At 40.9% G+C, this 72089-nt stretch overlaps 4 protein-coding genes, 1 long non-coding RNA gene and 2 pseudogenes across 5 annotated transcripts; 3 read left to right on the forward strand and 4 right to left on the reverse strand.

Moving 5' to 3' along the window:
- Positions 1-6573: 6573 nt before the first annotated feature.
- On the reverse strand, positions 6574-8233 carry LOC137001492 (uncharacterized). Its single transcript, XM_067360439.1, has 2 exons — positions 7470-8233; positions 6574-7379 (listed from the first exon to the last, which is right to left on the reverse strand). The coding sequence occupies exons 1-2, from the start codon at positions 7640-7642 to the stop codon at positions 6920-6922; spliced, it is 633 nt and encodes a 210-aa protein (XP_067216540.1). The 5' UTR covers positions 7643-8233; the 3' UTR covers positions 6574-6919.
- A 4534-nt stretch (positions 8234-12767) lies between these two features.
- On the forward strand, positions 12768-16487 carry LOC137001672 (uncharacterized). The gene is made up of 4 exons (XM_067360777.1): positions 12768-13463; positions 13563-13837; positions 13919-14656; positions 14873-16487. Exons 1-4 carry the CDS (start codon positions 12768-12770, stop codon positions 16485-16487), a joined length of 3324 nt encoding a protein of 1107 aa, XP_067216878.1.
- Positions 16488-22426: 5939 nt separating this feature from the next.
- Positions 22427-23440, forward strand: LOC137001673 (uncharacterized). The gene has a single exon (XM_067360778.1). The coding sequence runs from the start codon at positions 22427-22429 to the stop codon at positions 23438-23440; it is 1014 nt and encodes a 337-aa protein (XP_067216879.1).
- Positions 23441-24148: 708 nt separating this feature from the next.
- Positions 24149-25880, reverse strand: LOC137001453 (uncharacterized). Its single transcript, XR_010891461.1, has 2 exons — positions 24599-25880; positions 24149-24527 (listed from the first exon to the last, which is right to left on the reverse strand). It is a non-coding gene; the product is annotated as an uncharacterized lncRNA (long non-coding RNA).
- A 3635-nt stretch (positions 25881-29515) lies between these two features.
- LOC105672782 (uncharacterized) lies at positions 29516-30515 on the forward strand (annotated as a pseudogene).
- Positions 30516-30666: 151 nt separating this feature from the next.
- LOC105672783 (uncharacterized) lies at positions 30667-35754 on the reverse strand. Its single transcript, XM_067360779.1, has 2 exons — positions 34628-35754; positions 30667-34096 (listed from the first exon to the last, which is right to left on the reverse strand). The coding sequence occupies exons 1-2, from the start codon at positions 35264-35266 to the stop codon at positions 33482-33484; spliced, it is 1254 nt and encodes a 417-aa protein (XP_067216880.1). The 5' UTR covers positions 35267-35754; the 3' UTR covers positions 30667-33481.
- Positions 35755-36018: 264 nt separating this feature from the next.
- Positions 36019-38722, reverse strand: LOC137001550 (uncharacterized; annotated as a pseudogene).
- Positions 38723-72089: the final 33367 nt, after the last annotated feature.

The following is a 72089-nucleotide window of genomic DNA, read 5'->3' on the forward strand; positions in this document are numbered from 1 at the left end:
TTATTTTAAAATGTATACTTGAAAAAAAATTAACTAATTGTAGATATGAATATAATTTTTAAATAAATAACTAGATAAAGATGCAAAAATAACTAAATACAATCTTATCGATGCTTATTGGTTAAAAAGCTGTAAGCGCAATAAGCGCAATAAATATAATCCTTTTTCGTAATATATATACATACAAGTTTTTCTGAAAGGTTTTTTTATTTAAACTTGGCGTCATTTTCTGAAACTTGGCGTCATTTTCTGATAATATCACCTCTTTTATAGGCAGAATATATAGCGAATTTTCATTTGGTATATACAACTTTTTTTAAAATATATACATACAAGTTTTTTTGAAAGGTTTTTTATTTAAACTTGGCGTCATTTTCTGATATCACCTCTTTTATAGGCAGAATATATAGCGAATTTTTATTTGGTATATACAACTTTTTTTTAAATATCTCTATTTACAAACCTCCTCGGTTCTATATTTCAATTCAGGAGTGGAATACCTTTCTTACTCAATTCTCGGAAGACACCTTATGTTTAGGCGATTTTAATGCTCGTCATACTTCATGGGGTAATGTTACCTCCTGTCAAACCGGTACAAATTTACTCGTTGCTCTTTCTGACTGCAACTTCAGTCTCCTGAACGACGGATCGACAAGGCATCAGCCCTTTTCGTGCAGTCGGTCTGCTGTTGATCTGTCCACTACAAATAGCGACCGTTTGTTGCGTTCACGCTGGGAAGTGATCGACGATTTTTGTGGTAGCAACCACTACCCGATTTCTATTTCCATTTTTAATATGCTCCTTCAAACTCTTCAATTTTTCAACAATACCAGACTGCATAGAAAGAGTACCGATTGGACCATGGTTAGAGATCTCTTAAAACAAAGCCTATCACTCCTTACTTTTACTCTAGAAAATCCAAATTTAGACACGCAATGCAAATATTCATCCTTCGCGGTAATTGAAGAATGTATTCTGACGGCAACACCTAAACTTAAACCTCGTTCTTCTCAATTGGATCTTTCCAAAAAAGCATTTGATGAAAAAGCCAAGTCTTGGTAGAACGATGAATGCGACAAGGCGTCTAGGCTACGTAAGGCCGCTTTTTCAAGATTTAAACACGCTCCAACTAGAGAAAATTATATTGAGGCTAAACATCTAGATGAACAAGCCAAAGCATTATTTAGGAAATCCAAAAGAGAGAAATTTTACGACTTTTGTTTTTCCTTAAATAAGTATTCCAATCTAAAATACTCGTAGTACGTAATCAAAGCCATGAATAATACACTTCATAGAGGCGAATCTTCCAATGCGTATAAACCAGCGGCTCTAGAATCCATTCGCAACCAGATTAACAGTTTGGCTCCTCCATGGTGCCAACCAAGACCTCCAGTTATTTTTTTGACCGGTAACTCTCACGAACTGGAGTTTTTCTTCACTCTAGAAGAACTTAATTTAGCCATTGATCAAGCTAAGCCGAAATCATGTCCAGGATTGGATGGCATAGATTACTTTACTTTTAAAGAATTTTCCCAGGAGCTTAGAGTCCTTCTTCTCTCTTTATTAAACGAGATCATTTTTTCTGGAGCCTTTCCAGAGTGGAAACGGTTTTCGGTGTTCTTCATACCAAAAAAAGACTCGGAAAAATTCAGACCAATATCCTTGGCACAATGCTCTCTCAAATTGGCGGAGAGGTTGATTAACAATCATTTGCACTGGTGGTTGGAAAAAAATAATACATTGCCCAACTCACAATTTGGTTTCAGACAAGGAAGGTCTTGTATGGATAATATAGCCATTCTTCACACTGATATCATTAATAACTGGATTAAGAAACAGGACACCTGTGCTGTTTTCTTGGACATCCAAAGCGCTTATGACGACGTGTTATGGGATATTTTAATAGCCAAATTGTGTACCTTAAAATTTCCTAGGACCTTTGTACAATTCGTTTTTAATCTAATCTCCCAAAGGTCTGTTAAGTTTAACTTTGGTGCTTTAGAAGAGATGAGATTGGTAGATAAGGGCCTACCGCAAGGTTGCGTTTTGAGCCCCTTGTTGTACAACATCTACATCATGGATCTGGAACCGCTAATCACTCAATACCCCCATGATATACGAATTATTCAGTTTGCGGACGATGTCTGCATCTACACATCTAACGGCCAAATAGCTAGAGCCATTAATCATCTAGAAGTAGCTATTAACTCAGCAACTAAGTGGTACAGCAATATCGGTCTTACGATAGCTCCTCACAAATCTCAATTTTGTGTTTTCAATAGACGTAACTCACCAGATCAGTGGCCAATGAATATCGGTTCTAATACCATATCCTCAAGCAGATTAATCAAATTCTTGGGCATGATGCTTTAACCAAACCTCAAATGGAACAGTCACTTTAGCTATATACTGGAAAAATGCCGCGTTCCTCTAAAAGTAATAGCTTATCTGAGATCCACCTGGCTAGGATCAAATCCTGCTTTTCTTCTATCACTCTACAAAAGTATTATACGTTCCAGGATGGAATACGGTGCCTTTTTATGGTCTGATGTCCCCCAATATCTTATGAAAAAAATGGATACATTACAAAACACGGCTATTAGGCTAGCCATGGGCTATAGGAAGTCCACTCCTATAAACTTATTATTAAGCGAAAATCAAACCTCTTAATTTACGTTTTCTCTTTTTAGACCGCAACTTTATGTCTAGAATATTAACTTGCATCGATCATCCCCTATTAAAGACTCTAGAAGCTCTCCAGTCGGCTGTCGACGATCCCGTTAGGATTTTATACGTCAAGCCTCCTCAAATATTCCAACATTACAGGGACTGCTCAAATTTATCTCACTTGGTTTTCTCATATCAAGGTCTTTCTGTGCCTCGCCTTTAAACTCGCATTTATACGCTCCTTCTGTATCTTTCTCAGAGGGACACGTTCTCAAACTTTCGCCTAACCCAAATTATACCTTTAACCAATTATTTCCTAACTCAGATGCTCAACACCGTCTTTTTACAGACGGCTCCAAGATCAAAGGTCCGCCTTTCTCTGGGTTTGCGGTGGAAGATTTAGAAAAAAATAACACTTTTGGATTTAGAGTCTCTAACAAAGCGTCTATATTTACATGCGAAGCTATGGCAATAAGGTATGCCTTGAATATAGCTCTATCAGAGAACTATGATAATGTTCAAATATTTTTAGACTCCATGAGCGTACTCAAAGGACTTGTTAAGAAAAAACATTCTAATAGATACTCCCATATCATTCTGGACATCTTGGTTACATTACAGTCGTTTTACAACCGGGGGAAAAAAGTTGATCTTTTCTGAATCCCTGCACACACAGGCATCTCGGGTAACGAGAAGGCTGATTCAGTAGCCAAGGCAGCCATACGATCAGGCAGAGATTCTACCATACTGATTCCATGCAATGACCTCAAAGCACACTGGAGGGAACTTTTTTTTGACGAATTTCTTCGGTGGTCTCGTGACTGTGGAAAATCCAAAGATGTAACTTATACGAATCAACTACTTACTATGGATAGGATACCATGGTTCCACAAAAAATCATGGCCTAGGAAATGTATTATCTCAATCAATAGACTCAGAGCAGGTCATACAGTTTTGGCGGCAAGCTTATTTCAGATAAATATAATTGATTCCCCGCTCTGTTCTTGCAATGAATTTTCACAAACTGCCAATCACATCTTCTGGCAATGTAGGCTCCTGGAAAGAGAGAGAGGTCATCTGCTGGATGCTGTGAGGCGCATTGTGCCTTATGGGCCGCTCCATTTATCTCAATTCCTCTGTGACATGAACTCCGACATCGCCACACATATTGCTATCTTTATTTGCGAAATTCCAATTAATATTTAAACGTGTAAACAATTTACCCTTACGCAAGTATTATTCATTTAAGTTTTGAAACCAGAGGTTTACGCTATCGTTATAATTATTATCATATTATAGTTTTTAAGTTAACGCAATATTAACAAATTACTTTAAATTTAATTACAAGTCTAATTATAATTTGTTTTGGTCATTGCTTTTTCATTGCCATACTTCTCTGTTAAAACCAATTATGTACCTGACTAATACAATGGTTATTAACAGGGTTGGGAAAGTTATTTTGTAAAAGTATCTAGTTAAAGTTACAGTTCTTTTCACTGAAAAAGAACTAGTTACAGTTACAAGTTACTGACTCTGAAAAGTAACACGTTACAGTTATAGTTACTCAAAAAGTAACGAGTCATTACTTTTCAGTTACTTTTTTGCAATAAATGTGCACTACTATTTTAAATATAAAAATCTTACATTTCAAGATTTATTAACTTATTATATACTACATAGGTACTTAATTTTGTGTTATATTATTTATATCTAATAAATCACACTTGTTTTAAACTTAAAATAAAAATACATTTAAAATATTAAATTAATTAATAATTTAAAATAAATTATTATACACTTAGAATAAAAATTATAGGATTAAATTTTTCAGTTTAAAAATTAACGAATTTCACACAAATAGTCGTAACTTTTCAAAAAATCGTAGACTTATGTTTCAGTTCTTCTTAAAGTCTCAATTTTATGCTTATATGATAATCATCCTCAAAGATAATTTATTATTGGGTGGCAGTGCATTCTTTAAATGAGAATTTGTTTATTTTTGTTGAATTTTAAAATTAATATCTATACGTTTATCCGTCTATTTATTTAACAAATATCGAATCTACATTTAATATGACAAATTTTATGACAATTTTGTGGAGGTAAAAGAATTAAATCACATCCTTAAATACACTGATAAATTTATTATTTTATAATAATGTGTCACAATGTGTACAATGTGTACAATGTGTACAATGTGTTACATTACAATATATAATAAAATTATTTTTTAATATATACACTCACCCGAAAAAAAAGCGGTACACTGAAAATGTGGGAAAAATTCATCAAATTTCAACTGACGATAACTTCGTAAATAATAAAGATAGAAAGTTCTATAAAATATGAAAATGAAGCTAAAAATCTCTACTTTAAGAATCAATTTATTTCAATGTTGCAAAATAAATTTATTGAAAATGGCGGATGACAAAGCGCGAGCATGCAAAATTGAAAAATAATGGTTCGAGTTTGCGACGGTGCACGGTATAAACAAAAAATTGTAGCTTATTGGGATCAAAAGCGTACGAAAGTACAGAGTCTCCTCTTTAAAATGCTTTTTTATGCATCTCGATACGATGATTTTTCGCCGAGAGATTCGCATTTGAAGAAAAAGGCAGATTCTTACTTCAAATGCGAATCTCTCAGCGAAAAATCATCGTATCGAGATGCATAAAAAAGCATTTTAAAGAGGAGACTCTGTACTTTCGTACGCTTTTGATCCCAATAAGCTACAATTTTTTGTTTATACCGTGCACCGTCGCAAACTCGAACCATTATTTTTCAATTTTGCATGCTTTTGCTTTGTCATCCGCCATTTTGGAGAAAGTTATCACACATTATTGCGTTATGAATTTTCGAACACTAGACATCCAAACTTTTAAAATAATTTTTAAAAAATCCTGCTAGCTGTATTACGTGCCGAGATATTCAATTTTGAACCAGACCGAATTGCAAGAATAAGAATTCTGTGGTTATCAGCTCCGCGGTATTTTAAAACTCCAAACTCTCCTTACGGTTATAAGTGTCAATTCTGCTCTTGGCGTTACCCAGGATCAACGGCGTGGACGTGGCAGAAATCTGATCCCGTGTGCACATGTTGGCACGTGTGTATGTGTGTGTGTGTGTGTGTGTGTGCGTGCGTGTGTCTGTGCGTCCGTGTGTGTGTATGTGTGTGTGCGTGCGCGTGCGTGCGTGCGTGCGTGCGCGTGCATGCGTGTGTGCGCGTGCACCACTGGGATAAGGACCTCATGGCTCGTTAGATCCACGATATTTTACGACTCCAAACCCTCCCGGTGGTGCGTGTACAATTGTGTATGCGCGCGCGTATATTAATAATGGGTATGACCTCCTCGTGCGCGTATTACCTCATTCATGCGACGAGGCATACTTCTTATTAGTGTTCTAATTTCAGTCTGCGTAATGTCATTCCACTCTATTTCAAGAACTCTTCGAAGTTCTGGCAATGACTGAGGAGCAGGTATATGATTTCGTACTTTTCTGTTAATATTGTCCCATAGGTGTTCAATGGGATTTAAATCTGGACTCATTGCTGGCCATTCGAGTCGATTTATGCCAACTTCATCGCAGAAATCAAGCACTCTTCTCGCAATGTGCGGTCGAGCATAAACAAAAAGTCAGGGCGGAGAAATCACAAAAGATCTGCAGACATTTCCTTCGGATGCAAAACAATTGATTGAAAAATAATGGTTCGAGTTTGCGACGGTGCACGGTATAAACAAAAAATTGTAGCTTATTGGGATCAAAAGCGTACGAAAGTACAGAGTCTCCTCTTTAAAATGCTTTTTTATGCATCTTGATACGATGATTTTTCGCTGAGAGATTCGCATTTGAAGTAAGAATCTGCCTTTTTCTTCAAATGCGAATCTCTCGGCGAAAAATCATCGTATCGAGATGCATAAAAAAGCATTTTAAAGAGGAGACTCTGTACTTTCGTACGCTTTTGATCCCAATAAGCTACAATTTTTTGTTTATACCGTGCACCGTCGCAAACTCGAACCATTATTTTTCAATTTTGCATGCTCGCGCTTTGTCATCCGCCATTTTCAATAAATTTATTTTGCAACATTGAAATAAATTGATTCTTAAAGTAGAGATTTTTAGCTTCATTTCCATATTTTATAGAACTTTCTATCTTTATTATTTACGAAGTTATCGTCAGTTGAAATTTGATGAATTTTTCCCACATTTTCAGTGTACCGCTTTTTTTTCGGGTGAGTGTATATCCAAAATTTTAATAAAAATGTTTATTAATTTTTAAAAGAATTTGATATTCAATTATGTCATCGTGAAGATGTCCTCTTTGTGGCGTTCTTACAGAACCACCGACGCTGAACATTCGTTCAACAGATGCACTACTCGGAAGTGCCGTGTTGTATTTAATAAAGAGTTTTTTAATTGCGGTATAATCATTTAACATACTGATATTGCAATTATTTGATTTTAAGAATCGATGCAATTCTTCTTGTGCAGACTCGACTTCTTTTGTTTGCTGGTTAAAAGCAAAAAAGTCATCGTGATCGTCGAGGTTTTCATCAGGATTTGGGGAACTTTCATTAGAACGGATTCCTAATAAGTCTTCTAAATAATTTTTAGCAAGTTTCCTTTCTTCTCCATTTATCCAGTTCAACTTGAATTTTGGGTGCAAACAACTTGCGATGATTAGCTCTTTTTTTTCAAATAATGTGGAAAATCTAAAATTATATGTTCAGAATCAATGAATAAATATTGTTTTGTATTAAAAAATAATAAATACATGCGTGTTAATTAAATTAACAAATTACCTTTTATCTAAACCTTGTTGAATAGCTGTAATTAGTGACTGGCAATTAGTAAATCCACTTTTGTTGAGTTTTTCTAATTTTTCTTGTAAAGTTTTTAAGATTGGTAATAAGTATCCCATATACATCCCTGACTCACTTTGTAGTATATCTAAGGCTTGTGCCAAAGGTTTCATTGCTTAATCCAAAAACAAAACAAAAATGAAAGAAATTCACTAAATGTATACATAATACAATCTATCTATAGACGTACCTGACAATATTCTTCTATAAATTTAATTTCGTTTTCTGTTAGTCTTTGCAAATTGCAATAATCCAGACATTTATTAATTTTTTCGGAATCATTTTTCAAAAGTGTTACTAGTTGCAGTATAGAATCAAAAGTCGAGTTCCATCTATTAAAATGAAAGATGAAAGTATAGAAAATTATTTATTCTAGAAAAAATACTTATATTTGTACGCAAAGTTGAATGAAAACGTAATGAGAAATAGAAATAAATATTTTGAACAAAATATTTTGAACGCATACCAATAAACTTAGCTTTCAGAAAAACAGTACTGATTGGCTATTGCGTCGCTTCTTGCCGCACGACAACCGTTTCCACGTTCTGTGTGCAGAATCCATTAGATTAAGGGCCTATCCAGACAAACTTGCATAATCGCATAAACATATGCATAAGGAAATTGATTGTCCATTTCCTTATGCATTTGCTTATGAACCAATCAATTTTCTTATGCATTTGTTTATGCGACTATGCAAGTTTGTCTGGATAGGCCCTAATTCTTACAATTAATACAACCGTATATAGAATATTAAATTAACTGTTAGATTAGTTACTAGTTACCATAAATATGTAACTAAGTTAAGTTACAGTTATAGATGAAGAAAAAGGAACGAAGTTAAGTTATAGTTACCAAAAAAAATAACTGTAACTGTAACTTCGTTACAAGTAACGAGTTACTTCCCAACTCTGGTTATTAATACTATTATCGTAGTAACTATATACTCGTTAAGGCGTTATACTTTTATACACGTTTGTATTCCGCGGGCTGTATGGCAACGCCATAGCCCTGTAACTATATATTCTTGAATAAAAAAAAAAAAAAAAAAAAAAAAAAAAAAAAAAAAAATCGCAAAAGTGACCAAGTGAGCGATTGTCCGGTGGATCTGCGTGCGAACGCCTTTTTCACAGCGGAGAGAGGGCCGGATGGTCTATGATGATTCTTGCAGACCTAAATTCAAGCGCCAGAGAGGGGAACGCTATCTCTGATAGTTTTGAAATTTTCGACTTTTCAACGCTCTTCTCGTGGCCTTCGCTGTTAGGAAGAAAAATAAAAACAATACCAGCGGCTCACTCAAGATTGTTTACCGAGGCATGTTTTTCCGCTGCTTTATCTAAGCGAATGCCCGAAAGCTAAACATAATCATATTCTGCCCGTTAACATGAATTTATTACAATGTGTAAGATAACTAATTAATACAAAAGTGAGAGAAATTATAGAGACTAAATGACGCACGCTGAGCGGGTTTCGATCGTTAACAATATTATTACTTTTATTACATTATTATTATTCACACATGCACACACGCGCGCGCACAAGATTGTAAACAAAAAAATTTTGAATAAAATTTGTTAAAAAATATTCGTATTGTAATTTTTTTTTTTCTTCTATCCTTAAATTACATATTAAGTTTAGATTAGAGTTCTTATTAAATTTATATTTATATTTGACTGCAGATAATTTATTTTAAAGTATAATAGGTATTCATTTCTAAATTACTGTTTTAAATACATTAAAAATATAAAGATGATATTGTCTGATTTGAACACTTAATAAAGATTCAACTAAAATTCTAACGCTTAACCTACACGATCTTTTGACAGGTTGGATGAGTAAAGAATATATCAATGATATTATTTACAAAGTACAAATCACCGAAATAATTCGCTGTATATTATTCACTGCAATTAAAAGAGAGAATAATAGTCACTGATTTACTCGTTTCCTTCTATCATGTAGTGTAACATGACGCGCGCGCTTATTTCGCAATAGGGTAGGTCAGTGTAACATAACTTCTATATTGTCCAACATTGTAATCTCAAATTTAATAACTTATTAATTATAATAGTCTCAGTTTTATTATTTATTATTTTATTTAATATGAATAAGTTTATTTTAATAAAACTTTTTAAATTGTATATTTAAATGGTTCCTTACAACGGTGTAACTTGACTCGCGCGCTGTAGGATAGGCCGGTGAATAGGATGGGAAATATGGAATAATAAAAATTAATTTAATGATAAATAATATTTATTAATCATATTCGTGATAATATTTTTTAAGTATTTCTTTACATTCTAAATGTGTGCTATGTCTTTTATTTTTATACGTTTCCATGGTTTCACTATAATAACATTCACATGTCAATATACGACATTTACTTATAGATATATGACATTTACTTATAGATTCAAAATCCTGTATTAATTCATACTCTTCTGACCATATGATATACTCTGGTGGATGATTGGAATAACAAATTTCATTATTTTTTACTTCTAAGACAAATTCAATTTGCTTGTTGATATCTCTTGTGTGAATCCATTCATCATCGATCCAAAACAGTTTTGCACAGAGCACAGATGACACCAATTGTCCGGATTTTTTGCATGCGCTATTAGATCATTAAAGTAACAGACAATTTTTTTCCGTAATGCACAATCTGGTTCTCCGCTCCCCGATGTTTCATACACATGAACGACATATTTTATATGCCCGACCGGCGTAGTTGTAGGTGTACCACATACTGATTATCGTCTGATACAAGTGACCAAAACTTACTTCTTCAGGATATTTCATTATCGCCGCTAATTGTAATGGTGTAGCTATTTTATATCTATCTATAAATTCTAGACTGCACGTGGCAATATAAAAATCATATAAAGTGGTACACCTAGATAATAGTTGCTCGTAATTGAGACGGTCTTCTGCAAACGATTCCTCCAGGTCACGAATGAGCCTCGATGGAAGCGCGAGGTCCATGAGATGCGGTGCAGATTTGATGTTTTTGTTTTGCATGCAAGCTCGGTGAGATTTTTCGGCTGATGCTTGTTCATGGCGAACCTAAAACAATTTATAAGGTTGTTATGATGTATATATTATGATAGTTTCTTTAGATTTAAATACTCGTTTATAAACGTTTTTAACAATATGAAATTATTATTATAAAAATATATTAAATCATATTTACTGGAGACTTTTGACAGTTCGGTGATTAACTGATCCACGATATTGACGATGTGTTGAGACTGAATATTACTATGGTTTTTCGCGAGCTTTTTATACCCGCTTGTTGCACACGACACTAATTAAAAAATGCTGATTAAAACATTAAAATTTGGCAACAATGGTGCCCAAAATGCTGACGTGGCTGCCTGTTGCTATGGGCTTTTGCACACGGCACTCTTAAGGGGGGAAATACATGTAACTGGTTGAAAAATCGCAATTTTTTCATATTTTTGTAGTAAAACATTTCAAAAATAAATTCCCAAAGTTTTAAAGCGAAATTCGAAATTTTAACGTGGTTACAAGCAATAAATGTAAGTTGCGCATGCTTCGCGTCGTAAGTATATTTGAGCGCTAAGGTAGAGAGATATAAATACGGTAACATTTTTAATATAATATATATTTATAATAATATTATAAGTAGTTATACTATGGGGGTTCTAACCCAGGGGCAATGAGGGGGTGCGGGTGAAGAGGGGAAGAGGGGTATCAGATAACAGTGGAGGGGGTAATGACGTCATCGTTTTGGAGGAGAGGGGGTAATTTAGGAGTGGTGGGGGCTATCAGATAACAATAATTCCTGGAAGTGGGGGATTTCCGGGATTCCCGGAAAAGATAAGATAAGGATTGTTAATACAAACATGAGTCGTCGAGAGATAAGGATTCCTGGAAGAGATAGGGATTCCGAGAACTGTTTAGATCCTTTGGTTTTTCTCTGCGCATCAAAGTGGAGCGCCATGTTGTCGGAATGCATCATCGCAATGTTTATAGTATGCAGGTTCGTGCAGGTTTACGGATTGCATCATTGCTGTATTTTAGAACAAAAGCCCATAGCAACAGGCAGCCACGTCAGCATTTTCGGCGCCATGTTGTCAGATTTCAATTTTGTATACAACAAGCGGGTATATAAAGCGAGTGAAAAAGAATAGGAACCATCAGTCGTTCGAAATCATTGAGAAAATTACTAGTTCGCTGTGACGTTTACTAGCAACGATGTTTTGCACCATGTTAACCGTGAAGTAAGTTGTTTCTTTAGCTACATCTTTAAACTTAATTGTTATACTTTTAAACCCACAATTTATTTTTTTTCATAGAAAACAAAAAAGTAATATGTCAAAGATGGAAAAAGAATCATCTAGGATCTTGGTTAGAAGATACTCGTTGACAAAAACCAGTTACAAATATCTCGACATCGGAATCAACGTCTCAACGTCGAGCCGTGTGGAAATCGCTCTCGGTGACAACCATGGTAAGGAGCTACGTCTATCATACGACGTATGGAAAGAACTCATGAATCAACGGGACATCATCACCAGCTTCTTTAAGAACGATGTGGACGAAGCACCGTCTCAGACCGTTGGACACTGCACGTTAAATTTTGGAAAAATGAACAACCTAAAAGTAATGCGCCTGGCAACATCAGCGTTATGTTTAATCATGTCAAACCGAACCGTGTGTAACATGTTTGCACTTGAATATTGCGTAGACTGTATCAATCATTCGTTGAACAACATCACCGGTACGGTTGATGTAAAGTTCGCACACTTTTCAGAAATCGCGAGGAATGCGAAGGACCCCGATCACGTGGCGATTCGCAAAAGCGATTTATTCGATAAGAATAATATAATTGATTGTGAACTGGTGACTCAGGTCTTTGCGGAGTTGTAACAATACATATTAATAAATATTATTTCAACTGTAATTAAAATTTTTTATTATTTTTCCGTGTCATCTTATCCGCTATACCGACTTATCCTACAACGCGCGCATCAAAGTAGAGCGCCTGTTTAAATTGCGTCATCATGTTTGGAGGAGAGGGGGTAAATTCGGAGTGGTGGGGATATCATATTACAATAATTCTCGGAAGAGAAAAAATAAGGATTGTTTATACAAATTGTAGGCAGCCCCATGTTGTCAGAATGCATCATCGTTATGCTTATAGTTAGTGCCGTGTGCAACAAACGGGTATATAAAGCGAGTGAGAAAAAAAACGACTAATCACAGTTGTTCAAAATGGAGAAGGAGCGCGATCTTACCGTACGAGCAGCGAATATCAAAACGACGGGAGAGTTCCTTCCATGGGACTACGAGTGCAACGAGTACCTCGATTCTCTCAAGGAACAATGTCGCAAGAGGCAACGCACCGGAGTAGTCAACTCTCTGGTGGCGCAAATTGCGCGTCTGGAGGGTGTGAGGGACGCCCTGCACGAGCGTTTCGTGCCCGTCGGTGCCGGATACGGTGGATACGAGAAAAAGGGCTACACGTGGAAGGAGATCGAGACGGCGTTTAGGAACCGTGTGCTGACGGGTGTGGTTGTCAATCAAAACTATATAGATCCACACGAGTTTTTGAAAAACGTGAGAAATATGGTTATCGAGCGGATCCAGGGCGTCATGGTGGAACACAACAGCGTCAAGATTAACACCGCGTTCAACGGGGAATTCGTCGCAGGCGACAAGACTGCCGTGAAGACCATCGCCACCAAAAATTGCGAGTTGTTTCCCACATCCGATCTCAACGAGTGGTACACGCGGCACGTGGAGGATGATATTCTGGCGGCTCTGGAGGAGTTTCAGGAACGCGATAGCGGATGGGCGTTGTCGCGTATCCTGAATCTCACCGTCAATGTGAACAAGTTCAATCCTCTGCACGCGGGATGCCACATCGAGTTATCGCGGAAAATTATGCTAAAAAGAGCGGTGGTCAACGTGCAATCGACGGACAATGCGTGTTTCGCGTGGGCAGTCGTCGCCGCTCTATATCCAGCGGAAAAACATCCGGAAAGAACGATAGAATACCCACATTAGTCGACGGTGCTGAATCTGTGCGACATCGAGTTCCCCGTGACGCTGTCACAAATATCAAAGTTCGAGAAACTAAACGCCATCTCCGTCAACGTCTTTACCACCCAAGACTCCAAAATCGTCCCTCTGCGGCTCGCCGACGACAAAAAGGAGAAGCACGTCAACCTGCTATACGTGCGTAAAAACAACGATGCACACTTTGCGTGCATAAAGAACCTGCCGCGGTTGGTGAGCTCACAACTGAGCATGCACAAATGTAAAAAGTACATTTGCGATCGGTAAGTAAAAAAAAAAAAAAGATGCGTATAAAATAAATCAATATTTTTTATTCATAATTTTAATCAAATAAATTATTACAGGTGTCTACACTACTTTTATACACGGGAGAAGTTGTCAGTCCACAGCGTCGACTGCGGGAAAATGAACGACTGCGCCGTCGTTCTCCCCAGCGAGGACGACAAGTGGCTGACGTTCCGGAATTACAATCGGAAGGAGTGGGTTCCGTTTGTAGTGTACACCGATCTCGAATGTACGCTCGAGAAAAAGGAGGATCAGGACGGTACTACTTACGCCTACCAACATCACAGAGCCTTTAGCGTAGGATATTATGTAAGTTGCGCTTACGATAATTCGCTCTCTAGTTATAAGTCATATCGCGGTGAGGATTGCACAGCGTGGTTCGTCAACGAACTGCACGATTTGACGCACCGCGTGAAAGCGATCCGTACCACCATCGTCCCCATGGCGGATCTTACGCGGGAGGAATCGGAGGAATTCCGTAGCGCCGTAACGTGTCACGTGTGCGAGAAACCCTTAACAGCGGACGACACGCGGGTGCGAGATCATTGTCATCTGACCGGGCGTTACCGCGGTGCCGCGCACTCGTCGTGCAATCTAAATTACATAGACTCCGACGTTATCCCGGTGATATTTCACAATTTATCCGGTTACGACGCGCATTTCATTATTAAAGACGTTGCCAATGCTTTCGAAGGCAACGTCGAATTGTTGCCGCTGACGAAAGAGCGTTACATTTCATTTACAAAAAATGTTAAAGATACCATGGATCAAAAATCAAAATTGTGTATAAAATTACGGTTTATTGATTTGTTTAAATTTCTCAGTACGAGTCTCGACAAATTGGCATCTTATTTAACTGTGGATGAATTAAAAATTTCACGATCGGAATTCAAACATTTATCCGCGGAAAATTTCAATCTGCTTACTCGGAAAGGTGTGTTTCCCTACGAGTACGTCGACAGCGTCGACAAGCTCCGGGACACAAGCCTGCCATCGCGCGAATCGTTTTACAGCTCGCTCACCGGAGAAACGGTATCCGAGAGCGATTACGCGCACGCGACAAACGTCTGGCAAACTTTTTCGATCGAAGATCTAGGCCAATACAGCGATTTGTATTTGAAAACAGACGTTCTTTTGTTGGCGGATATTTTCGAAAATTTTCGAAACATGTCTATAAAGAGTTACGGTTTAGATCCCGCTCATTATTACACTCTACCGGGATACACGTGGGACGCTATGTTGAAGTACACGCGTGTAAAATTCGAGTTGCTCACGGACATCGATATGGTACTGTTTGTCGAGCGCGGTATACGCGGTGGTCTCAGCCAATGCTCCAACCGATACGCGGCCGCCAACAACAAATACATGCCATCCTACGACCCATCGGAACCGTCATCGTACCTAATGTACTATGATGTAAACAATTTGTACGGGTGGGCGATGTGTCAACCGTTGCCCTACGCCAAATTTCGATGGGTCGATGATGTCGCGAGCTTTGACGTAATGTCTGTTGCATCCGATTCGGCTACCGGTTACGTGCTGGAAGTCGATCTCGAGTATCCGGTGAATCTTCACGACGCGCACGCCGACCTGCCGTTCTGCCCGACGTGCGATAAGCCGCCCGGCAAACGGGAGTTCAAGTTACTCGCAACGCTGTACGATAAGCAGCGTTATGTCATCCACTATCGTAATCTGCAACAATGCGTGCGACATGGTCTGCGAATTGCAAAGATTCACCGCGTACTGCAATTCGCGCAATCTCCATGGCTCCGCGGATACATAGAACTGAATACACAGTTTTGGACACGGGCGAAAAATGATTTCGAAAAAAATTTGTACAAATTGATGAACAACGCCGTTTTCGGCAAAACCATGGAGAATGTGCGAAATTACACGGATGTCCGGCTCGTTACACAGTGGGATGGTCGGTACGGAGCGGAGGCTATGATCGCAAAACCGAATTTCCACAGCCGAAGCGTGTTCTCGGAGGATCTGATTGCCGTAGAGTTGCGAAAACTCGAAGTGAAATTCGACAAGCCGATCTACGTGGGTATGTGCATCCTCGACATATCCAAGACCTGCTTGTACGAGTTTCACTACGAGTACATGGCGCCTCTCTACCGCGACAATTGCAAAATTATGTACACCGATACCGACAGTCTGATATACTTTCTGCACTGCGAGGACGCGTATCGGGATATGAAACGTGATATATCCAAATTCGACACGAGCGACTACTCCAAGAACAACGCTTACGGTATGCCGCGCGCCAACAAGAAAGTACCCGGTCTGATGAAAGACGAGAATAACGGCGCGATCATGACGGAATTTGTCGGACTGAGAGCGAAGATGTACGCGTTGAGAGTCACCGGCCAAAAAGACACCAAAAAGATTAAAGGTGTAAAAAAGAGTGTAGTCGCTAGAACGATAACGTTCGACGACTACACTCGGTGCCTCAACGCCGAAATCGAGCTGACGCGGCGCCAATCGTGCATCCGCTCCAAGATGCACGAGGTGTACACCGTGTCGGAGTCGAAGCTCGCGCTCAGTCCGTACGACGATAAGCGGCACGTCGTATCCTGTTCCACCGACACTCTACCATGGGGACATCGCGAGATACATTTGTAAATAATGCTTAGTAATATACATAGTGTTTAATTTATATAGTTTAATATTTTATGTATTATTAGTTTTTTTTTAAATGTATATATTGTAACATATTGTAGTAGTAATAAAGAACACCATTGTATATATGTATAATAGTTTATTATAATACAATGTATAATATACACAGTTTATTACAATACATCGTCTTTATTTATCCAAGAGTTGTGCGAATTGTCGAATCCCAACCACTTTACAAACACCTTGTCGTCCTTTCGACGCAACACCTTCTCCACGAGATAAACGTCGGGTTGAGCGGTCTTGAGCAATTCGTGCTCGTAAAAGCCTCCCGCGACCGGATCTCCGCGGTAATCTTTAATTAGATACGTCACAGGATTGGTACGTTGCACCGCAGCAATCTTAAACACCTCCGTCGACCAATTCGGCGTGTATCCTTTCTCGAATACAGTTTTGAATTTGCTCACGCGCACCGGATCACCCACCCTGAATTTCGCCGGCGCGGCAATTTTTATTCTACTGTACACGGTGCTCAAGAGTCCCTTTGCGATCTCGGGAGTGACATCGATCGGGCGCATACCGATCGTACGATGTTTACGACCGTTGTATTCCGAGACCAATCGCGGTAAATCGTCGATCCACTTGTACGATTCCGCGAGCGTGAAAAACTTCCACATTTCGTTCTTCAACGTGCGATTCAATCGTTCCACCACCGAAGCCTTCATGACCGAGTATGTCGAATAATGATTGATGCCGTGTTTCTTGACAAGATTTTGGAAATCTCTGTTGTAAAATTCTTTTCCACGGTCGGTCTGCAAATTTTTCGGAATTCTCTCCCTAAATATCGCGGAAAATGCTTTGGACGTTTCGATTCCTTTGGTCTTTAAGGGCACGGCCCACGCGTACTTGCTCAACACATCGATAACGGTTAGAATATAGTTGTAACCGCCGTTGGATCGCGAGTACGGTCTCATCTCGACAATGTCAGCCTGCCACAAATCATCGTATCCTTTCACGACGACTGGCCGACGCGTAAAGTTTCTTCTCGCCGGTGCGTGGAGCTCGTCCACGAGCGATCTCCTCTCCAGGCTCATTGCGATTCGTTTTGCTTCTTCTTCATCGCCTCATCGTAGTATTTGATGAAATTTTTTCTCACAGTTCTACGAAGATTGTGAATCTCTCGCTCGACAAGACTCTTCGTCTCTCGCTCGCGATCGACGAGTTTTCCATCGAGTAGCGCCACACTCTCGTCGAGGAGACCTCTCAGATCGTGAATCTGGCGTTCCAACGTCACGTATCTGGTCTCGATGTAATCATCGTGGTCTCTCTTCCAGGTCCGCTCGGTATTCTCCGAATCTTCGAGTCGCGAAAGTACTTCTCGCTTAAAATTTTCATAGAGCATACGATCTCGATTCGCACGATCGCTCATAAGCTGGAAGTGATGATCCAGATGCAGCTTGTTGACGGCGTCGGTGTCCGCTTCAGGGTCGGCGAGATGTCTGATTACGCGTGACTTGGCGTTGAAAACCCCACCATCCTTGCAGAGACAATTCTCGCGCACGTAATTCTTCGAGACTCCACCGCTCTGTCTCGTCACCCTGGCGCTTCCTCCTCCTAGCTGTAGTCCGAATTTGTTGATAGACATTCCCGTAGCATCGCACGAGCAATACTGGCTACAGCGATGACAACGACGATCAATTTATAATCAGACCGGCTTCGCGCAGTTCCTCGATAATCGAGAGAAACTCGTTGTCGTGCGCGTTGTTTCCCGCCTGACGGGAGGCGTCCAGCAATCGAAGGCGATCCACCAATTCGTTCGGATCGTCCCAGTGCACGTAATCGACCGCGTTGTCGGTCACAGTCATGGTCTGTGGTACGTTACACTTGGGTAACGTGCGACCCGCACCTCTCTTGTCGAGATGTGCGACACCTCCACCTTTCTTAGATATCAGAGGTGTGATGATATGTTTGTATTTGTATCCTTTGTTTCCCAAAACAAGTAAATGCGCGTTATGGCCGCGTCTGTGAGCGTTAGTAGCTAGTAGTATGCTCTTGTACTTTTGTTTGTCAGCCTCCGTACACAGCGTATCGTCGGGAAGTCTTTTGAATATTAATTCAAACATGCCGGGCGTGCCAGCGTATTTCACACCGTCCACGATCAAATTGTCGTCTCGATCGATGTCGAAGGTCTTGTCCCCGAGAAACGTTCCCGCATCGTTGAAGTATACACCGTACACGTTGTCGATCCCTCTCTTCTTGTCACCGCTCAAGAGCTCCCCGATGTACTCTTGGCCTAGCGGGCCCATTTGACCGTACAGCGCTTCCCAACCATCGGACGTTTGCATCGTCTGTCTCACGGATGTCGCGAAAGACGGGTCCGTGGTTTCGAACACGTTTTCGATCGGTAAATTTATCGGCAATTCAAACGCCAATTTTTGCGGCTGGAACGGCGTCGAAGCTTGTATCGGTGTCGTCAACGGGGTACGCTTGATTTTCTTCTTCCTCTTCTCGAAGTTTGACCGCTTTCGTTTGATATCCGGCTCGTTTGTAATCTCGAGATCGTCAACCGAATCATCGTCACTCTTGATGTTCTCGACGATTCGTTTCAACGGCTCTAAGATCGGTTTCAACCGTTTCTCCAATTGCGCCTCTTGCTCCACTCTACCCGTCTTCAACGTCCGGTGCTTCTTGCGAATCGACTCGCTCGTACGAGCGATTTCCTTCGCGATCTTCTTCCTCTCGTCGATATCTTTCGTGTCGAACGTCATCGTCAACGTCTCGAGAACGACTAACCATTCCGCGGTACCGCAAACTCGTTAAAACCACGTCTGTATCGTCCATCGTTAATCGCACTATCCTTGTCTATCACTAAAAAACCGTACTTGTGACGCCAACATGCGTGACACAATGTACCGAAATCTTCGTACGTCATGTCCGTATTCACATGATCGTTGTAGACGTGCTTAAGGTTTGTTCCATCCTGCTTGAATATTACGAGTAAATTCGCGTTGTCGCGCACGAGATGTTTAGGTATTTTCGCATACGTTTGGCACAGATAGAAACAATCGACCTTCGAATGTCGACCCATAGCAAAGTACTCGCGTATCGCATTCTGCTTGTCGCACGCTATATCGTCGAAGACGAATACGGAATTCGGTAACGCCTCGCTGTGCGGTACAATTGTATCGTTGTCCGAGAACGTAAAGTAGCCGATTTCATCGATCGATTCGAGCAATCTTTCGAGATACCGATACTTTGGTTGATTCAACGATTTCGAGTACACGTACACGTTTTTGAAACGTACACCGTTCGGACTTTGCAGCAGACTGATCATCACATTGGTTTTACCGCAATTCGAGGGACCGCAAATGATACCGCGTATCGTGTTTGGCAGCATTTTACCGTGTCTGCACGCCTTTTCACAAACCCCTTGCGTCTTATCATCCATGTTTTTCACACGGATCGTGTACGGTTGTTGTACAAATTTCATTTTTTTTTTACCAGACTGTTTCTCATCCTTGTTATTACGCGACGAGTGCGCGGTATCGGATGTCGGAAAGAGCGGTGCTCGGATATTCGTCGCTAGATCTAAAATATCTCTGTTTCCATACATGATTCGGACATTATCCTGAAAAAAAAATATTGTTTCAAACACACGATTAGCGATGCACGTTTGCGATATTCACCTCCTTCCGTACCTTCTTATTATCCCGGTTATTCATTGTACTTTGTCGTCCGACAAACTTTGATATTCCACTAGTTAGCGATCGATACGCGCCTCCTATTTATAGGTGAACGCTGTCGAAACACACCTCAGTTGGAAATGTGATTTACACGCGAAGTGTTAGAATTCGCGTTCTATGAAACGATACAAGGGTGCCGGTTTACTGAACAGTGTGATAAATCGACTACCGTTGGAGCTGCATATACCCGGCTACCAATTTTGCGGGCCGGGGACTCGTCTGCGGAAACGACTCGCGCGAGGGGATCGAGGTATCAATCCGTTGGACGCGGCGTGTCGCGATCACGACGTCGCGTACTCGCAAAACCGCGAATCAGCGGACCGCCACGCGGCCGATCGCGTTCTCGCCGATAAAGCGCGGGAGCGGATCACCGCTGCGGACGCGACTCTCGGTGAGAGGGCCGCCGCTACCGCCGTATGGGCTGCTATGAAAGCAAAGACGAAATTGGGGATGGGTATGACAAAGGGAAAGAAGAAGAAGAAGATCAAGAAGAGGAGAACGCTTCCGACGGCGAAATGCGGTGGTATGTTACCGTTGTTACCGCTCTTGGGAGTCATCGGTTCGCTTGCCGGTGGAGCAGCGGGTGTTGCAAAGGCGGTGAACGACTCTAAGGCCGCGCGACGACAACTCGAAGAGATGAAACGTCACAATAAAGCTATGGAAGGACGGGGGATTTATCTCGATCCGTACAAGCGGGGCAAAGGATTGAAGAAGAAGAAGAAAAAAAAAAAAAACGTCGAAAAAACGATAGAGATGCCCGCGGGTGCCACCACCAATCTACAGTTGTCACAAATAGCGAAGCGTATGCGAATACCGTATTTCCGAGGTGTCTACATGCGTAACGCTTTACCCGACGAGATACACCGAAACGAGAGCGGTATCGTGAATTTGGACGATGTCGACGGGCCGGGCACGCATTGGGTGGCGTACGCCAAGAGAGGCGATCGCGCCGTATACTTTGACAGCTTTGGCAATTTGCAACCGCCGAAGGAGCTTACACGCTACCTCGGAGACACCGATACAACAATAACGTACAATCGCACGGTCTACCAGACGTACGATCAAACGATCTGCGGACAATTGTGTCTCCTGTTCCTCCAGAAAATAGATATAAAAATCGATCCACCATCGATCAACATCAGTCGTCGATGGAATTTCGGCAATGTCGCTGACGCTCACTCTAAGCGGTAAAAGCAGCGTTCTCACGGTGGATTATTTTCCACCGATAGACTTGAGCGATGGGGACAACGAGCTCGGCCTAACCACGATGGAGACCTACAACACGATTCCGAACGTAACGGTAGCGAACGATAAATTTTATTTCGACGACAATGACGAAGAAATTACAATTCCCGAAGGATCGTACGAATTGGACGCCATTGCTTCTTATCTGAAACGCGCGATACTGCAAAAACGAGGAAAAGGCGAAGAGCAGGATTATCCATTGTTACTTCGTCCCAACGTTAATACCATGAGGAGTGAAATCATGTGCGCTTTTCGGATAAATTTCGCCAAACCGAATACCATCGGACCATTGTTGGGATTTTCGACGGGTCGTATACTGGAACCGAGAAAGTGGTACGAATCAGACTCCTCGGCAAACATCATCAACGTAAACATTATTCGAGTGGAATGCAGCATTACCGCGGGTGCGTACGCCAACGACAAGTCGGTGCACACGATACACGAATTTTCACCAAACGTGCTCCGGGATATAAAGTCTCGGAAACACCGGCGCAAATCATTTACCTTCTGGTCATCGCGTGGAGTGTTACCGATATCACCTTGCGTGTGGTGGATCAAGACGGACGAATGATCGACTTTCGCGGAGAGGAGATTACCATCAGACTGCACTTGCGGCGACGCGGTGCGACGAAATGCTCGTGTTGAACGAACAGCGAGTGATTGAGAGAGCAACGAAAATTGTGAAAAAATCGCCATTCAAGAGGCTCAGTACGACGAACGTAAACTTTTTACAATCGTTGGGATTCGTTGTGAGAAACGCTTAAAGAGATGGATATACTCGACATCGTTGACGAGCCCGTCTTCGACGAGCGTATCGTGAAATATGAGATGCACACGTACAATCCGTACGCTAACACGACGTTGGGACACAGCGACGAGATACGAATACCTTAACAACAACAGGATTTGTACACGTTGCCGTGTGAGATTTTTCTCTACGTTGAAGGAAAACTCGTTATGAATCCTACCGGTGAGAATAGAGATGTCGTGTGTATTATGGGAAATAATTGTGTCGCGTTCATGTTTGAAGAAATGCGATACGAGCTCGACGGAGTTGAAATCGATCGTAACAGAAACGCTGGAATAACAACGACGATCAAAAATTATATATCGCTGACGACGGAGAAGAGCAAGATGCTGAAATACGCATCGTGGAATCCGAATGGATATTCGTTGATCGATGGAAACTTTAATTTTTGCGTTCCACTTAATGCTCTGTTTGGATTCTGCGAGGACTACAAGCGCATCGTGATCAACGCTCGTCACGAACTTGTATTGATACGATCGCGCAACGATAACAATTGTCTCGTAGGACGAGCCGGAGCGAATCCGACGATCGAGCTACTCAAGATACAGTGGCGAATGCTTCACGTATCTCTGAGCGAAGTCAACAAGCTGTCTCTTCTTCGAACTTTGGAAAGCGGACGATATCTGAGCGTGTGCTTCCGTTCGTGGGATCTGTACGAGTTTCCTCTGCTGCAAAACACGACCAAGCATTCCTGGGCGATCAAAGCCGCGACGCAATTGGAAAAACCGCGATACGTAATCTTCGCTCTCCAAACCGGTCGAAAAAACGTACTGTCTGAAAACGCTGCGCAATTTGACGATTGTAAACTCACCAATGTGAGACTGCATCTGAATTCAGATTTTTATCCGTACGACGACATGAACTTGGATTTCGACAGAAATCGATACGCTATACTGTACAACATGTATGCGCGTTTCCGCAAAGCCTATTACGGACAGGACGATACGTATTTGGATACCGATGATTTCTTGATAACCGGTCCGTTCGTAGTCATAGATTGTTCGCGACAAAACGACTCTGTCAAGAACGCCACCGTCGACGTGCGAATAGAATTTGATTGTAAGGAAAATATACCGGCCAACACCACCGCCTATTGTCTCGTTATACACGATCGAATGGTCGAATATAATCCACTGAACAACATTGTGCTCAGACTCGTGTGAAAAGTTATAAATTAGACGTGTGCGTACGCGGACATGTCAGTTTTCCGACGATCGACGACGATGTCGAACGTACCAATTTTCGTCGACTTGCAAGGTTACGCGTTCAACAACATTTTTATCGTGAAAGAAGCAGCGGTACTTCGAGATGGCGAAACGCTGTCTCATTACGTATTTCGTGAACACGTACCGTGGTATCTGTTGACGAAATCGGAAAAATCGCTGGTGTGTTGGTTACGGATATACCATCACGGCTTCCGATGGGAAGATGGACACGTCTCGTACAGTCGGATGAAAAGCCTCATCAACAACGCCATTGGTACGGAACCGCCTCTGATATACGTGAAAGGACTCGAGAAGAAAAAGTGGCTGTGTGAGATTTTGGAAGATGATGTAGAGATTGAAACGATCGATGCGGATTACGAAGATATCGCACGCCTGACGAACTTGGATGTAATCGGAACCTTGTGCTGCGCGTATCACACGAAACATTGCGCTATGCGGAATGTTTGCAAATTGTACAAGTGGTGGTTTGAGCGTAACAAACGTGTAACATAACAATGATTTATATTAATAAAATGATTTATATTAATAAAATGATTTATATCATACGACTTTTATTCCACCACAGTTATACGATCCTCGTGACATATGATCTGTCGCTTATCTCGCAGTAGGATAGGTCAGTGAATAGGATAGGAAAAGAGTCTGGTAAAAAAAATAAAAAATTAATTTATTTAATATGAATAATATTTATTAAAAAAACAATAAAAAAAAATATATGTACATTTAAGCAAACAGAATTTTTTTTTTCAATTGCAAAAAAAAAGTTCTTTCCTCGCGAGGAATCGACTGGTGAAACCGACGACTTCGAAAGCGTGTCGCAGGAACCTCGCCCGACCAAGTTTCCTCCGACTCTTCTTCTCTACCACCTGTTTGAACTGCAAAAAGTCAAAATTAAAAAAAAATTAATGAATTAATTAAAAAATTTGAGTATGAAAAACTCACCTCTCGATTTTCTTCTTTTTATTTTACTCCCCCGTTTGAAAATTCTAATCGGAAGAGTAAGACATCACAGGGGGGCTGTATCCTGTGAAAATTTTAATGTTTAAAAAAAATTCAAACATAAAAGTAACTGTAAAAATTTTCAATCTTTCTTACCTCTGTCACCCATTCCCCATCCGTCTTGCGTGTAGCCTTCCTCATCCCCTCCTTCATAAGTCCTCTCCTCTTTCTCTTCCTGCTCTTCTTCCTCTTCCTGCTCTTCTTCCTCGCGAAGTGAGCTCATCGATTCGTCACTCACGAGATCGACGAGCTCAGGCGTCAGAACAATTCGAGCGCGAGCTGAAACATTAAATTTTTTTTGTAAAATTTCCTAATATAAAATCGATGCTGTTATTTTATTTCATATAAATAATGTATGCAGCGACTTACACGAGGGTCCGGCTTCGTCGCTCGCGAGATCGACGAGCTCAGGCGTCAGAACAATTCGAGCGCGAGCTGAAACATTAAATTTTTTTTTGTAAAATTTCCTACTATAAAAATCGATGCTGTTATTTCATATAAATAATGTATACAGCGACTTACACGAGGGTCCGGCCTCAGGCGAGGTATCCGCTCGACGTCTTACCCCGAGACGTCGAGTAGCTCGCTCGTCGTGGTTTCGACGCGTACCACGCACCACACCCTCCACCACCATAGTTTTTTTAGATGTTGGATGTTGTAGCGTTCCTAAAAAATAATAATTTTAATTTTTTAAAACTTTGTTTTAATATTCATAATAAAAAAAAAAAAAAAAAAAACTTACCATTTTTTACAGCATCATTATAGCAATGCGACAGCCAGGTGATATAACCTCCCGCATCCTCTTCAGCATCGCTGTAAATACGTCTCATTTCGACAATTTCCCCAGCAATAATCAAGAGCTGAGGATAATTCGAAAAATGTCCCAACCGAAATAACACAGCGAGCACCGCGCTAGGGCACGCACCCGCAAACTTTGCGAATACTGTATAATTATCATCGTCGTTGTCGGACAACGACGATAAATAATTATCAACGCATAGCCCGTTTAAGCTATGCGTCAATCGCAAACACAAATCGATTATTTTCCGACAACTAGACATTTTTTTTTTTTAAACGAATAACTACGTTACGAACTTTGTGAACAACGAAGATTTATTATGGATGCAGTACTTAATCCCGACTTATATACCCTTACATCAAAGATGCCGCTAAATCTTATTATAATCTTATTATATTCGCCGCTAACTAACATTCGTATCGATATCCACTATAGTTTACAACAATATAGTTCTTTAAAATATGCCGAAGACGAGATGACTCGCTCGACAGTAGCATCTCCTTTTCGAGGAATAGTAATCGCGGATCTAAGGTTTCGCCAGGACGATAGGTGCTAAGCTATTCGTCGCTAACTAACATTCGTATCGATATCCGCTGATAGTTTACAACAATAAAATTCTTTATAATATGTCGAAGACGAGATGACTCGCTCGACAGTAGCATCTCCTTTTCGAGGAATAGTAATCGCGGATCTAAGGTTTCACCAGGACGATAGGCCAGCGTATGATATTTCCATCTATTCAACGTCTATCGTACGTCTTTTAACGTCAATCGAACTACTTTTAACATCTATGTAACATCTTTTAACGTATTGTTGAACGTCTTACGTACAACTTTTAACATCTATTGTACGTCTTTGAACGTCAATCGAACTACTTTTAACATCTATTGAACGTCTATCGTACGCCTCTCGTACATCTTTGAACGTCTATCGTACGTCTTTGAACGTCTATTGAACATCTATGGAACGTCTATCGTACATCTTTGAACATCTCTCGTATGATTTTTATTCCACCTCAGTTATACGATCCTCGTGATATATACTCTGTCGCTTATCTCGCGAAGAGATTATTCGTAAGAACATCTATCGTACGTCTTTTTGAACGTCTATCGAACGTCTTTGAACGTCTATCGAACGTCTTTTAACGTATTGTTGAACATCTTACGTACATCTTTTGTACATCTTTTCAATATTACTTAAACCACTTTTAACATCTATCGAACGTATTTTAACGTTTATTACTACAGCGAAATTGACGTTTTTTGCGTCGAGCTGTATATAAGGTGTGCGGAAGAGAGTAATTTATCAGTTCAAAGTGTGCACGCGGTGGAGAAAAAAGTATAGAAAATGGAGCGTGATCAGAATAGAAAAAATTCCGAATACGACGAGAAGTGTAAAGATTGCGGAGTGTACCACAAGTCGATAGCTGTGGTCGAGCCTCGTCCGAGGACGACTCAAGCGCCTCCCCCCGTTCCCCCTCGTAACCGTGAAAGGCGTTAGAGGCTCAGTTGAAACAATTTTTTTTTCATCTATGTAACATCTTTTACAAAATTATGAATAAAATTTGCTAATATTAATCTTATTGCGATTTTTTATCCTTTCACCTCCCATCCTTAAATTACATATTAAGTTTAGATTAGAGTTCCTATTAAATTTATATTTTACCGCGGATAATTCGTATTAAAAAGAAAACTTGAAGTATATTATTGGTGTTTAGAATAAATGTATAACTTAATTATTTCACTCTATATCATTCGTCGTAAATAAAAGAAAAAATGATTTATATCGTACGACTTTTATTCCACCTCAGTTATACGATCCTCGTGACATATGATCTGTCGCTTATCTCGCGGTAGGATAGGTCAGTGAATAAGATGAGGCACAGGAATAATAATTTAAATTATTTTTATTTAATATGAATAAGTTTATTTTAATAAAACTTTTGAAATTGTTTATTTAAATGGTCCGCTACAACGGTGTAACTTGACTCGCGATAAGTCGGTACAATCGACGCGTTCTCTTATATTACTACAGCGGGATGATGATAAAAAAAAAACTTTAATTTTAAATATAAAAATTTTTTATTTCAATATTCGCATACAAACATTTCCGACATTTCGTCGGCATCGACACAACACATCAACTGTACAATGCCTAAGTACTCGACTTGCGTCTTACATTTTGATAACAATTTTTCGAAGCAATCCCGACCATACGTCTGATACAATTGTCGAATATACTTCTCCGGAAGCGGTAGATCGCTCAATAGGTATCTGCTTGCGACGTTCTGGTTTATGACCTTCCTGGCGAGTTCGACGAGACTCCTCGGCTGTCGCATCGTGGTGATCCTGAAACATTTTACAATACACCTAAATATCTACTCGCTGAATATTTCTCACTTTCTATTTTTAGAGATATTTTTCTCACCTAATTCGCACAGAGTGCAATCTTTAACGTATGGCGCGGGTCCGTCGATGTGGTCGCGCTGCCACGGTTGATTGTGATGTTTCTTGCACCGACGGTAACCCTGCACTTCCGGGTCCACTCTTACGTGTTCCGGAAGTTTCTCCCACACTTGGTCCACGAACCGAGCAAACTTGCTTAATAAAATCACCTTTGGCACAAATTCTAACTCCGCTGCTGTTAAATTGAGAATATCGCGTTCATCCGAGAGTGCGATGAACATTTCGACTGTTATACCACTCGTTCTTCGCGGGCCTTATATACCCTTATTGTATAAACATTGCGATGATGCATTCCGACAACATGGCGCTCCACTTTGATGCGCAGAGAAAAACCAAAGGATCTAAACAGTTCTCGGAATCCTTTAACAATGATACATTCCGACAACATGGCGCTCCACTTTGATGCGCAGAGAAAAACCAAAGGATCTAAACAGTTCTCGGAATCCCTATCTCTTCCAGGAATCCTTATCTCTCGACGACTCATGTTTGTATTAACAATCCTTATCTTATCTCTTCCGGGAATCCCGGAAATCCCCCACTTCCAGGAATTATTGTTATCTGATACCCCCCACCACTCCTAAATTACCCCTTCTCCTCCAAAACGATGACGTCATTACCCCCTCCACTGTTATCTGATACCCCTCTTCCCCTCTTCACCCGCACCCCCCTCATTGCCCCTGGGTTAGAACCCCCATAGTATAACTACTATTATATTTCTAATATAATATTATATTTCTAATATAATATATATTTCTTTATATTATAAAAGGACCTTTATAATATCTTCCCAGTGAACACAGAACATTGCAGCAATATTGCAAACATTGCCGCAATGTTGCTGCAATGTTCTGTGTTTACTAAGTTTATTCCTAAGGTCCCTTAGTTGTGGTAAGCAAATGTTTCGAATGAAATAACAAAATGCACACAAAAAAGAGACTTTTGTTTTGTTTTGTTGTTCCGACATTTGGCCTGTAGAGAAGTTTTCTTGTAAAATGTTATCCTCTTCGAAAGGAAGTAAAGAAGAACGTAGCAAAAGTGGTAGATCTCGAAAAAGACGCTTTTACGGCAACCAGTATGACACCTCGAAAAGTGAACAGAACGAGAAATGTGCAAGTGGTCGAAAACTATCTACTGCTAGCAGTAAAGACATTAGTTGGAGTCTTTTGCACTGTTACAGAATAATAGAGTTTTTTACCGTGTTCAATGACTATTAGATATTGTTGTATGTCGCGAGTGCAAACAACAAATCAAATTTCAAGAAATTGGACATCGTGGCCTCGGTTTCACTCGTCATTTTGTGTCGGTGTGATCGCAGAAATATTAATTCAGGACCGTTTATTCAAAATGGATTTGAAATAAATCGGCGAAATGTATTTGTGATGCAACTTTTAGGCGATGGAAAAGAAGGCATAAATTTATTTTGCAATCTTATGGACATTTGTAAAGGAATAAGTGAAAGTGCGTACAATAGTATTATCGAACACATGCATAAATGTTCCAAAGCAGTATTTGATTTTTTTTTTCAAAAAAAGCAGTAGAGAAAGAAAACGAAGAGAATGAAAAACATGAGAGATCACTTTTAAATTTCAAAGTTTCTGGCGACGGATCGTGGAAAAAATGTGGCTTTTCCTCGTTATTTGGAGTAATAGCACTTATAGGCCACTACAGTGGAAAAGTTATTGATTTAGTTCTGAAAAGCAGTTATTGTCAAGGTTGTACATATTGGAAGAGTAAAGAGAATACTGAAGAATATAATGATTGGTATGAAATTCATATATATATGAATGCGCCAAGAATCATGAAGGATCTGCAGGCAAGATGGAAGTAAGCGCGGTAATAGAAATGTTTTCAAGATCGGAAGAAAAATACGGCGTGACATATGGACACTACATTGGAGACGGGAATTCGAAAACATTTAAAGCAATATCAGATATGAATCCATATCCATATCCATGGTGACGATTTCCAGGTAGTAAAAAATGAATGCATTGGACACGTGGAAAAGAGAATGGGCACTCGGCTGCGAAATATTAAAAAAGAGCACAAACTTGGCGGCAAAGGAAAATTAACTGATTCCTTAATAAAAAAACTTACGACGTACTACGGCCTGGCTATAAGAAGAAATTTAAACTCTATGGAAGGTATAAAAAATGCAGTCTTCTTTTCATCATTTATGCTCTACAGACAAAAATCCGAGGCATGAAAACTGTCCACCCGGAGCAGACAGTTGGTGCAAATGGTAAGTTGCCGTAGCCGCTGGTAAACAATACAAGCATCCTGCTCCGCTCCATCCTGATGTGCAGAAACACATATTATCAGTATATGAAGATTTGTCAAAAAAAGACTTACTTCAGAGATGCTTAGGCGGCCACACCCAGAATGCAAATAAAAGTTTTAATTCCAGCGTTTGACGTTTAGCTCCAAAACACTTGCATTCTGGATTACGAATCATTGAAATCTCAGCATTTTTGGCTGCTGGACTGTTTAATGAAGGATATGCCTCCATATTAAAAGTTATGGATATGCAGGATATCGTCATTGGTAGGCAATGTAATTCGTACGCTCACAATTGCGACAAGCGACGAATTTCTCGACAAGTTAAGCGCAGCTTCAGTACTACAAAAGAGGCCCGAAAACAAAAACTTTTGGAACAAAATCAGTTTTAAAAAGAAGTAGAGGGACTATTGTATGGCCTCGGGATCGCAGAGTAGCCGTAAGTAATCAGAAAGTTTGATTCAGCATATATCAAAACTTTTAACGCGTTTTTCTCGAAACAACTTTTTTCAAATTGGCCCGCATGATAACTCAAAAACTATTTAAGCTATCACGACGGAATTTTGCACTCACACACTTTATAACATTCTTTTCAATATGAACCTAGTGTTTCACAAAATAATTTGATTAAATAATTTTTTATAGTAAAAATAAACAAAAATTTTCAGTCAATTTTAAGACTTTTTAAAGCTATATACTTTTTTAAATTTTCCATTTTTTTTTTAATTTTGAGGTTTATCCATAGGGCAATTATATAAATAATAAAAAACAATTAGATTTTTTAATTTCAGATGACCATAACAGACGTGAGAATGCAGACCAATTAACAACTGGAGCAGCGCCGCCCTGGAAACATCAGCTTAATGCACCACCATTTTAATTATTTTTAAAAACAAAAAATATATTTTAGCTTTTAAGATATAAAATAAAAACACCACAAAGTGCAGAAAAGATTGATTAACTTTTAGTGTAAAAAAAAATTTATAAAATTCCATCATTTTTCCAACTTTACATGTATTTCCCCCCCTTAAAAGTGCTGATTAAATATAAAGAAATTTGGTAACAATGGTGTCAAAAATGCTGACGCAACTGCTACTAAAAATAGTGATGATATCATTCTTGTAATAACGCAAAATGATGCCAAAAGTGCTGACGGCGCAAAATGGCGTCTTTCTAAGGAAAGTGATGACGTAATCCGTAAAATATGTGGTCCCCTTCAATCTCTTGTAATCTGATATCCCATCCCTTTATGTAACCTGATACATCGCAAAAGTGTCGACGCTGCGCTTTTACAACTGCGAACGTGTGTAACCTGATACTCCTCCACTCCAAAGTGTTGTAATCCGATACCTCCCCCTCCAAAGTGCTGTAATCCAATATCCCCCTTCCCACCAAAGTGCTGACGCAGCGTAATCTAATACCCCCCTTTCCTCCAAAAGTGCTGACGCAGCGTAATCTGATACCCCCCTACCCACCAAAAGTGCTGACGCAGCATAATCCAATACCTCCCTCCCCTCCAAAAGTGCTGACACAGCGTAATTCGATACCCCCTCTTCCCTTCTTTCCCCGCACCCCCCTCATTGCCCTATGGGTTTGAACCCGTATAGCTATACTACTTAACTTTTTATCAAAACTTGTCAAATTATTTTCCGTTGCAGATAAAGGATGCAAACGCCATAATTTTATTTTTTATAATAATGTAAGTTTAATTTATTTTACTATTTATACAGAGAAAAATATAGACAGAGACGTTTCTGTTTATCACTCAAAAAAAGCTCTAATATATGTAATAATAACTTGGCTCATTTGTCTTTAATTTTTTCTTTATGAGAAAGATATACACTTCGCATCAAAATTAAGGGATAGAAAATTTTGGGTCGATTTTTGGGTGTTTTTTGAGCGGCTGTATCTCCGCGAAAAATGGACAAAAAAAATATTTGAAAAAAGCGTTTTGAAGCTTGAATCTTCTAGTTTCCAAATCTTCGAAGAAAACTCCCGTATTATCATTTTTAACTAAGTTATCCTCTACAACCTCTTGAATCCTCTTGAACAAACCAATCCGGAAATGAAAAAAATTTCCTTAAATTGGGCAAAAGCTTACGGCTTTTCATTACGAATTTTTAACTCACTTCTCGACTGTATTGTTTTCGCGAAAATGCCACGGCGTTATCTAACGGATACCGACGTATCACGAATCTTGACGCTTCTGGATGAAGGTTGTGACGTGACATTTGCACTGGCCGTCACAAGGGCAAATAAACCCGGTCAAGGAGGGAAATTTGAGGTCGGTAACCCCACCGCGGGGGGACGACGACCTCTCTCTCTTAATTCTTTAAACTTTATAAAAAATTGCGCGAATCGTAGTGAGTGGCCATAAACTCTTGTTTTCTAACTGAGGTGGAGCAGCCTTCGTGGAATCCTCGGGGGACTCTGCGGACGGGACGACGGAGGCCCGGACATTGCGTGGACAGATCCAAAACCAGGTCACGTAAGAATGTTACATCTTATTCGATTAGATCTCTATTGAAGTCGCTACCGAGAATACCGTTTCAGATAAGGAACCTAAAGGCCGGTGGATGCACCAAGAGGAATGACGCCCAAGAGGAAAGCGCGCTCTCATACGCCGGAGATCCGGGGTGGAGTACTCGAAAAAGGAGCTACCGTAACGAGCCAGGAGAGGAGAATCAGGTCGGAACCTGGCCAGTTCCCGGCCGATTCAGAATAAGGTTCGGATCCGGAAACGGAAAAGGCCGCGAAGGACGTTAGCGGTAGCTGCCATAAGAAAGACCAGGGTTACCTCGCCACAGAGGGCCGATATATCGAGGAGCAAAGCGAGGATCGAGATTAACGAGTTGGCATCAAAGGATTAAGGATCGCTAATCGATAGCGAGGATCGACATGCGCAAGACGATGCGCGGACTGTCATCGCTGTTTGGCGAGCCTCACTGTCGTCACTGTTCGGCGAGTCGGCAACCTGAATGGAACCTCAAGGACCACAGCGGGCGTACCGACGATTTTGTAAGGCTACCACTTCGACTTCGCGGTAAGAGCGGTACCAGCAGGCGGCCTGAGCCTCGCGGAAATAATATCCATAATGTACTTAACTTTTTTTTACACTGACAATGAGATAGATACAAAATGTTAATAAAAATTACATATTTTAAACTACGATTACAAAAAATGCCGACAAATACATCAAAGTGTACTTGATAAATTCTAATAAGTAATATAAATGTTATTATTCTATTTGAAATATTTATTTTACTTTTTCATGAAATGTATAGTCTACATATAGCATATACTTTTTTTTAATGTGAAACAAAGAATAAAAAAAAACATTTTTTATGTATTTCTTAGTTTTTTAAAAATTATTCTGCAAAACTTTCTCCCATTGCCATGAAACCGCACCAGTAGTTTCAAAAAATGTTGCAAAATTATCTCTTATTTTAGCACTATTTTTCGTATGCTTCTGTCGAACGTTCCTACATCTTCCATACCTATGTCACGCAATTCTCGTTCATGTGCATTTAATGTCATATATCTTCTTTGCGTATGTGGTTGCTTCAGTTCTTGTGATATTATGAAATTATGTAAACACGTAGTCGCTTTGATTATTCTAGTGGCAGTAGGTATGCTGGCAATTATCGGTTTGCGAAATATTCGCATTCTTGCAGAGAGTATCCCAAAAACATTTTCCACAATTTTGCAAGCTCGACTTAAACAATAGTTAAATACATTTTTGCGTCTGTTAAGTCTGCCACTTCTAGGATATGGCCTCAGCATGTACTGCGTTAACGGAAATGCTTCATCACCGACTAAAATAAATGGTAAAACCTGGCCACCATGTTCCACAGGTTTCGGTAGAGGAATTGACAGCGTTCCGTTTTGTAATCGTTTGCCAATCTCGCTAGCATAAAATACTCCACTATCGCTACGTCTTCCTGGCGCACCAATGTCCAGTAATGAGATCCGATAATTAGCATCAACAATAACCATTAACACCAAGCTATGAGTGCCTTTGTAATTGTAATACATCGAACCACTATTCGGAGATGCCTAAATATATATATGTTTATATATAGCAACATGAAAAAGTCGAGAAAATTAATTTAATATTCTTAAATATATACAGGGAGTCCGGTAACTCACGGACCAACGCTCGTGAGAAAATAGAGTACAACTGAGCAGAAAAATTCTTTATTATTTTGCAATAATTCTCGCAATAATTATTATTTAAATATTAATTAAAAAAGATTAGCAAATAAGTACGCGGTTCGCGCGGCTACATCGCATAACCGCGTCTCTCGTCGCGCGGCCAAACTTTTCGTTGTGCGACATTTAGCTACATGCTACGGTCTAATCGCGCGAAACGCGTACTTATTCGTCAATCTTTTTTAATTAATATTTAAATAATTATTGCGAAAATTGCAAAATAATACAGAACTTTTCTGTTCAGTTTATTGCGCTCTATCCTCTCACGATCGTTGGTCTTTGAGTTACCGAACACTCTATATATAATTAATAATAGTACTTATAATTTCGTCTAATTTCTCACAGAAGAAAATTATCAAACTATTAAAAATTTACTTGTAATATTATGTGTTTCCCATCAATTGCGCCAATGCAATTGGGAAAATTACACTTTTCTTCAAATTCATCGGCTATTCTTCGCCAGTTATCTTCAGTTGCTTTTAGGAATACCATATCTTTTAAAGTATCCCATATTACATCGCATGTCTCTGATACAATCTTTGACACTGTATTGTGTCCTACACAAAATGCGTATGATATGGATACCATGCTATCTCCTGAAGATAAATATCGTAAGCAGATTTGAAGGCGAGTGCGAGCAGAAATTGGCTCACGAATAACAAATTGTTTCTGTATATGCGGTGAAACAATATGCAACAATTTTTCAAATGTTTCAGGTGTCATACGAAAATAATTAAAAAATTTTTCGACATCTTCAAAAGTCATTTCTTGCACCAGATTGTTGCTAGCCTCTTGTGCAAATCTTTTTTCGATATTAAAAATTGGTCTAACCCATAATCTTCTGTGTTTAATTCTAGAATCTCTTTTTTTTTCTTCGATTCTCATTAATTTGTGTATTATATATATTTTCACTAATTTTCGTTGAACAGCTTCTTTGCATAATGTATTTTCCGAGCATTTGTATATTTTTAAATATTTTATTAAATTTATTAACGCAAAGTCCGAGTCCAACATTTTAACAAGAAGATTTTGCGCACATTTGTTTTGATTGATTTCATGTATGAAAATGTATATGTATTAAAACGTCACGCTGAAAATTTCATCGGCTGTCCCATGGAGCGTATTTACGCCGGCGTAATGATCAATAAGCCAATCACATGGTCCCCTGAGTATCCATTTTGAAAATAAGCTTTGTAAAAAGTTATTGTGATTGGTTTATTTATTTTTACGCCGCGTAAATACGCTCCTTGGGACAGCCGATGTTTTTGCTGCCATACCGACAACGGGCGTAAAGCCTGTGATTGGCCTAGTTCCTTTACGCCGTACGCCGGTATGCCGTACGCTGGCTTCATGGGACTTCACCCTCAGACACACCGGAGACGATCCGTCGCAATCCAAACCTTGCTGCCTAGGGCGTGCTCGGAGAGCAGTTGCAATACAAAAGACCACTTTCCGAACGGAGTTCCTCCAACACCAGGGAAAGGGTTACAACGAGCTTCATCTATTGAACCGTCCTTCTTAAGACCCGTTCAGTATACCAAGACGTGGTGATATCTTACCACGCCCATCAATTTTTATTCTAACTTCTCGGCCTTACACATTTGCCGAGAAAGTGCTTTTGGCGCAATAAACGCTCAAACATAAATTAACAGATTAACTTGTACATACTTCTCTGACGAAAAAAATAAATTATATATTTTCTAATAAATTGATTCTCACAACTTTTTCACCAGTTTGAACACATCCTAAAGGCATTACGCCTGTTACGTCTGGTCACTAGACGTGTGTAGAGAATTCTGTAATATCGACTATTAGCGCGAAATTTGAAATGTCTCCTTATTTTTTAGTCACCCTGCATTCACCGGGTTTACTAGGGATACAGGAGGTAACAATCTATCGTATGAAAAGGATATGAATAAAATCAAATAAAATAGATTAAATTAGCTTACCTAATTTTAATTAGGAGCAAAGCCTTATAGATACGTCTTAATAATGCAGATATTACACTGCTAAATATAAACCAAATAACTCAGTGTTTTCAACTGAACAATGCAGAGAAAAATAGTATATAGAACTTAATATGACCTAACAGTGAGTCTGCTGGAAGAGAACTGTCTCACGAGCGATGATGTACGTTGGTCCTCTTGTGATGGGGAGTAGGCCCTCGAGAGTATCGCATAGATTTTTAATCGTCACATCGGCTTCTTGATACGTTGGAATATCGTTTGGCTGGAAGTTGATATGCAGCTCGTTTTCGTTTATAGAAGATAGCCGACGGATAAGATGGGTGTCTGGTAACCTTTGCTTATTTTATTCTTATCTCTTCACTTATTTGTTCAATGCATTGTTCAATTATGCAGTATTCTTATAGCTATAATATAATTAATATTTTTATAACTAATAATACAGTTAACACTAATCATAACTTTAATCTTGCTCTTTGGATGAATTTTAGATGGACTTGTACAGATCTCTTTAATAATGTTCTGTTCATTGAATTTTACCATTGTCGGGACATCACACCACCCCCCTTAAGTAACAAATACCGATAGTACTTTACTAAGGGATTTGTTCACTTCCATCTAATTTAGCCCGTAAATCTCGAAACGAATAGACTATGGGTACGGCTTGTGTAAGTTGTGCGTGTGTTTCTGTTGGTTGTGCATTTATTATCGTTGGCGTATTGTGTGTGGTTTTATTCACACCGCTCTCGTTTGCATGTGTTTCTTGCTTTGGTTCTGATTGGTTCTGTTTTTTGTTAGCGAGATATAATAACAAGTGTGTGAAAGAGCTCCAAATAGCTGCTAGTAAGTGCAGACTACATCCGTATGCTGCATGTAGTGCATAACCATGAATTAGAGTATCGAATATTATTTTGATTAACCTGATTATTATAAATATTCCAAATATTCCGGCCATTGCAGCGCCAAAAGTAGTAAATCCGTTTCATATTTTTGACAAAGTATTATTATAAATTTTATTCAAGGAATTTTCATCTAACAAATTTTGTAAAGAAACGGTATCGGAAGGGATTGATTGTCCTGTAAAGCCCCGAGCGCTGTAAAACAGCGCTTTTTTCAGCGGGGAACATAATATGATCTCTTAATTCTTCTAAGTCTTGTTGAGAATAAATACCGCTAGTAGCCAAAGATTTGGGTACCAAGTATTTCCAAGAGAGTTTTGTTAATGGTTTAATTTCCTGTGGCGGTGTTGTCATAGCAGGTGTTGGGTTTAGCTGTATCCAGTTTTCGTCAATATTGTAAAGTATTGGAAGAAGGGAGTTGCAGTCTCTAAGTGTATGATATTTAGTAATGATTCGTGATTTTGGAGTCATGTATAATGAGGTGTTTTTGAAAGTGATCGGTAGTTCTGTATGACAAGTGTTTGATTTTCGGACAGTTACTTCAATAGGTATACATTTAATTACATGGATCGCCTCTCCAGCTGTGACTGCCATATAGCCAGGCATCTTCATAAGCCTGAATGCAAACTCATCAGGTAATATTGTTGCTAAAGACAAGGTATTTTGAATTACCTGTTTCTCCAGTTCACATTTTTGCAATATTATGTCCTGGTAAAGAGAAGTTATCTGATTTCTGATATGCCTCTCCACATACACAAATTTTGAGTTTACATAGGTGAACATGTTTAAATTTGTTACGGCAGTCTTTGACATTGTCTTAAAGATGTTTCCTTTCTCAGTCTCGAAGATGAACAGTTTGGGATGTTCTGTTCCAAGTAATGTGTATCCGCAAGTAGTATGTTTACGTGTTTGTGTAAGAGCAAAAGTCGTGTCCTGTGTCTCTAAAGTGAATATAATAGTGTGTTGTGCGCCTAACAACCCTTGAAACTTGGTAGCAGTCCCTTCAAATAAAACATCATATGCTTCAAACCCGCAAGCTGTTATTGGCATGCTTTGCCAAAACGTATATCCATTATCCGAGTCTACATAGGTTTCTTCGCTCAAATCGCAAATTGTGCCAGATTTTAGTATTATTTTTCCTGCGTTTAGTTTTACTGATACATAAGCGGTTTTTAACAATATTTTTACTGTGGCTTGAACTATTACATCATCCCAGGTACCGTAATAGTCTGAGTATTGAACGCCCTTACAAGTTCCGTCTACTTTTATCTTTCCTGCTATAGTGATACTACGATAGTAAGTATTATTAGGTTTTAATCCGTCTATAATGTCTGATTCTCCTATCCTGAGAAGCCCTTCCCTATGCATTTGAACGCATCTACTGCGTGATGTTTCTTGTAAGTAACTGGCGTATCCATTATGCACAGCTGCAATATGAGAGTGCATGCCGCAGTGGTATATGGTTCGCATGATCTCAACTTTACATTGTATAACTTCGGTGTGTGTGTAGCTGGCTAATTGTAGTAATTGTATATATGAAGTCGTAGTTATCGGTGTGTCTATATTTAAATCGCATTCACCTGATCTTAGTAAAGAAATTGTGGTTACGTTGAGGTAGGTTCCTCCGCAATCGTATGCAATAATGGCGTTCGTACCAGAGAGCAAGGTTGAAGTCAGTAGGATGGCGAAACTTGCCTGTGAGTAAAATATTTTAATTAATACAATGAATTGGTAACAATTAATAATTAATGATTTTAAATGGTTAACTAATGATATCATTATAACGCGTTTCTATATTCTTATTATACGTAGATCCGGGAATCTAGGCTGTGTTTACAACTTAAGTCATGATTAATTATCACTTTCCTTCATCCTGGTTCAATTGTATGCGCAGATTTGGATAACTTTAGTTTATTAACATGTACCACGCGATGTTTTCCTTTAAAGTTAATTTTTACATTGTTCATAGGTAACATTTCAATGATCTCGTAGGGTCCCGAATATTGATCAGAAAATTTGCCCTTTATGGGTTCTTTTAATAAATAAACCTTATCATTAATCTTGAATTTTTGGACATTTACTTTTTGATCGTAATATTTTTTACTTTTTTCTTTTAATTTTATTAGATTTCCTCTGGCTATTTCTTGAGATGATTTTAAAGTATTAAAACGGTTGGTCAAGTAATCTTGATAAGGTAATTCCATATATTCTTCTAAAATAGTGGTAGAGGAAGGTACCCTAGGGATATGTCCAAAGACCAAAGCGTATGGTGTATAGTTAGTTCCTTCATGCACAGAGGTGTTATAAGCAAACATAGCTGTCATTAAATGTTCGTCCCATTCATTATTATTGTTAGTATACATTTTTAAGTATTCTGTTAACACGTGGTGTGATCTTTCGATCGAACCATTCGACTGAGGATGGTAAGCGGTGGTACGGCACTGTCTAATTTTGAAATGTTAAGCGATTGCTTTCATTAAAGAAGTAAAAAAGGTAGGAGCCTGATCGGTTAATAATGCTCGCGGGGTCCCATAGATGCAAATAAAATTTTTTACAAATGCTTCAGCTATTGAAATGGAATCTGCCCTCATCAAGGGTGAGGCTACTGAATATTTTGTTAAAAGATCCTGTATGGTTAGTATGTATGAATTATTATTTTGTGTAGTAGGCAAAGGACCCATAATATCCATTGAAATCTTATCGAATGCGGCTCCCGGAGTGTCGGTTATCAACATGGGCTGTTTAGTCTTAACTCTGGTTAATTTTTTGATTTGGCAATTTCGGCAATTTTGAATATAGGTTTGTATGTCCTGTTTCATTGTAGGCCAATAAAAATTCTGACGGAGTCTATTATAAGTTTTATTCACGCCTTTATGTCCTCCTACTTTTGTTGCATGTTTCTCATATATTAAATTTTCCCTCTTGTTTATCTCAGGAAAACGTATCAAGGATTTGCAGATTGTTAATGTTATTGGCTGATCGAGTAAAAATCTTTTTAAATTTCTATACATAAAAACCCATGGTATGTTGTCATAAAAGTCTGTTTGTGCTATACTAACAGAGGTTATTTGTAGTTCTTGAATTACGTCAGTTAAAGATCTCATGCAATTTATTATTTCGTCACGTTCAATTTGGATGTGTTTATTTGCTTTGACCGCGAGGGCTACTAAAATTTTGTTACCTATGTCGGTTACGCGGGCTCTCCCGATAGATAGATTACTATATTGCGGAAGTTTATTTGCTTTTTGATAGTCCTTAGAACCCTTATCGAAAGGTGTACCGTCTAAATTTACAAAAATGATATGATTATCTTTCTGCATTAACAAAGAGTCGCGAGTCTCTCTTATCCTTAAAAGTTGTTCATCGTCATCATCATCAACGGAGTCGGGTTCCGTACTTGACGATTGCTCATCATCTGAGTTCATTTCAATGTCTGAGTGTGGAAGATCAGAAGGGAGCGACGGGAGTTTGTTAATGGTTATTGGATATATCGGTAAGGCATTTTACATTGGTTTTTCTATAGCTAAAGAAGCTAAAAAAGATGTTTGGTTAGTAATTGGTAATAGAGCAGTATTATCGTATTTAGAAGCTATAGGAGGCCTAGAAGATTGTATAGCAGTTTGATGAAAAGAAAGCGATTCATTTTGTAACACGCACAAAGTACACACTTCGTGCGTGTTACTAGGCACATTACGCACCGGGCCGCGCACCATGCCGCACCCGAGCCGCCGCACCGCGCAACGCAGATCGAGCCGCCGATCCGGCTACCGAGTGGGGCACGGTGGTATAAAAGGCCGTCACTCCGGGCAATCGACACCATTCCCGGTCTGCTGTGAGCACGCAGCAGACGTTCCTCGCTGGACTCAGGGCGCACTCTGACCCGGCATTTCCTAGCTGGCTGTGAGCTCGCAGCCAGCACTCCGAATTGGAATCAGGGCGCACTCTGATTCATCACTTCCGAACACCGTCTGCTGTGCGCACGCAGCGGACACTCCGAACCGGACTCAGGGCGCTCTCTGACCCGGCCCTACCACCTGGTCCCGATCTTCGCCCCGCACCGTTCCGACCCTTCGCGTCGTCCGCGACAGCGAACTTTGAGTCTCGGGCATCCGCGCCCAAATCATTATTCTTCCTATCAGCGCCGCTTAACTCGCTTCTGTTGTAATCACCAGCACCGCTTATTCTTTAGTTATTACCAGCTACTAGCGCCGCTTAACTCGCTTCTGTTGTAATCACCAGCACCGCTTATTCTTTAGTTATTACCAGCTACTAGCGCCGCTTAACTCGCTTCTGTTGTAATCACCAGCACCGCTTATTCTGTAGTTATTACCAGCGCTGCTCATTTGTTAGCTCGTAGCAGCACCGCTTCTCTTTTCTTTTGTAACGACTAGCGCCGCTTAACTCGCTTCTGTTGTGATCACCAGCACCGCTTATTCTTTAGTTATTACCAGCGCTGCTCATTTGTTAGCTCGTAGCAGCACCGCTTCTCTTTTCTTTTGTAACTACTAGCGCCGCTTAACTCGTATCTGTTGTAATCATCATCACCGCTTATACTTTAATTATTACCAGCACCGCTGCTCTTTTCGCTACAACCACCAGCGCCGCTTATTCCACGCTCTTACGTTGCGCAGCTATGGCTTACTTCCTCCTTGTAAATATGTAAATAATTGAGAACAGAATATATTTAGTTACTTCGACAATCACTGACTGGTTATTTGGAGTCTCCCCCCACCGTATCTCCGAATCCTGGCACCGGCGAGCTTATCCGCGCTAGTCACTTGAGTCAGATAAACTCGCACCGTTACAATTTAAAGGAAATATAGCATTTGGCGGGTTTCTGGATAAAGCATCAGCGACAGTATTAGTTTTCCCTTTTTTATAATTTATCTCAAACTCATACTCGGATAGTTTTAACCTCCATTTCCATAGCCGAGAGCTTGGGTCTTTTATGGAATGCAGCCAAACCAAAGGTTTGTGGTCCGTTAGGATTGTAAAATGCCGTCCGTTGCGACGACTTTTCCGTCGGGCAGAAGTAGTCCCGCCGGTAAGCGTATCAAACCTCGTTGCTTTATTTACTGGATGTTAACAATTTCGACAATTCTTATGATTGGGCGCCAGGCGCGGATTAACGCGCCGTACGAACAAATTACGTCAAAACAATATTTTATTTATTTGAAAGCAACGGCGATAAGCGCGACTAGCCCACTCTACAACTGGCAGAGGGGCGAGGTTCTTTAGAGAAGCTCAAGACTGATTTGGGAGAGAGGAGTCTGAAAGAAGTTGATTATTAAGAACACATTTATTTGATAACAAGTAACATTTAATCCTTTTAATTAGGTTAAATAAGGTTGACGCCGGTTGATAGGCGCCTTAACAGTCCCGCAAAGGGGAGACATTTTTTTATCTCTGTGAGAGGCTTTAGGATTTGGCTGTTCGACTCGCGGAAATCCGCGTACTCTCGTCTCACACGGTATAATATTCGGCGTGCAAGCTCGATCACTCTCATTAAATACAGTTGTTACGATTAACTCGACTTTAACCTTTCTCTTTAACGGTTAGCCTACAATACGAGTTCTGTCTCAATATTATTCTCACGGTTCGGATAGTAAACGCTCGACAGAAGGCCGAGGCGAGAAATACGCGATAGGCTAACTTCAAGATTTTAACGCTCGGTACAGCAATACATAAATCGACGCGAAATTGTTACCCACAAAAAGACATTATTCCATATAAAACGACTGTCGGCTCGGCAGCCCCGAGGGGAAAGAAAGCATGGCGAAATCTTAATCTACAGAAGCGGTAGTCAGCGGGGCCCGGCCGAAATCTAACCTCGCACGATACCGCGAGACATCTCGAGATGTGCTATATTCTTTACGCAAAATATGCGGGTTCTTAATTCCGCGAGGCTCGGGCCGCCTGCTGATACCGCTCTTACCGCGAAGTCGGAGTGGTGGCCTTACAAATCGCTGGTACGCCCGTTGTGGTCCTCGAGGTTCCGCCTAGGTTGCCGACTCGCCGAACAGTGACGACAGCGAGGCTCGCCGGACAGCGGTGACATTCCGCGCATCGTCCTGCGCATGTAGATCCGCGCTATCGATTAGCGCTACTTGATCCTTCGATATATCTAGCGATCTCGATCCTCGCGTCGTTCCTCGATATTTCGGCCCTCGGTGACGCTTTTCCGAGGTGACCCCGGTCTCTCTCTTTTGGCAGCTGCCGTTAACGCCCTTCGTGGCCTTCTCCGTTTTCGGATCCGAACCTTCTTTGAATCGGTCGGGAACTGGCCAGGTTCCAACCGGATTCTTCTTTCCTGGCTTGTTACAACAGCTCCCTGTTCGGGTACTCCACCCCGGGTCTTCGGCGTGTGAGAGCGCGCTTCCCTCTCGGGCGTCATCTCTCTCGGTGCGTTCACCGGCCTCGATATGCTCCGTATCTGAAATCGTAACTGCGGTAGCGACTGTGTCTGGAATCGAATGATATTTGCAAGGGTGTTTTTACTTGCCCTTATCCTGGATTCGTCTGCACGCCGTCCAGGCCTCCGTCGTCCTGCCTGCTGAGTCCCTCGCAGGTCCCACGAAGGCTGCTCCACGGTAATTCACAATATGGGAGTTTGGCCACTCACCACGACTCGCTTAATTCGTTACAACGCAAAATCTAAAATCTCCAAAAGAGAATTAAGAGGGAGAGGTCGTCGCCCCCCGCGATGGGGTCTCCGACCTCAAATTTCCCTCCTCAATCGGGCTTTCTCGCCCTTGTGACGGACGTCAAAAATGTCACGTCACACCGTATAAATAGTGCCTGAAGTAGGTTGTAACGATGCAGCCCGCTGCATCGTTACGGCTACGGACCGTCCATCGTCCGTAGCCCACCAAGGGCGCATCGCGCGCCGATAAATTTCCTATCAAAAACAACGGCGGTCAACCGCCGAAAATCCCCCACACCCGACCGTTCCGAAATTCCGTATTGTGGGGGACTCGCCGCCGAAACCGCCGATGCTTGCCGATTCGAAATCATTCGGCCGCCAGCCGGGTATAAAAGAGGCCCGGCTGAACGTCTTCTCACCAGACTCCGTTCGCTGATCGACAGCGAACAATCCTGCTACGAATGTCCTCGTAGTCCCGACCGAGCATACTCGGACTCTATGCCTTTACCAGCACACGAGAATCCTCGTGTACCGCCGAGCGTCCTCGGTAATCTTTGCTCCCGCATACGAATATCTTCGTATACCCCGTCGAGCGTACTCGATTCCTCTAGGCCACCAAACTTTGTACTGCGGGTATTTCCGCGTACCTAGCCAGGTCGCCATTCTACAATCCGTCTCCGTACTAGCGTCCTCGTACTCCCGCCGAGCATAATCGGCAGCCTACACCCTAATACCGCGTTTATTCACCGGGATTTCGAAAGCCGTAAATCCGTCCGGCCGGTTAAACCACGTCGACCAATCCGCGCCGCCGAATGGTCCGCACCGATCTACGATCGAACGGACTCGCGATACCACCACGAACGTACTCACCGACGAGCGTTGTACCAACCGTTGCGACACGATCGCCCGCGCTTGCGCTCTCGTCGACCGCACCAGGACGCCTCACGTCATTCTTTATATTTTCACCCTTATTTCCACGTCGCTTTTGTAATAATTTTACACCGCTCTAAATAATTATTTCACCGCTGTCTAAATAATTATTTCGCCGCTACCGATACTTCGCGTCTATCTGCACATTGCTTCCGTTTTTATCTTTGCGCCGCTTTAAAAATAATTATTTCAGCGTTGCTCAAATAATTATTTCACTTACCGATACTTCACGTTTATTTTCACGCATTTACTTTACGCCGCATTAAATAATTATTTCGCAATCGCTCATATAATTATCTCACTGCTACCGATACTTCGCATTTATCTACACATTTCGCTTGTATATTCTTTCGCATCACAATTTCACATCGCATGTACACACACAGTCATCAAACATATCTAACTGAATAAACACGATTTCTAATCTATCATTAATTAACCGCTTATTTTCTTTGACACACCCCCAACCGACCGAACCTGGATTCCGACGAGCCGTCCCGCGCACGAAAAGCTCGCACGGTTTCATGGCGCCCGAACAGGGACCAGATAAAGGGGTGCGTCAACGAGATCCACTAACGATGACTGCGTGGATACAGCGGTTACCGCGCTCCGAAATAGCGCGACTTCTGCAGACCCGCGATATCAGCTGCGACGGCAACTTGGACGATCTCCGTCGACGGTTGCGCGAATACATTCGCGCCAATCCGGGGGACATCATCCCCCCGGCCGAAGAACCAACGGAAACCGAGGCCCGGGCGACATTAAACGTACCGCTGCTACGACTTCCGGGTAGCTCGGGCCGCGCAAGTCCGATCGACGACGACGACGGGGCAAGTTTTTATTCAGCACCCAACCCCCCGACCCCGATTGCCAGCCCGCTTGAGCCAGCAAAGACTATGGATCAAATCCGAAAATGGGGGTGCCACTTCGATGGCAAAGATCCGATCGCTTTCCTCGAGCGCATCGAAGAACTTCGGCAAATTTACCGATATTCGGGAGACCACCTTCTTCTCGGCCTACCCGAAATTCTGAAAGGCGAGCCATTGCTCTGGTTCCGGAACCGCCGCCACGCCTGGAGGACTTGGCCCGATTTTCTCACCGAATTTCGCGGGCATTTCCTCCCGCGACGCTACCAGGCCCGCCTCCGGAGGGAGGCGACCAACCGCCGCCAGCTACCGAACGAAGATTTTTCAAAATTTTCGACCGCCTTGCTTACGCTCGCGCGCCGCGCCGGGGGACTTTCCGAGGCAGAAACACTCGATCTCCTGATCGAGAATATGGACCCGGAATACCGCCTATATGTCCGCCCGCACGACGCGATTGATTTCGACGAGCTTTCCGACCGAGCTGCCGAGTACGAAGAACTCACCGCGCAACGCCGACAACGCGACCGAAAACCCGTCGAAACTCAAAGCACAGCAACCACCGAGTACAAACGGAACGAATGCTGCTGGCGCTGCAAGCAGCGGGGCCATACCCGGCTAAATTGTAAACGGCCGCCTCGCAAATTCTGTTCTCAGTGCGGGAAGGATGGAGTATATTCCCGCGACTGTCACCCGCAGGCGGGAAACGCCACGCGGGCCGGGGCAACGGCGGCCGCCGACCGGCCCAATTAGAAATCATTTTTCGGCCGCGTCCACACATTCAAATCACGTGCTGCGGCAAAATCGTCACCGCTCTTTTCGACTCGGGCTCCGACCGGTCATTCATCAATAGCACGCTCGCCGGATACATAGTAGACAAGGGCTACCGCCCCCGCACCATACATGAGCACGTCACGGTAGCTGACGGCGGTTCCGCCCCCATCACCGAAAGCTTCAAGCTTGAAATCGAAATAGAAGGGGAGAGCTTCTCACACGATTTTCAAGTGCTTCCGGCGCTAGGCAACGAAATGTTGATAGGGGTAGATCTATGGGCATACTTAGGGATCACCCTACCGCCACCACCGTTACCGAAATTCGCGCCCTCCGACAATACCGACACAATATCCGACGGACTGACACCACGAACCGACACAGAAACCAGGCAACTACGCGCTTTTCTCGACAAAGAGCTCTCACTCTTCCAACACGTCGTCGGGCCTACCAACCGGATAGAACACCATCTCCGGCTAACCGATACGCGGCCGATAAAGCAGAGATACCGCCCGCGTAATCCAGCCATGCAGGAAATCATTAACGAGGCCGTTAACGAAATGGAGCGGGAGGGAGTAATAGAACCGTCCCAAAGCGCGTGGAGCTCGCCCGTAGTAATAGTTAAGAAAAAGGACGGAAAGCCACGGTTTTGTATCGACTTTAGGAAAGTCAACGCCGTAACCGAGCGCGACGCCTACCCCCTCCCGCACATAGCCGCCACGCTGGACAAGTTACGAGGAGCAAAGTATCTGTCGACGCTTGATCTAAAGAGCGGGTATTGGCAGGTACCCCTGACCGCCGAAAGCCGACCCATCACCGCGTTCACTATTCCAGGAAGAGGGCTGATGCAATTTCGCGTCATGCCGTTCGGTTTACATTCCGCGCCCGCGACGTTCCAACGCCTTCTTGACACCGTATTAGGCCCCGCGTTAGAACCCAACGTTTTCGTTTATCTAGACGACGTGATAGTCGTCAGTGCCACCTTTGCCGAACACTTGCAGCACTTGGCCGAAGTATTCCGACGACTCCGAGAGGCCAAGTTGCGCCTCAATCCAGAGAAATGCCATTTCTGCCGGACCGAATTGGCCTATCTTGGCCATATTATCACACAGAACGGTATCCATACCGACCCCGCCAAGATAAGCGCCGTAGCTCAATGGCCCGCTCCAACCACCATCCGAAAAGTCCGCCAATTTCTCGGCATGGCTTCCTGGTACCGCCGCTTCGTGGACAATTTTTCCACCATCTCCGCTCCGCTCACACGGCTGACCCGCAAGAACGCGCGCTGGCAATGGGGGCCGGAGGAAGAAAGCGCCTTCAACGCTCTAAAGGGAGCGCTCGTGACGGCGCCCGTGCTCGCTTGCCCTGACTTCCGGTTACCGTTCGTGCTTCAAACCGATGCAAGCACCTGCGGCCTCGGCGCCGTTTTGACACAAAACTTCACCGAGGGAGAACGCGTGATTGCCTACGCCAGTCGCACGCTTAATGCCGCCGAAAAGAACTACAGCGCGACGGAGTTAGAGTGCCTCGCGGTCGTTTGGGGAATCCGCCGAATGAGGGATTACCTTGAGGGGTATCAATTCACCGTGATTACCGACCATCAGTCGCTACGCTGGTTGAAAAATCTCGAAACCCCCACCGGCCGCCTGGGACGCTGGCTTTTCGAACTCCAGCAGTATAACTTCGAAATACAATATCGTCGCGGAGCATTGAACAAGGTTGCCGACGCGCTCTCTCGCGAACCAGAAACCTGCACCGTCCAATCAGCCGCCTGCGCCTGGTACCGCGGGTTAATTAAAAAAATAAAGAGAGAACCGAAGAGTTACCACGACTACGCCATACGCGGGGGTAAACTCTACCGTCATATACGCCACGACTTAGAATTCCGTGACCATACGGAAGACGAACAGTGGAAGCGCTGTCTCCCTCGCTCCGAGCGAGAGAGAACGATCCAGCGGTTCCACGACGAACCGACCGCCGGGCATTTAGGCGTCTCAAAAACGATCCACCGCGTCACCCGCCGTTATTACTGGCCCGGCATGTTCCGAGACATCGCTCGCTACGTCCGGAGCTGTGAAAAATGTCTCGCGTACAAGCCCTATCAGGGCAAGCCCGCCGGCCGCGCCCATGCGCACAATATAACAGCCCCATGGCAACAGGTCACGATTGACCTGGTGGGGCCTCTGCCGCGATCTGCAAACGGGCATTCGTGGCTCTTCGTGCTACAGGACCGATTTACAAAATGGGTCGAACTACAACCCTTGCGCCGAGCCACCGGGGAAACGATCAGTAAAACCGTTGCCGAACGCATAATATATCGGCACGGCTGTCCCGAGATGATCATATCCGACAACGGGAAACAGTTTGTATCGCGCCAATTCACCGGCCTATTAAAATCGTTCGGCATAACGCATCGCACAACGCCAGTATACACGCCGCAGTGCAACCCCGTGGAGCGGACCAATCGGACGGTCAAAACTATGATCGCGCAGTTTGTCGAACGCGATCACCGCTTGTGGGACCGCCACATTCTCGCGCTACAATATGCGTATAATAGCGCGGCGCACGGCGCCACCGGATTAACACCCGCCTTCGCAAATTACGGGCGCGAGCTAGCACCGCCGAATCCAGAAGACCGAACGCACCCGAACGCGCCGATTCCGACTACCACCTGGCGACGCCATCTAGACGAGGCCCGGGAACTGATGACCGGAAACCTCGCACGAGCCTTCCAACGGCAAGAGCCGTATTATAATCTGCGGCATCGCGATTGGCGGCCCAAAATCGGCGAGACAGTTTGGCGCCGCGAGCACCCCCTGTCGAAAAAGGCCGCCGGCGTAAACGCCAAACTCGCGCCGAAGTACACCGGCCCCTACAAAGTAGGCCGGATCATCACCCCCGTCATATATGATTTGCGTGATAAGAGGGGGCGATGGCTAAGGCGCATCCACGCGCAAGACTTAAAGCCGGGAAACGGGGATGAGACCCCCCCCAGTTAAAAATAAAGTCCGCAATTCCGGGGAATCGGACTATATAAAGGCCGATTCCAGGAAGCCAGATCACTTGTTCAAGATGAGCACGAAGAACATCTTGAACGCAATCGAGGCCCTCTTGACCGAGGAGCCTCGACAGGCCGCGATGACGTCGCAGCCGTTCCGCACCGTCCCCCGAGTGGGGACGTTAATACAGCGTTCCGACGCTGAGAATCGCCGAAAGGCGATATTTTTGGCGACACCGCCACCACCGGTGCCGCGACGAAGAAAGCAGAAGTCTCCGGGCGACGTGTGCAATGCCACGCACACGCCGCTACCGGAGCAAAGATCCGCGGCCACCGCGCCGACCACCGCACGAACCAAGCCGACCAGGGCCGTAAGGATACGACCCTGGAGCGGCCCAATGCCGACGACGTCGGTCATTGGACCTCGGCCGCCAATGGCCGTTCAGACGGTCGTTGGAACTCGGCCGCCAACGGCCCTTGCCGCACCCGCAGCCGCCGCATCCCGGCCAACACCAGCCGCCGCAACACCGACGCCAGCAGCCGCCGTCATATGGCCACCACCGGCCTCCGCTGCACCACCGCCGCCACCGAGATGGGATCCAGCGTCTCCACCACCCATCATGGTGGAGTACGCCCCACGAGCTTTTGCCGCCATACCGTACTTCTCGGTTATGAAGTCTCGGCGGTACAAGCTCCGGACCACCGACGGAAGGAGATACAAACTCCTGTTTTCCAGGGAGGGGCGACTCCTCACCAGCCGTCAGCTGCCTCCGCAGGCTTCCGGCTCCCCAAGAAGGGGGGTGATGTAACGATGCAGCCCGCTGCATCGTTACGGCTACGGACCGTCCATCGTCCGTAGCCCACCAAGGGCACATCGCGCGCCGATAAATTTCCTATCAAAAACAACGGCGGTCAACCGCCGAAAATCCCCCACACCCGACCGTTCCGAAATTCCGTATTGTGGGGGACTCGCCGCCGAAACCGCCGATGCTTGCCGATTCGAAATCATTCGGCCGCCAGCCGGGTATAAAAGAGGCCCGGCTGAACGTCTTCTCACCAGACTCCGTTCGCTGATCGACAGCGAACAATCCTGCTACGAGTGTCCTCGTAGTCCCGACCGAGCATACTCGGACTCTATGCCTTTACCAGCACACGAGAATCCTCGTGTACCGCCGAGCGTCCTCGGTAATCTTTGCTCCCGCATACGAATATCTTCGTATACCCCGTCGAGCGTACTCGATTCCTCTAGGCCACCAAACTTTGTACTGCGGGTATTTCCGCGTACCTAGCCAGGTCGCCATTCTACAATCCGTCTCCGTACGAGCGTCCTCGTACTCCCGCCGAGCATAATCGGCAGCCTACACCCTAATACCGCGTTTATTCACCGGGATTTCGAAAGCCGTAAATCCGTCCGGCCGGTTAAACCACGTCGACCAATCCGCGCCGCCGAATGGTCCGCACCGATCTACGATCGAACGGACTCGCGATACCACCACGAACGTACTCACCGACGAGCGTTGTACCAACCGTTGCGACACGATCGCCCGCGCTTGCGCTCTCGTCGACCGCACCAGGACGCCTCACGTCATTCTTTATATTTTCACCCTTATTTCCACGTCGCTTTTGTAATAATTTTACACCGCTCTAAATAATTATTTCACCGCTGTCTAAATAATTATTTCGCCGCTACCGATACTTCGCGTCTATCTGCACATTGCTTCCGTTTTTATCTTTGCGCCGCTTTAAAAATAATTATTTCAGCGTTGCTCAAATAATTATTTCACTTACCGATACTTCACGTTTATTTTCACGCATTTACTTTACGCCGCATTAAATAATTATTTCGCAATCGCTCATATAATTATCTCACTGCTACCGATACTTCGCATTTATCTACACATTTCGCTTGTATATTCTTTCGCATCACAATTTCACATCGCATGTACACACACAGTCATCAAACATATCTAACTGAATAAACACGATTTCTAATCTATCATTAATTAACCGCTTATTTTCTTTGACACACCCCCAACCGACCGAACCTGGATTCCGACGAGCCGTCCCGCGCACGAAAAGCTCGCACGGTTTCAAGGTTACACAATAGACAATTGCAAGGCACTCCTTTTCTGTAGTCGAGTAATTCCTCTCCGCGCTGTTTAAGATTCTGGAAGTGTATGTTATCGGCAGATCTTTTCCAATGGATCCTTGACTTAACACACCACCAATAGCATATCCACAAGCATCTACTGTGAGGATAAAAAATTTGTTAAAATTTGGGTATTGGAGAATAGGTTCTTTACAAAGTTCGTCCTGTAAGATAGTGAAAGCCTTTTCCTGTAAGGGAGTCCATGTAAAAGGTATATATTTTTTCAATAAATCGGTTAAAGGTTTGGCAAGCTTCGAGAAATCTTTAATAAACCTACGGTAGTACCCAGCTAGGCCCAAGAACTGTTTTATATTTTTCTGATTTTTTGGTATAGGAAAGTTTTTTACTGCTATGATTTTATCTGGATCTGGTTTAACCCCCATTGAACTGATCACATGGCTTAAATATACAACTTCGTGTCTCAAAAATTGGCATTTCTCGGGTTGAAGCTGTAAGTTAGCTTCTTTTAGTCTTTGCATTAATTTTTCAATTTTTATTCTATGTTCCTCCAAGGATCTGGCATACACAACAATATCGTCTAGATAGACAGATACTTCGTTTCCTTGTAAACCCACCAGCACACTGTCCATAAGTCTTTGGAACGTGGCTGGTGCGTTTTTCAAACCAAATGGCATTCTTAAATATTCGTAATGCCCATACGGGGTGGAAAACGCTGTCTTAGCTCTGTCATTCGGATTCATTGGAATTTGATGAAAGCCCTGTGCTAGATCAAATATGGAAAAATATTTAGCACTTCCTAACTGATCCAAGATCTCTACTATATTTGGAAGGGGGTATGCATCCCCGATAGTTTTTTCATTTAACTTCCTAAAGTCAATTACCATTCTCCATTTTTTTTCTTTTTCTCCGATCGATTTCTTAGACACAATCCAAAGAGGTGCATTATATGGGGAAGAGGAAGGTTGAATAACGTTATCTTTCAGTAATTTTTTCACTTGTTTATCTATTTCTTCTTTATGGACTGGCGGGTATCTATATTGTTTAACATGAATAGAAATGTCGTCAGTGGTAGGAATGGAATGACTAGTGATATTAGAAAATTTTAATTTATCTCCTGGTAAGAAAAAGCAGTCTATATTCTTTTCTAATGTTGTTTCTACATGTCTCCTCTCTTCTTTATTTAAATGACTCAAGTTTGTTAGATTTTTTAATTTATTATAACGGTGTTCAATTGCTGGAATTGTATTGTGGCGGCTCACCGCCACACAGCTGTACTGAAGCGGCATAATACGCCGCGGCGCCGCTACGCGCCGCAGGCCTTCTACCAGTTATAAGCTTGCGGACCCACCGCCAGGTGGCGCAGGCGGTGAAGAGCTTTCTCGCGATCAAGCTTCGATCGACGAGATATAAAAGAGCTGCTCCGCAGATCTTTACTCACTCACTCGCTTCAAGGCGAGCTCTCACTAAGGGCCCTTGAACGGAGTCACAGCTCTGCTTCGAAGAGCGCAACCAGCAAGTCTTCTCGACTTTTCACAGTGCCTGGGAAGGCACGGAAGCGAAAGACTCAGTCTCAGCTCTGACCGCACACCTCACGTAGGATGTACAGCTACGGTCAGCTGACGCACCAGCATCGCCGTCGCCACCACAGACTCTACAGCGGAAAATAATTCCCTTAGAGTTCTGTGCCCGGTTGACTCGGCCCCCACGTGACACTCACGTTCCGGGGACATCCGAATGCGAAGGCCTCTCCCGCCTCGGCTCGCAGACTCACTTGCGACTCACATCGAGAGCCGGACGGTCGCAGCGCATGGCACATCGGAGACATACTCCACCGCAACGCAAACCTCGCCGCCGGGATGCAACACGCACCCTCGCATGAATCGTCCTGTTAAGGACCCGATTCCAACCACGCAGACGCGGCCGGTAATATCTTACCGCGCCCGTCACCTTTCATTCGAAACTCGCGGCCTTACACTCTGCCGCGAATGCGCCGCTGGCGCACTCAAGTTACACACACACCTGTACATACATACTTCTCTCTGACAAAGAAATAAACACATTTCTACACAATTGACTCTATCTCACTTCTCACCAGTCGAACACAATCCTTAGGCTATACGCCTATATGTATCTTCAATGTTTGATTTATTGAAATAGCAAAGCGCAATGGAATTAGTAGGCTTAGTGAGGTCACTTAATTCAGTGGATTCAGAGAAATCAGTGGAGTTAGTAGAATTGACACAGTCAATTAAATTGGTAGAATAGTAATCTATCAAGTGCATGGGCTTCAGTATTATTGTGTAGTCACGCTCAGTGACGTTATATACTTTTAAATACCCTTTGCCTTGTGAATTAGTAACAAGTGCCTCACCAAGATATAATCCTTTAACGGGTTCACAAGGCGGTACGTATCCTTCCGTTCTTTCAGGATTAGTAATATTAAAAGAGACTGGTAACACAGTTCGGACTGGTACTATTATTTTCTCTTTGTTATAAAATGGAATTGACATGTTTCCAATAATCAAACTTTCTTTATCGTAATTTAGGATAGCATTATTATTTTTTTAAAATTCAGAGCCAAGAATTCCGTCGCTCGGGATGGGTACTTCATTCTGCACTACGTGAAACTTTGTTATCTTACCGGCTACTGCAAAAATTACGGCTCCCTGTGTTTCAACAGGAACCTTAGTAATGCCTCTTAAAATTAATCTATCATTTAAATCTATGGGAGTGTTTCTTAAGATTTTAGACTTAATCATATTTATGGCAGAACCTGAATCAATCATAAATTTGCAATATCCTTGTAAATTTTTACAAGTTAGTATTATTTTTGGCAAAAAAGTAGCTGCCTCCGGGTTTGCCACTATTATTGTTGCATCCGGAATAAATTTTGAGACCTGATTATTTGCGTCAGAATTATTCATCCTTCGTTTATTATTGGTTCTGCCTGTACACTTATCGGATGCGCTGTAATATGAGCCGTATCCCGGGCCGCGCTCGCTATCGGGCGGCTTTCTAAGTTTTCCGGATTCTGTACAAAGTTTCGGTATGCTAGCTTTTTGCAGTTCGATATGTTATGCCCCGGAAATTTACAGTATCGACACACATCAGGAAAATTTGGACCTGGTACACTCGGAATTAGTGGTCTAATCCAAGGGCGCGGAATCAGTGTGTTAGGATTTTTTAAAATTGACTTTGGTGGTTCAGCGTGCGGTGATTCTACACTTTTTATGTCAGAGCGTAGTAAAGGAGCAGTTTTCTGCGAAGATTGACGTTCGCGTAATTTTTCTACTTCTAAATTATTTGAAATTTTGACGGCCCACTCAATGGCTACATCTAAATCGGTTATTTGCCGGTGTTCCATACGAGTTATTATATTAGACGGCAATCCATTAATAAAAGCTTCTAATACTTCTCCATCTATTTCTTCTATGAAAGTACGGCTTATGCTTTTTCCCTGACGTCTATTTCCATCCAATATAGCAAACTTCAAATCTTTTACTCTCCCCGCATATTTAAGAATTGTTTCAGCCGGCAATTTGTAAGTATTAGCAAGTTTACCTCGATATTGTGCAATTGACTTATTCGGTGCAAAAATAGCTTTTAGTTTGTCTAATAAATCGACAACACGCGTATACATATTTCCTTCAACAACTTGGTACGCATCACCCTCTAATTAATTAATAATAAACTGTACTAGCTGAGGCTCCTGTACAGAGGATAATAGATCACGAGCACGTTTACAAGCACGGGCAAATTGAAATACCGAAATTTTATAATCGTCATACGCAGGGATATTGGAAGCTACATTCTTTAATTTTAAAATCGGAAATGATGCTGGTACTTCGTCCTGCGCCGGCATGCTTTGATACTCTTCGTAGGCCGATGCGGCTCTTAAAGTTTCGTTCACGCGTTGTTCTAACATATTTATTTGTTCCGGCAATTTTTGTAACTGAGAGAGTTCACTTTGTATTTTAGAAAGCACTTGTATAAGTGAATTCGCGTCAATAGCTTCAGTAGCGCGTTTTTCTATTTCCTCGCGTTCGCGTAGCAAAGCTTAATGCTGTGCGCGTAATTGTTTTTCACGTTCATCGAGATGTTTTTGCCTAATGTCTATTTCGGCGTCGGTCGACACCGGTCCCTGCGAGCGAGTACCGTGCGACATTTTAAATTCACAAATCACAACACAGTGGAATATAGTACTTACACTAAAATATTATTATTAAACAAAATTATTGAACGATAGATCATTATCAAATCCCACCGCTGCCACCAATTTTTATGTTACGTCTGGTCACTAGACGTGTGTAGAGAATTCTGTAATATCGACTATTAGCGCGAAATTTGAAATGTCTCCTTATTTTTTAGTCACCCTGCATTCACCGGGTTTACTAGGGATACAGGAGGTAACAATCTATCGTATGAAAAGGATATGAATAAAATCAAATAAAATAGATTAAATTAGCTTACCTAATTTTAATTAGGAGCAAAGCCTTATAGATACGTCTTAATAATGCAGATATTACACTGCTAAATATAAACCAAATAACTCAGTGTTTTCAACTGAACAATGCAGAGAAAAATAGTATATAGAACTTAATATGACCTAACAGTGAGTCTGCTGGAAGAGAACTGTCTCACGAGCGATGATGTACGTTGGTCCTCTTGTGGTGGGGAGTAGGCCCTCGAGAGTATCGCATAGATTTTTAATCGTCACATCGGCTTCTTGATACGTTGGAATATCGTTTGGCTGGAAGTTGATATGCAGCTCGTTTTCGTTTATAGAAGATAGCCGACGGATAAGATGGGTGTCTGGTAACCTTTGCTTATTTTATTCTTATCTCTTCACTTATTTGTTCAATGCATTGTTCAATTATGCAGTATTCTTATAGCTATAATATAATTAATATTTTTATAACTAATAATACAGTTAACACTAATCATAACTTTAATCTTGCTCTTTGGATGAATTTTAGATGGACTTGTACAGATCTCTTTAATAATGTTCTGTTCATTGAATTTTACCATTGTCGGGACATCACACGCCCATATGTAATATTTAAAAATATCTGTTTTCTTTTTTTCTTATTAACATTTTTGTTCCTTTATAATACAGTTTTATAACATAATATAATACAGTTATAACATAATATAGTTTTATAGTTAATTAAATAACATTTGTTGTGCACTCTATTTATTCAGTTTATTTTTTAATATCTTTTTATATTATGTCTTACTCTTATGTCTTATTTAATGTTTTTAAGAAAATGTTAAATATGTGATACCAATTTTTAAACCTTTATGTGTACTGTCAGAACACGAGTACCTTTTGTATTTTAAGTGTAATTTTTTTGCTTATATGGCTGAAACTTTTATTTATTTTAAAACAATTTCAAATTAAATTGATATGAATAATCGTGTTTGATAAAAAAAGTAGTTTTAGGCTAAAATACATTTCTTAAGTGCACATAAAGATTAAACATAAATTTGAAAAATACTTCCATTTTCCTAGTCAGGAGCCATTTATTTTGTGATATGTAGGTAAGTGTTTGTGATGAGCTAAGTAAGTTTATTTTGTGATTGTAAAGCCATTGTTTTTCTTAATTTCTAGTTAATATATTTCTGTGGAACAGTTCAAGTTCATTCCGTTGGTATCTTTCAGCTCGGCCGTCCTGGCCTTGAACTTTGCCCCGAAGTTTCTTTTTACTAGTTCGCTGCGTAAATCAGTGAGAGTCTGTGGTTTGAAGTGCGTACTCTACGTGGACTTATACGATGTGAGTATACCAGTTGCATCTGTAGTATGTTATACAGGGTGATTCGAAATAACCTGATGTCCTTGAAATGTTATATTCTTGAACGAATTCTAAGACGATTTTTCCTTTTGCAAAATTTTGTCTGAAGCTTAGTTTTCGAGTTATAACGGAAAATAGTTCGCTACTTACGAGTCCGATACAACGGGCAGGCAGGGACGCGTCATAAGACTAGCGCCCCCCTACATGGTCAATGTTATTGTATGTTATTATGTCAAAGTTATTGTATAATATTTTATATTGTATAATATTATTGATAATTTTGATTTTACATTGAAGTTTAGATTATTTGTGTATTTCATATACAATATTGTACAATTATTATTGATCGTTTAGGGGGGCTATAACGTAATGCTTCAAAGTGAAATATTTGATGACGCGAGTTTTACATAAGTGACAAATTAACTAAAAATACAAAGCGAAGACGAAGTAGTAATCGCGGTTTGATTAAATATTCTTACCTTGGAGAGAACCGACGAGTTTGTATTTTTTTGTGACGATTGTCCGTCTTGAAAATAACAGCTTCTCAATTTCACTTGACACTTCACAATTTATTTCAAAACATCACTGTATTTACTGTGTTTAATCACAGTACTTTACTTGTATCACTCGAGTATCACTCGTAAATATCAATTCCCGCACAGATTAAAGGCCACCGCTTTTCCGTAACGTGTTACGTTAAGTTAAGTACTTCAATGCACAGAGAAAGTCATAACGTAGCATAAGCGTGTATACACGCTACGTTACGATTTTTTCTGTGCGTTGAAATACTTAACGCAACTTAACGCGTTACGGAAAAGTTTGTACGATGGCTTTAAGGCACAAAATCCGACCGATTTACGACCGATAAAATACGACCGATTTACTATTATTATTTATAAAGGTTATTGTTTGTTTACTTTTTGACCGTGACATACGTAGTTCTACTGCACACTCACGAGATAGCACTGATGTAAGTATCGGTAGAGTAATTGCATGAAAAGAGCCTCGATGCGGATTCTCAGCGTTGATTGATCATAACGTGATCATAACATTATCGATCTCGCTATGGCGTACGTTGCTTTGCGAACGCGCTTGGCGCGAGATATGAGAGAGTCTTATTTTCATTTTTAGGCAATTTAATACCGTAACGAAAAAATGTAGACAGGTATTCTAAACATTCATCTTTCTTAAAATAAACAAATTTCTTTCCACGTTGACAATCGCACTTCGTATCGCATAACATATCATTTTCTTATAGTAAGAAACGCGTTAGCATCTTGCGGGAAATGTCAGTATCGAGACTGCCGCAAACTTATTTTGATAGAATATGATCGTTGCTTTGCAACCACAACATAATGCAACAAACTTCAGCGAGCAATTTGAATAATTGAATAAAACATAAAAATTTAAATATTTACAATATACAATTTACAATATTTACAATATACAATATACAATTATGGTTCTTTACTCGCCGGTTGCATGCAACCTGAATGTTAAATAATAATGTTACTATTCTTATTTGTTCAGACGCTGCCAGTTTCATTCAACCTCTGAACTGCGGCGAGTAAAAAATCATAAAAAATAAGAATAATAACATTATTATTTATCATTCGGGCTGCATGCAACTAGCGAGTAAAAAACTATAATTATATGAAAATATTTACATTTTTATGTTTTATTCAATTATCCAAATTGCTCGCTGAAGTTCTTTGCATTATGTTGCGGTTGCAAAGAAATGATCATATAAATAATATGACAAAATCGATATCTGTGTTAATCATCCTCCATCAATTAAGACAATAAAGAAATGGCATATTCAACTCAAGAATATTACGATATGCTGATGGCACTCGGTGAGTATCAAGGGCAATATCATGTGGCTGCAAGAAAATACGCCGAGTTATATTTAAACCGACATCCTCCGCCGATTGTGATACTTGCTGCAGCTCATAGGTTGTATAAAACTGACTGCATTTTAATAAATAAGAATGATAACGTAATTATTTATCATTAACATTATTTATTACAATTCAGATTGTATGAAACTGGCAGCGTATTGTCAAATAAACATGATGTTGGCAGGAACTAGACCACAAGAAATTTGCAAAATGTTATCGAGCAAGAATCTGATACTAGTATTAGAGTTATTGCTCGCGATCATGATTTCTCGTATTCCACGTTGCAAAGAATACTTAAGGAAGAAAAGTTGCACGCATTTCACTACACTCGTATGCAAAAATTACGATCGGAAGATTAAACTTAAAAACGAAATTTTTGCGAAGATTTCCTGAGAAAGATGGATCGAAATCCAAGATTTCTTTCTCGTGTCATATTTAGCGATGAATCGTTATTCACACGAGAAGGAATCTTGAATTCGCACAACAATCATTGTTGGAGCGATAAAAATCCACGATGCACCCATCCCAGGAGCTTCAAAAACTAGTTGGAAGAGGAATGTTTGGGCTGGAATAATGGGAACACAAATATTCGGTTCCGTTTACCTTCCGGACAATTTAAATGGCGCAAATTATCTTCACTTCCTGGAAAACACAATGCCCGATTTTTTGGAAGAAGTCCCTTTACTCGAGAGGAACAATATTGTTTTCCAACAAGATGGTGCCGGGCCACACAACGCAAGAATTGTGACCAATTTCTTAAATAGACAGTTTCCTGGGCGTTGGATGGGCCGGTATAATCCAATAAATTGGCCCGCAAGATCTCCGGACCTCAACCCTTTGGATTTTTTTCCATGGGGTTATTGTAAGGAGATTGTGTATAGAAAACTTCCCGAAAATATAGAAGAATTGGACGCAAAATTGCACGAAGCAATTTGGAGTATTGATGAAGATATGTTGGAGAATGTGCAACATAATATAATACGACGCTTGAGAGCTTGCATTGAGATGGACGGAGGCCATTTCGAACATTTGTTATAAAAATAAGACAAATCTGCCCTTTTCAGGGCGACCAAATCTCTTTTCGTTGGACATTTATTAAAAACCGCAAAACAATTAAGAGAGAGAGAGAGAGAAAAAATTTAAAAATTTAAAAAGATTATTAAATAAATACAATTATAGCAATCTGCTTTTTTTCGATACTACGATTTCTTTTACTATGCAGAAATAAATATCGTATTTAAATTTTATTAAAGATAGCCAACGTGATAGATAGTCAACGTGGAAAGAAATTTGTTTATTTTAAGAAAGATGAATGTTTAGAATACCCGTCTACATTTTTTCGTTACGGTATTAAATTGCCTAAAAATGAAAATAAGACACTCTCATATCTCGCGCCAAGCGCGTTCGCAAAGCAACGTACGCCATAGCGAGATCGATAATGTTATGATCACGTTATGATTAATCAACGCTGAGAATCCGCATCGAGGCTCTTTTCATGCAATTACTCTACCGATACTTACATCAGTGCTATCTCGTGAGTGTGCAGTAGAACTACGTATGTCACGGTTAAAAAGTAAACAAACAATAACCTTTATAAATAATAATAGTAAATCGGTCGTATTTTACCGGTCGTAAATCGGTGGGATTTTGTGCCTTAAAGCCATCGTACAAACTTTTCCGTAACGCGTTAAGTTGCGTTAAGTATTTCAACGCACAGAAAAAATTGTACGTAGCGTGTATACACGCTTATGCTACGTTATGACTTTCTCTGTGCGTTGAAGTACTTAACTCAACGTAACACGTTACGGAAAAGCGGTGGCCCTTAATCTGTGCGGGAATTGATATTTACGAGTGATACTCGAGTGATACAAGTAAAGTACTGTGATTAAACACAGTAAATAGAGTGATGTTTTGAAATAAATTGTAAAGTGTCAAGTGAAATTGAGAAGCTGTTATTTTCAAGACGGACAATCGTCACAAAAAAATACAAACTCGTCGATTCTCTCCAAGGTAAGAATATTTAATCAAACTGCGATTACTACTTCGTCTTCGCTTTATATTTTTAGTTAATTTGTCACTTATGTAAAACTCGCGTCATCAAATATTTCACTTTGAAGCATTACGTTAGAGTCCCCCTAAACGATCAATAATAATTGTACAATATTGTATATGAAATACACGAATAATCTAAACTTCAATGTAAAATCAAAATTATCAATAATATTATGCAATATAAAATATTATACAATAACATTGACCGTGTAGGGGGGCGTTAGTCTTATGACGCGTCCCTGCCTGCCCGTTGTATCGGACTCGTAAGTAGCGAACTATTTTCCGTTATAACTCGAAAACTAAGCTTTGGACAAAATTTTGCAAAAGGAAAAATCGTCTTAGAATTCGTTCAAGAATATGACATTTCAAGGACATCAGGTTATTTCGAATCACCCTCTATACACTTAATCATCTATAAATCTTACATCTATTCTTCGCATAAAAATTACTTAACCAAATTAATATAATACACAAAAACTAAAAAAAACTAATTAATTTTCCTCTGTTTTTCCCTCAGGAGGACCACATTTGATCCAAGGTCTGAGGCAATCGCACGAGAGGATCGTTTCGAGGGGTTTCGCCGTAATATTGAAGCCAGGTATGTCGGAAATTACATAACAATTATTACTAAGAGATTTTTTAATCATGTACGGACCCACAAACTTTGGTCGTAGTTTTACATTTTCTCCGGGCTAATTTAGTATTTCTAATCATTACATAATCACCTTCGTGATATATCGTAGGTTTTTTAAGGTTAGCGTTTCGGTACTCTTTATTGTAACTTGATCAAATCTGTGGCGTTACACACCGTTTCACGATTTGTGTCGCGCTCGGCTTGCAAGTCTGTATCAATGCCTGCAAGGGCCTTGGTGTACTGTGCAAAAGGAGGATGTTAAATATAGGTCGATTTTGGCCCATGGTGTGGAACCAAAACTACAAACAATTTCTTATAGATTTCATACCGTAGAATCACGTGGTAAAGTTTGTTTTCCTCCAGACACCGGAAAAAGTACGGAAAAATTGAAAAAAGACCATGAAAAATAGAATTTTCCGAGCTGGTTGAAGCTTGGAACATTCCTGCAGCGATTTTAAAAAAATGATTTGTCGCTCTTGTCCTTTTGCAGGGAGGAAGTTCTGAGGCTCTCACATGACATACGAAAAAGACCGATCCGATACAGGCGTCGGAAGACACCCTTATACTCAAAAAAATCACCCCAGAGTGTCTAAAAAATTCTCGCCTAGCAAAAAATAATTTGTCGTTTTTTTCCTTCTGCACTGAGAAAGTTCCGAGGCCCTCACACGACATGCAAAAGAAACCGATCCGATACATGCGTCGGAAGACACCCTTAGCTTGACGAGAATCGTTTAAGTGATTTTGGGAGTGGTTTTTTGGGTAAAAAGGTGTCTTCCGACGCATGTATCGGATCGTACTTTTTTGCAAGTCGTATGAGGGTCTCAGAACTTTCTGTATGCAAAAGGAGAAGAGCGACAAATCATTTCTAGCTTGGCGAGAATTGTTTAAGTGATTTTGGGGGTGGTTTTTCGGGTATAAAGGTGTCTTCCGACGCATATATAGGATTGGTCTTTTTTGTATGTCATGTGAGGGCCTCAGAACTTCTTCCCTGCAAAAGGACAAGAGCGACAAATTATTTTTTTAAAATCGCTGCAGGAATGTTCTAAGCTTCAACCAGCTCGGAAAATTCCATTTTTTATGGTTTTTTTTCAATTTTTCCGTACTTTCCCCAGTGTCTGGAGGAAAACAAACTTTACCACGTGATTCTACGGTATGAAATCTATAAGAAATTATTTGTAGTTTTGGTTCCACACCATGGGCCAAAATCGACCTATATTTAACATTCTCCTTTCTGGTCGACATGGTTGCGCTGTTCGTAACCGAGAAGCAGCTTGGTTGGACTGGACTTGGTTACTGCATGGTGAGTATTATTTATTATATATTGCATTTTTCCAAGTTTATTTTTCCATTTTGCTGCGTTATTTAATAATATCGTTAACGACAATTTGACGAAACGATTCACGTGTTCCACGAGGCCGTTTGCCCATGGAGCCGCCACGGCTACTTTTCGATGTCTAATCTTGTATTTTGTTACAAATTTCGCAAATTCCTTAGAGGTGAACGCGGTCCCTCTGTCCGACACTATTTCGAACGGGCTACCGAAAGTAAAGCATAAATGTTCTAAAAAAAACCACCACTTCGGCCGTGAACGTCGTGGGGCATAACCACGTAAATCGCATAAACGCATCTACTATAATAAAGATGTGTTTGAATTTGTCCTCAGTTTCCTGCAGAAGACCGAAATGATCGAGGTGCAGTACCTCTAACGGCGCCGTTGGCGAGGGGTAGAGACTCGTTTCCCCCTCCAAACGAGTAGGCGCATCGTTCGACAATATACAGGTAAGACAATTTTTTATATAATCATATATTTTTTTTCGCATAGACGGAAACCAATAATTTTGTTTAATCCCTTTAATTGTTTTTTCCAGGCCACAATGGGCCATGTCGTCGTGGTGAGCCTTGATCACGCAGATCTCCATGGACTCAGGTACGACGAAATTATTTTCCCGTTTCGGGTGTAATAAACTAAACCATTTATCAACGCAAACTTATCACTATTCTTAATTTCTAATTCTCCGCTTATTATTTTGATTTTAGGGTCGGTTAATTGACGGAATTCGAGCTCCCTTTCAAGCGGTAGCTCGTTGACGTAACCGGTGCATCGGCTAAGGGCATCGACGTGTGCCATTCTTTTGTGCCCGGCCGGTACGTTACCTTGAAGCGGTAATTCTGCTAGGTGAGCATCCATCTCGCTATTCTCGGGTTCAGGTTTGCCTTATTAACTGCATGCACGAGGGCGTTACAATCCGTCACAATTACGAAGGTCAGCCCGAAAAGATACAAATGGAATCTTTCTATGGCCCTTACTATCGCTAGCATTTCAAATTTAAAGCTGTGATATCTTGTTTCAGCTTGATTGGTGGCCTGGCTGTAGTATGCAACCGGACACCACATACCATTTTTCTGCTTCTGAAGCAGGATTGCACCCAAGCCCAGACTGCTAGCATCTGTGTGCAGTTCCGTGTCAAGGGCCGGGTTATAAAGCGCTAGGGCCGGTGCTAAAGTAAGTTCTTTCTTTAACTGTTCGAACGCTCTTACACATTCTGTGTCGAAAACGAAGTTAATATCCTTTCTTAAAAGGTTGTGCAACGGCTTTGCTTTAATCGCGAAATTTTTTATAATGTTGTGTGTCGAAAGACCACAACGTTATAATTATAGGTTAATTAGGCAATAACAATAATAATTTAGAAGGCCATTAATCGAGGCCACTTCTCGAGAATCATGTGACAAAAGTTATTTAATTATTAAAAATACAAATAATATTAAGTTATTGCTCTTCCTTAATTAAATTAAAAATCGTTTTAATATAAAGCCAACAGGGCAAGAGCTGGATCGGTTTGCTCAAAAAATTTTTTTTTATTATAAATTTATACAGACGTTTCGGCCAAGGTACGTGGCCATCTTCAGTGTAATACAAAAATTATAAAGCTTAGTACATAATTAGAGAAGCATTGGTAATATTTTAACTAAGGAAACGCACCCTGTTAAAGTGAAAAAACAACAACCAAATTAGGGGTATTCTCACGGCTCAAACAAATTATTGAAAAATTCTGTGTATAAATACCTCTGATAAAACGTGTAGTACAATATTTGTGCTTAGTAAAATCATATACGTATGAAGCCACGGACCGTTTAATTTGCAAAATTAGAAAAACAAAACAAATTGAAAGAAATTATAAAAATTAGTTAAAACAAATAAAAGACATGAAAAATTAATTTTGAATATCTATACCTTGAACAGTTCGTCAACGACTATGTAAAAGAAATGTGACATGTGTCCACGGCTGTGAGTGGGACTCGACTGGTAAGGATGTAGGATGGAAAGGAAAGAGGGGATAGGTTATAGACGAAAATTACAGGGTGGGGAATTTTTTGAGTATTGGAAGATATGTATCCGGTAATGATTCTGTGTCCTCCTGTTTATTCAGTCCTGTATTCTGTCTTTTTATATGTAACATTTCGGAAGTTAATCTTTTACTGTAACAAGGTTCTCTGTCTAATATATCAATTTCGTCCCATTTAAAGTCATGATTAAAATCCATTCTGTGGCACGAAATTACTGAGGGAGAGCCTGTTTTTTTATTGATATCCGTTCTGTGTTCTTTTATTCTAGTCCGTAATTGTCTTTTTGTCTGTCCTACGTACGTAGCGTCACAGTCTCGACAAGAAATCTTATAGACAATTTCACACTGGTTCATCCTATCTAGAGGGTCTTTTCCGGTTTTTATAAATTTGTTTAATTTATTGTCGCACGAAAAGACCAACATACAATCGTTATTTTTTGAGATTTGAACAAATTGTTCCGATAAATTTTTTACATATGGCACCGTAAAAATCTTTCTTTTGTTATTATTATTCGTATTTGCGTTGTTATTGTCATTTTTGTTAAAAATCTTGTGTATATGAAATTTTATTCTATTTATAATAGTTAAGAAAATAAAATCTAAAGGATAACTATTGTTTAATAAAATAGTTATTATGTCTTCTAAATTTTTTTGTTGAAATTGTGGATGGGATAACATTAGTACTCTATCAACCATGCCAATAATAACGCCTTTTTTATGTGTTAAAGGGTGGTGTAAATGGAAATTTAAATATTTTCCCGAGTATGTAGATTTGTGAAAAATGTCAAAAATAATGTTCGAGTTGTCATTAATAATTAAAGCGTTGAGAAAATTAATCTGATTTTTATTACTAACTTCCAGTGTGAATTGTAATCTTGGATGTATAGAATTGAAGATGGAAAAAGTTTCATTTATAAGGTCGTTAGGGACTGCAATAAGGATGTCGTCAACATATCTGTAATAAAAAGACGGAGTGCATAGTAAACGTTCTATGGCTAAACATTCTAAGTCTTGCAGAATAATATCCGCTATGATGGGGGATAATGGAGAGCCCATTGGTGTACCAAAAACTTGTTTGTACATTTTATTATTGAACTTAAAAAACGTGGAATTTAAAATGAGAGAGATACCCATAACCAGTTCATTAAGTGGTATGGAAGTATGACCCTTTATCTGATCCCACCGTTTTTTTTATGCTATCAGCCGTATTTTCAATCGGTACATTGGTGAACAAAGAAACAACATCTAGTGAAGCAATGCAAGTATCAGGATTGATATGTTTTCCATTAAGTTTTTTGACTAAGCTAAAACTGTTTTTTATATAACTATTTGGTTTTTTTAAACTATTGTACAGTAATTCATATATGTATTTGGCTAAATTATAAATAGGGCTGTTAATAGAAGAAACTATTAGTCTCAGTGGAAAACCAGTTTTGTGTATCTTTGGTAGACCATAAGCTCTCGGTAAAATCCCGTCAGTTTTTAATAAATAAAAATATGTGTGCTTATCGATATAGCCCCTTCCCTTCCATCTTAACGTGTGTCAAGATTGTTGCACCAAAAAATTGGGGATCATGATCGAAAAGTCGATTGGCTTATTACACTGCAGAACAATGAAAAGAAATCTAGGATAAAATCAATTAATTATTTCTTTCACAAGAGTAAAACAGATGATCGTATCGGTGATGTTTGGTCTTTGGAAAAAACGGATAACAATAACAACGAAAATATTACCATTAACATCACACCTGATAAGTTTAAATTCATAAATGATTTCAAAATAATACGCGATAATTGGTTTCTAAACATCTCTAATTTTACGATTCCAAATGAAGTATTTCTGCTTTTGCAATTGGGTGATAGATTCAATTTACCTGTAACTAACAAAAAACAGATCTCATTCGAATTCATTAAAAACATAGAAAGGAATATAGAAAGATACGATAAAGAAACTCAGTGTTCTGTAAGGAATAAAGCTACGTCAATTGTTGATAATTTTGTGATCTCCGGTAATAACATCGATTTTCTGATTGGGTCGTAGCTTAAAATAACAAAAAAATTCATTAATGATAATCTGGATGTTATTTTCACAAGAACTGATAAAGGAAATGTCACGGTTGCTTTAAACAAAAATGATTATATTAAAAAAATGGACATAAATAACAAATACATTCTTTCAGACACAAAAACTTATCACATAGTTGAGAGGGACCCAACCAGAAAATTAACCGAAAACGTGCAAACTCTACTTTTAAGATGGAAGGGAAGGGGCTATATCGATAAGCACACATATTTTTATTTATTAAAAACTGACGGGATTTTACCGAGAGCTTATGGTCTACCAAAGATACACAAAACTGGTTTTCCACTGAGACTAATAGTTTCTTCTATTAACAGCCCTATTTATAATTTAGCCAAATACATATATGAATTACTGTACAATAGTTTAAAAAAACCAAATAGTTATATAAAAAACAGTTTTAGCTTAGTCAAAAAACTTAATGGAAAACATATCAATCCTGATACTTGCATTGCTTCACTAGATGTTGTTTCTTTGTTCACCAATGTACCGATTGAAAATACGGCTGATAGCATAAAAAAAACGGTGGGGTCAGATAAAGGGTCATACTTCCATACCACTTAATGAACTGGTTATGGGTATCTCTCTCATTTTAAATTCCACGTTTTTTAAGTTCAATAATAAAATGTACAAACAAGTTTTTGGTACACCAATGGGCTCTCCATTATCCCCCATCATAGCGGATATTATTCTGCAAGACTTAGAATGTTTAGCCATAGAACGTTTACTATGCACTCCGTCTTTTTATTACAGATATGTTGACGACATCCTTATTGCAGTCCCTAACGACCTTATAAATGAAACTTTTTCCATCTTCAATTCTATACATCCAAGATTACAATTCACACTGGAAGTTAGTAATAAAAATCAGATTAATTTTCTCAACGCTTTAATTATTAATGACAACTCGAACATTATTTTTGACATTTTTCACAAATCTACATACTCGGGAAAATATTTAAATTTCCATTTACACCACCCTTTAACACATAAAAAAGGCGTTATTATTGGCATGGTTGATAGAGTACTAATGTTATCCCATCCACAATTTCAACAAAAAAATTTAGAAGACATAACTATTTTATTAAACAATAGTTATCCTTTAGATTTTATTTTCTTAACTATTATAAATAGAATAAAATTTCATATACACAAGATTTTTAACAAAAATGACAATAACAACGCAAATACGAATAATAATAACAAAAGAAAGATTTTTACGGTGCCATATGTAAAAAATTTATCGGAACAATTTGTTCAAATCTCAAAAAATAACGATTGTATGTTGGTCTTTTCGTGCGACAATAAATTAAACAAATTTATAAAAACCGGAAAAGACTCTCTAGATAGGATGAACCAGTGTGAAATTGTCTATAAGATTTCTTGTCGAGACTGTGACGCTACGTACGTAGGACAGACAAAAAGACAATTACGGACTAGAATAAAAGAACACAGAACGGATATCAATAAAAAAACAGGCTCTCCCTCAGTAATTTCGTGCCACAGAATGGATTTTAATCATGACTTTAAATGGGACGAAATTGATATATTAGACAGAGAACCTTGTTACAGTAAAAGATTAACTTCCGAAATGTTACATATAAAAAGACAGAATACAGGACTGAATAAACAGGAGGACACAGAATCATTACCGGATACATATCTTCCAATACTCAAAAAATTCCCCACCCTGTAATTTTCGTCTATAACCTATCCCCTCTTTCCTTTCCATCCTACATCCTTACCAGTCGAGTCCCACTCACAGCCGTGGACACATGTCACATTTCTTTTACATAGTCGTTGACGAACTGTTCAAGGTATAGATATTCAAAATTAATTTTTCATGTCTTTTATTTGTTTTAACTAATTTTTATAATTTCTTTCAATTTGTTTTGTTTTTCTAATTTTGCAAATTAAACGGTCCGTGGCTTCACACGTATATGATTTTACTAAGCACAAATATTGTACTACACGTTTTATCAGAGGTATTTATACACAGAATTTTTCAATAATTTGTTTGAGCCGTTAGAATATCCCTAATTTGGTTGTTGTTTTTTCACTTTAACAGGATGCGTTTCCTTAGTTAAAATATTACCAACGCTTCTCTAATTATGTACTAAGCTTTATAATTTTTGTATTACACTGAAGATGGCCACGTACCTTGGCCGAAACATCTGTATAAATTTATAATAAAAAAAGAATTTTTGAGCAAATCGATCCAGCTCTTGCTCTGTTGGCTTTATATTAAAACGATTTTTAATTATTAAACAATTAGGCGCTGACACTTGTTCTTAGAAGCCCGAATGTCACTTGCGCCTAAAGTAGGTTAAACAGATCAGCATTTTGGTAATACAATGGATCGATATAGTTCAGTCTCATTGTGTTCCGAATATTGATCTGTATAAATAAAGGCGGCACACAAGACGCCGCGGGGTTTTATCAGCAAAGTTCCGGACAAAGCACGACACGTCGCGTACACGCGTAACCGCAGTAGTACGATCGCCGAGTGAGTGAGGTGGCAAGTGTAATAACAAGATACCGAATAAAAGTTATTCAATCTATTCAAAAGTACATAATTCTTCTAAACACTCCGAGTCAAAGTTCCCTTGACCAGTACGGCAAATCCCAAATCTTTACGCAGCGCCTACCGCTACCAAAGTAGGCGCAACAAATTGGTGGCAGCGGTGGGATTCGCCATCTTTACCGTTTATCCGGATGTTCTGGATACCCTGATGACCTGGACACGGCTGCAGCTGGACCAAGAAGTCTAACTCGAAGAGTTAGAATCACAGGCGCCAGAGCTAAAAACAACGCAAAACAAAGGTTAAAGTGTTGAAACTGGTGACCAAAAAAGTGATAAGGCCGAAGCAACCCGTAGCAGCAATCAGCAGAGGGACAGCGTGAGCCTAGCTGAACGCCGCAGGAGCTGAATCAGCGCAACCTGAGCAGAGCAGTCTTACCGCAGAAACGGACCGCGACCTGTCTCAACAGCCGACAGCCGGACGCAGAAGACAGCCCGACGCAACGGTGAAGCAGCGATTCAACATGTGAGCGATAATAATTCTGTAAGTTATTGACAAAAATTATACACTAAAAAATAAGCGGCGTTAATGTCCGAAGAACGCGATAACCCCAACGTGCAACTTAATCGATCCTGACTATTCAGCAGCCAGGGCCAACGAGCGATAAGTGCACTTATAAACCCGAATCAGGGAACACAGCGTGCGACACGCGGAAATCGCGAACTTGAAACACAGAGTTCTAGTACCGAAAACGCGAGCGAGAATCCGGAAGTCCACGAAAATATAGAAATAAATCGACACTACTTTTTCGGAGAAATAGATACGAGTCTAATACCCGAAAGTGAGGATAGGGAAACGCGTCGAAACAGACAAATAGGCAGTAGAACACCGAGTCGCGCGTCAACAAATAGCGAGTCCAAACTGACCTCATACGATAGCAGTATATTCGATCCGTGCGAGATAAGATACGAGAGCACGATGGCCCAAGCACCGCGCAACATAACTGCCAACGCGATAGACGAAGACATAGAATCGTTACGCAAGCAACTAAGTAACGAGAGCGAAGAGACCGTAATAGCGGCCGGAACGCAGAGAAATCGCAAAATTGAGCAGATGGAAATAATGGTCGAATTTATGAGCGACATGCAAGTCCAACTACAAGGGATACAGGAGCATTTCCATACGCAAATACTACGCCTGCAAGAGCAATTCGTCGATTTACAAGAACAGCAGCGCGATATAAGAAACACGATCCGACCAGTCGCGTTCGGGCCTGATAACAGGGCACAGGTTTCACCACGACGTGTAACAGAGACGAACGTGACATATGGACGTGGCCCATCCGATATACGGAGTAGATCCCTACCCGCGACCAGCTACATGCAATTAAAAGAGGCGCGGAGTATAATACCGGAAATTGACGCTACCTCGCAGCACAAGATCCAAGAATTTTTAAGCGCAAGCACATATGCAATGGAAAGCATAAATCCTACAGAAGAGTCACAGTTACTCAAGGCCATATTGTGCACTAAATTAAAAGGAAAAGTCATGCTCGATTTCCAGACGCAAAATATACAAACGTTCGCGGAACTGAAGCAAGAACTCGAGGCATGCTATACGACCCGTAAAAGCATTGCTCACCTGAAGCTAGAGTTTAACACACTCAAGCAAAAGCAGGGGGAGGGCGCTCAAGCATATGGCCTGCGAGTGGATCAGCTCGCAATGAAACTTTATAAGTCAACGATTGAAGGCAAGGGACACACCGTGGCCGAAATCAAGAGAACGATACAAGGCCAGGCCCTGCAAAATTTTCAAATAAGATTGTAGGAGGACATAAAAATAATAGTCCAATCGCGAAACTACAGCAATCTACAAGAGGCGATAGCAGTGGCTGCCTCAGAAGAAAAAATGAGAGGCCCAAACGTGATGAATAAGCCTTGTTACAAAGCGGTAAGTACCACGCGAGAAAAACCACCGCAATGTGCAAAATGTGGCAAATGGGGCCACCACGGACGCGAATGCCGCACAAGTCGCTTCGCTAACCGATTTAACTTACCCAAGGCGGATGGACAAAGAGTAAATGCTCTTGAAAAATATTGCAAGCATTGCAAAAGACAGGACACTTGCGCGACAAGTGTTGGCTGCTAAACGGCCAACCCGAAAAGGGGGCCAACTCAAACGATAATGTTTAAGAGCCATTAAATACACTAAAGGTAAGACAAGGGCGACGATAGCGACAACGACAGCGAGGTCACTGCCAAGAGAACAGCTTGACCAGCAAAAACTCTATGGCCGGTATTCATAGTCCGTTCTTATATTCAAGATCGTCTTAAG

The sequence above is a fragment of the Linepithema humile genome, chromosome 8, assembly GCF_040581485.1.
Source record: "Linepithema humile isolate Giens D197 chromosome 8, Lhum_UNIL_v1.0, whole genome shotgun sequence".
NCBI classification, from domain to species: domain Eukaryota; kingdom Metazoa; phylum Arthropoda; class Insecta; order Hymenoptera; family Formicidae; genus Linepithema; species Linepithema humile.

Excerpts from the sequence above, each read along its gene's own strand:
- LOC137001492 (XM_067360439.1), bottom strand. The coding sequence starts at position 7,642 with ATGAAACCTTTGGCACAAGCCTTAGATATACTACAAAGTGAGTCAGGG. Across the intron at positions 7,380-7,469 it reads CAACAAGGTTTAGATAAAAG|ATTTTCCACATTATTTGAAA; the intron begins GTAATTTGTTAA and ends ATATAATTTTAG.
- LOC137001672 (XM_067360777.1), top strand. The coding sequence starts at position 12,768 with ATGGAGAAGGAGCGCGATCTTACCGTACGAGCAGCGAATATCAAAACG. Across the intron at positions 13,464-13,562 it reads TAAAAAGAGCGGTGGTCAAC|TCGACGGTGCTGAATCTGTG; the intron begins GTGCAATCGACG and ends TACCCACATTAG. Across the intron at positions 14,657-14,872 it reads AAATTGTGTATAAAATTACG|CTCGCTCACCGGAGAAACGG; the intron begins GTTTATTGATTT and ends ATCGTTTTACAG.
- LOC137001673 (XM_067360778.1), top strand. The coding sequence starts at position 22,427 with ATGAATCCTACCGGTGAGAATAGAGATGTCGTGTGTATTATGGGAAAT.
- LOC105672783 (XM_067360779.1), bottom strand. The coding sequence starts at position 35,266 with ATGTTGGACTCGGACTTTGCGTTAATAAATTTAATAAAATATTTAAAA. Across the intron at positions 34,097-34,627 it reads GGAAACACATAATATTACAA|GCATCTCCGAATAGTGGTTC; the intron begins GTAAATTTTTAA and ends ATATATATTTAG.